Raw genomic sequence first — 72,089 nt, 5'->3', positions numbered from 1 at the left:
AAAAAAAACAACTTCTAAAACAACAAGAAAACTGTTTATATGCATCGGTCTAGATCTCGGTGGTTAAATAAATATAGATGCATCCTCTAGACACCGACTTCTAGACCGATGCACCTAACATCTTTTTAATTTCTTTCTTGCTTTTGTTTTCTTGTTGCTTTTTTATATGTTTGAAGTTGGATTTGTTTGTAAAATGCTACAAAATAAAATAATGCCGACTTTATAAAACAAAGAAAGAGACAGAATTACACTTTTGTCAAGGCTCTAGAAACGTAAAGCCAGCAGCCCCGAATCCTACTCTCTAGAAGTCGTTGTTACAATTCGACAGCTACAAGTCGTCAGGCGGTCTGCTTTAACCCAAGTTAGTAGTGAATTCTCATCACCTAAAATAAAATAAGCTCCAACACAAGGTTACGTTATAAATTGTAAAGGAGTTCCCATAACTATATCTGATCTTAGCTGTCGATCCCACAATGGCAGTTAAACCTATCTTTGTGGAAAGTCTTCGCCAATACGAATAAAATAAGCCCAAACACGTGGAAGTTGCAACATACCATTCGGGAGTTCCCTTGACTCTCTGTAGTCTCCATAATCAAATCAGCTCCAAACCTTCACTGTTTACCAGTACCCTCAAAAATACACTCACATGTCTGGTTATGACTCGATGCGTGCCTACAATATTCAAGAGTTGCCCTCGATTTCTCAGGGTTTCCAGATCCTCATCAGATCCTGGTCATCCGGATTGGCACCTTCCTTCTTTATGAAATGTCTTTAACAATAAAAACTAGCATTGCAACCTGTACAATCCTCTGAAACTGCTTGTCTTTTATATTTTTCAAACGATCCTGGATATTCGTCTCCATGGAATTTTAATAAAATATTTATATTCAAAGAAACGTCATACCATTCTCCACGATTTAAAACTACTTTGATTCATGTCCGCCACTTTTTACAAAGCGGGTCAGATATGCCCCATGACCTTTAACGGCCAGTTTCTTCATCAAAAGTTAAAGTTAAAGTAATGTCTATAGTAAAAGTAACGGTCAAATTCGTTTTTTCAAGGCTAAAGTGACAGCAAAACTAATAGAAAAATTGAATTTAACCGTTACTTTTACTTTAGACATTACTTTAGCCATAACTTTAACTTTAACTTTTGATGAAGAAACTGGCCGTAAGACATAATTAGTTATTTTCAATCAGATTTCTGAATGATGACTATAAAATGTTGTATATAAATAACTTCAATAAAATAACTTTTACAAGGTACTGGCCTACTATTTTAGTTATATTATAAAATAAAAAATATTAACTATTTTGACTCTCACGAAATTACCATAACTATGATTGTTCTAAACTGAACGGTTGGCGCGAAACTCACTTTTTATCTATACAGCATTTGTACGGAACCCTCGGTGCGCGAGTCCGACTCGCACTTGGCCGGTTTATTTAGAGTAGGTAAATATTTGTTGGACTTCATGGAATACCATCTCCCTTAAATATTTCATGATTAATTAACTCACGACATCGGTTTAACCAGCGTCCCATGGGAACTACTTCACCAAACAGGTTTCTCGATGGTAAGGTATCTGACACGGAAATATTTTTTCAAGTCAGACTAGTCGTTTCTGAGATAAGAGCGTTTGAACCGAGTTTGTCGGTTCTTTATATCAGTATAAATATTATTTTATCGTGATGTTTTATATGAGTAATCTCATTTAATACTCGGGAAAAGAAACTACTAGTGATATTTCATCCCTTCTGAAATAAAAATGGTGTCTAGTACGGTAGACTGCACATCAGTGGTAACTGTCATGCACCTTAATTCAGTAGTGATAAGTACGATTTTCCTATAAAACTGTTACCACTGTACATAGGTTACATGCAACCATTTGAATGTTTACTTAACAACCTACATTTCTTGACGAAAGTACTAAAGTATTAAACTAGAACGAAATCTTACCTCAAGAGGTTTGATATTCAAATAAATATGATTCCACAAACAAATACAAACATAGTAGGTATTCTCTCGTATTACAATACAGCAAAATAAACGTCGCTAGTAACGTTTAATAAGTCCATATTACAAACTCGAGCAAAGTAACATAATGTATGTATGGAATAAATACGATATTACTGGTTTCTTTGTTTTAATAACAATACTTATGAAACAATACGATAGAAGCGAAATAGTCGTACATTTTGATACAAAGAAATATGTGGATAACTAAGGAGCCATACTAAGTTATAATATTCATTGATAAGAAAGTTGGCTATACAAATGCTATTTTTTTAACATGGAACCATACAGAATTATGTTTTATGGGGATCTTATTTAGGTGCGTAAAATGTGATCTACGCAACCTTTTGCGGATTGTTGTAGCATTTTTTTTTCTGTCACCATATTGACAAATAAATACCAGATATTTAAACTAGACTGTCACAAGTTTTCTCCTAGGTTTATATTCCTTCAGATTACGATGACAAAAACAAAACATATCGGCAAGGAATCTCTGGTATTGATAAGTATTGATACCAATAAAGAAAGTGTATTACAAGTGGCCCCACAAGTAAATATCAATGGATACAAAACAAACGCTGAGGAATCGTTGCCGAAGCCCCAAGTCTCGGGATCGGTCGTGTGATGGATGGCGTCCCAAGAGCATCGGTACGTCACTCAGTGTCATCGAACTATGGCTGCCGATTTATTCCTATCACCCACTAACAACATTATTGAATTGAGTGACAAAAGAAATAACGATCTATCGGTTAAAAGTAGAGGGGACAGGGGTATGTTAGTGGTAGTGCGATAATGATGTACTTATTCAAACTGCCTGTTAATTCAATAAGTGAGTTAGCTAGCTTTAAGGTAAAAAACAATTTAATGAATCGAATTATTTAACATAATTATTTATATGAGAATATTTTGGAATTAATTATTTTTTCCAATAAATCATGTGCACACAAAAGGTTATTCAGTAAACGGTACAGGATGTTTTTTTATTTAGCGCTGTGTATAACATAAAACTCAAATGAACTTCAGCAAAATAACGCTATCGCAAAACATATTTCAGGTACCTACAAAGAAAAGATCTCAAAACAAGAACAACCAGTAAGTCCTTCGTAGTTTACTTGATAAAACTACATTGTAGCTATCACCTATGCTTACGATAATGTGTATAGTAAATTCAGCAGCATATGATCTAAAACATACTTTTGCATGATCAGATCTGAGTGAAGTGAACCGTTTCGTGCTAGCATAGTGCAGCAAAGGAGCAATTTCACGGGGAACCGCGTCACAGTCACTGTACTTTGTCATATGGATACAAAATTACATCGTGTTTGAAGGAGCGTGCCTCTGCGTAAGCTATTAGGTAATATTTGGGACATTATATAGATTTAGAATTTTATTAATGGCAGCAAGCCTAATTTTAAAATCATTCGACTTAGTTGCAGGCATCTTAGCATGTCTTGACAGAATTATTATTTGACAGACTCTTAAGGCGAGACTATCAGAACTAGAATAATATCAAAGTATTCACATAGTTGTTACGGTTAAACCCCAAAGTGCAGCTACACCTAGGTCGAACCGGCCATATACAATTTGACTTAGTTGTATCCTCTTATCTTCGGTCAGAACTAGCCTTAGCTACACCTAGCCGTACTTCGGGCTTTAGCCGTAACATAGCTAAATATCATATCAAATTATAGCATCACATCATTGGCGGGCCAATCTATACCTAAGTGCAGGTTACCTACAATCAATTATAACCCATTCTATGAAGCTATCATATTTTCTTGCTGTATCACGGTGAGATATACAAAAATATAAGCTTTATTTATCGAGAATCCTGCATGAATGGTGAAGACATACATTTCTAAGAAATGACGTACTTACCTACTTGAAAACAAATTGCTGAATATGTTTTCCAGATAAAATTATTCTTGTAAGTCTTTCGTTGGAATGTTATCATTTGATGTTATAGTCGCATTTTTTTCCTAAAATGAGACATCATGTAACAGGACTTGTTAAAGAATAGGTACTAAAATCGTCGTATCACATTTTCTTGTAGATTTTTTATGTCACGAAAGCGAGTAAGTAGGTAGTTAGCGTCTGTAAACGACTCGACCCATACAGAGCAATCCCGAGTTTATGCATACCTACTGAACTTTTAGACAAATAAGTACATATAGTGTAAACCGCTTTTAAATACATCTACATTCTACTTCTTCATTCATTCTCTTTTTAAGGAGACTTCAATAAAGGTTAATGGATCAGTTTATTCCCTTTAGTACTTAGAATAACTCGAAACGTGCTATTTTTTTTTGCTTCTCTATGTTCTTTCCCAAAGAAAAAATATGTAATTTTTACATAAGCAAATGTTCATCCATTCTAACCTATTTCCAGGGTAGTTCCCGAGTCTACCGTTGTAGTAATGCGCCTCAGGGATTCGTTACATTACTGGCAACCTCTGGATTATAACTCGTGTAGAACATTAAATAGATGAAGAGGCTGATCTAAGAAAGTATCTGGGGTCTGTAAATAAAAACCAGAAATACAAGATACATTTCTTAAACAAATATGCAAAGAAGTTAAAGATAACGCATTTTTCAGTTTCAATAAGAAAGATCAAAGGTTTTAAAGGATTTCATAGAAGATAGAACTACAAGAATTCGCTTCACCAAGCGGCGGAGAGCGTCACCGTGTGTGCATCACCTTACAAGTTATTCGAGTGTAAAACAACCAAATAAAACAAAGAATTTTTCCAGATTAATGCGTTCATAAAGCTCATAATTCAAAATTCTCATACTAAAAGTCTAGACTCAGATTTTTAACTGAACAACTATTTCAGAAATGGAATGCTTCACTGGAGTCCATAAAAAAGACATACGCAGACGTATTTGATCTTGTAATTACAAAATGTTTTTTCAGCCAGAAAATAACACAGTCCAGTGAAAGTTAGGTAGAAGATGAAGCTGCGTAATATCAATCTTGATCTAAGTAATAGGTAACATAAATATTGGGTTTTTAAATTATTTCATTGGCTTTGAGAAACTGCCTTTATTTATTTAGTTTTCATGACAGTAATGTTTATTTTCAATGTAACTTCGTTACGTCTAATGAAAATAAATAAATTAAACAATGTTGATTTTATTTGTATAGGTAAATAAGGGACAAAAAAACATTGTGGGTTGTTTGAAATTGTCAGGATTCGTAAGCCAGTACGGTACCTACATATTTGGCACTCAGCTTGCCATTTTTGACCGGTAAGCGCTTTACACACCAAACCCGATGTGTAAAGGATTTCGAGTTCAGCACATAAAGCGCTTAACAAACACGCAACAGTAAAAGGCTGGCAGAATTAGGGGGAAGGTCATGTTTTATTACCATGGTTAAAAAACCTACGAATTGAGAACCTCCTCCTTTTTAGGAAGTCGATAAAAATTACACTTTCGTATGAAAAACCTCAGGCTAGCAATTAACATACAAAAAATTGATTAGTGTAGTGTTTTAGACAGGAAAAAAATACCAAAAGAGAATCATTTTACGTATAAACTGTATTTATTTTTTGACTTATCTCTACAGTTTTCAAAGGTTTCATTGTTCGTGTGCCAATACCTTTACATCCCACACAACTTATCAGCTTTGCTAAAGCTATGTTAACTGGCTATTATATTTTCTTTCATGATTTATTTTCTCAGTATGAAAATATACGATTGCGTAGAAATATTCATGTAAATAGCTATTCTTTTTCATCAGGTCTTTGTTTTTGTAGGTTTGATAGAGATTTCTTGTTGTTATAAGATTAATTCAAGTAACGTTCAACAATTCAATTTAATCCATCTATTGGTAATAGAATCAGTAATGACGGCAGCTTGCATTCTGAATATGCTACTCTGGAACGTTGTAATACGATCAACTGGCAGGTGTTACATAATCCTGAGAGCTGTTTGAGCAGCACTAAGCTATTAAAGATAATAGCGCTATGTACAGTTGACATAATCATCACGCATTCGGTTCATTTCGTGGCTACATAGGTTCTGAACACTTGATGCATGTTTAGCATTTTGTTCCAGCCGTGTTAAAAGTCTTTGATACTCATTGCATGAAGCCTAAGAAAGATGCTATAAGTCTCGCAACCTGTGTCATTAAATAGTACTGTAATTAAATAAAGGCCTACAACGGAACACGACGGTTTTTAGTCATAAGAGTCTGACACTCCCTCACCGCTGCTAACCCACAGCGGGAGGGGTCATTTGATGATTTTTGAAGTTGTTAAAAAAAAGGTCGATCCTATTCATCTTGTAGGGAAAATAGTTAAGGAACATTTCTGAAAATTGCACCTGAATAATCAAACATAATTACCGATAATATTCATACATGCACGATAGTTCGGAGATGTGATAATCACTGCCAGAGTTCACATCAATGGATCCTAAATCAACAAGTCCAAATGCAAATTTCGTTCAAAGTGCTTGCAATTCAGTTACTCTCCAAGTTGAACTTGATGTTCTGGTGTGACCCAGTAACCGTCCCCACATGTTGGCGCTTTACGTAGTAAAAGCGTTGTAGCATTTTTCAAACTATTTGCACCCAGTTATGACGTAAACATTGCCACATTTTCTTGAAAGACTATGCTGTGTCTTCAGATTTTATATTTTATGTTGTCTAATACTTTTTCAAGGAGTCTTGACGGCATTGAAAGTAGTATTCTTAGCACATTCGGAATTATGGCGTTAAAGTACTTAGTAGATCACTCGTATGATATTCGACGTTGTAAAAACCGCCTTGGAAATGAAAAAAAATAAATAATACAGAATAAATTTCCAATTTAATCTGTACATTAACGTTTTTCGGTAAATAAACTTTTTTATAACATTATTTATACATGAAAAACTATGAAATAGGCAATTATCGAGAAACAAAATCAATTTTCATATTTTTCGTTAAATAAAATAAGCTTAGAGCAAATTAATTTGGCTCTGTCAAATTGGTTATCAACAAGCGATGCAATTTAATATGTTCTAAGCTCCACAACCCAATTTGCTGGCATAGGAATATTCATAAAGCAGACTATTACCTATCCTAGATATTCTCGACATTGTTACTGCTGGTCTGAGTTCAGACAATATTTGACACAAATAATGTAGTTGGGCTAACTTGCTTTGCCCAAAACTCAACCAAATAACGCAATAGATCTCGAAGATGCTAGCAACACTTGCAAATACGACGATTTTAACAAAGAACAATATAGGTAACACTGGCTATAAAATATACCGGTCGAAGTGTGTTATCTACGATATTTAATAGAAATGTACGGTCACCCGATGCATCCACGTTGCAGTAGTAAAGCGTGCGCAGAATAGCAAATGTGCAGACCTTGTTATCGTTTTAAGGATTTAACAGGACTGATTCAGCACTAGCCGAATTAGATGAAAGCAGATTTATTTAAAAGCAACAAGAAGTGGTTACCTATATATTTTTATACACAGACCATTTTAATAAGATTAACAAAATTCAACTGTGAGAAAGAAAAAGGAAAATAGGAGCTCAGATTTATTTACCAATAATACCACCAGTCTTGATTTCCAAAATCAATTAACACTCCTGTATAGTGAAAACGATAACAATAGGGATTAACTTTGTCACAAAGCGGCTTCAGTCTTTGTTCTACCAATAATATTTCCGGAAAGCAAAAAGATTAACGTTTCAAAAAGGAAACTCCATTCGACAATTCCTGTGAAGGATTTAACGATCGTTTTAAAGAATGCTGTGGCTTTATTTAGACTGAAATAATGAAGAATAAATATTAAAGTAATTTTATATTGTTTCATCACTGGCGCCGCCGATCAATCTTGGAGGCGGACACCAGTCAGCAACGCAGAAGATAATTACTTTAGTACACAACAGTTTGCGCAGACAACTGAGCACTGTTGTCTGATGCCTCATCACATAATCCTAGAAAATTCTAGGTGGTAAATTAATTTTCAATATTTTAAGACAATTTATTGTCAGGCATAGGACTAACAATGAAATGTCTGCCTAATGCATGACGATACACGTGAACCACGAGGACTGCGAGTTTGTCAAAAAGATTAGGTATGTAACAGAACCTTTTTCAAATATTTAAAGTACATCTTTAAATATTCTTCGCCTTTGCCCCAAGTTCGTTGACGAGGCCTTCGGGATCCTGATTTTTTCTCCACTATTGTGTACGGATATTATACATTCTGTTAGGCTGTAAGGGCTTTGAGGTTTAAATATTCTAGTAGAAAGAATAAATTATAACAACCTTTCACAATAATCTAGCAGGGATTTTAATAATGTGAGATATAGTTGCCAACATTTAGCTAACTTTAGGACCAAATGGCAACACTACTGTCTATACTAATATTATAAAGAGGAAAACTTTGTTTGTGTGTTTGGTTGTAATGAATAGGCTCAAAAACTACTGGACCGTTTTTTAAAATTCTTTCACCATTCGAAAGCTACATTATCCACGAGTAACATAGGCTATATTTTATCCCGGTACGGGCAGTAGTCACCACGGGACGCGGGTGAAACCGTGGGAAAACGTCTAGTATAGGATATAGAAGGATAGATTTATAATGCAACATTTAGTGTGTGCAAGTGTTTCAACGCTTGATATTTTAATGTATAAAAACAGAACCTGCTAACAACAAACATTGCTTCCACTAAGTAATTGAATTTTATTTACTCTTATAAAGTTGAGAACAATTTAAATCCGCTTCCCAAAATTGAAAGCCATCCTGGCAAAGTCACACTCAAAAGCAAACATCAATATAATTTTAAACATGTGCTAGAGGAAAGTTTTAGCAAACAGAGAATGCGGTGTCCCTGTTTGTTTTTACGAGGAAATAGTTTTCTGTGTAGATTTTAGTTTATACGTTTTGCGCAGTTCTTTGAATTCAGGTCTAAAGAGAAACGTGCCAGCTTTCATAAAGTCTCCACTTATTTTTCACAAACTTGGAAAATAAAAAATATATCTACGTGAAAAAAACGCTTGTCGACACTTCAGATGTAAAAATGTTTTTAAAACTGTAAAAACATGTCTATTAACGCAGCAAAATAGACCGTAAAAATCGCATTTATCACCAACGTTTATGATATTGAATAACCAAATATAATCTCTTTCTTGTATTAGGAAACTTTTGTTTTTATTTCACGCAGTAAAGTTTCAAAGCGTTTCGAAGTTTTTATTAGGAGGGTGTTAATATAACGCTCTTAGATAATAATGCAGTAAAGGAACAAAGGCAAAAGTTTTGAAGTGGCGTAAGTGTACATAGGTCAATCCGTGCCTCCCGCTGAGTAAGGATGATTAATCGTCGTGGGGAGTCCACAACGAGAAAATAACTATTTCTCATCTTTTCAAAAGGCTGTCCGAGCAAAACTGCCACAGGCAGCAGCCGTGTAACGCTAAGTGCTTACACATCGATCCTTGAATGCTGATTTTATTAGGTATATTGCGTTTTGACATGCACCCATCGCGGTCTACGCGTATGTAAAAATGCTTCGCCTTTTTGTGCTTAAGGAAACGCTGACGGAGATTAATTTGACATGCTAAAGGTTTTCTGAATAATGTGCCCATTTTTTCTTGTTTTATCCACCACGCGCTGTTTATCACGGCATTTTATTTGAATGCATGATTTGAATTCTATAAATCGGTCAAATGTATTGTTATTCTTTTACCCGCGATACAAAATGATACAAATACATTTTTGATGTCAGATCATCCTTGAATATCAAGGAAAAATGCTACAAAAGTCGTAAATTTTTATCTCAAAGCTATAAAACCGGGCAAGATTGCAGTAAATTGACATCGTTTAATCGCATCTTCTATCGTAAAAAAACGATCAATTGCTAAAATATGCATTTAAGATGACAATATTTTATACTAAAGCGTATTGATTTGTGATAAATGTTTTTGTATAGTTTTTTTTGTATAAACAGAATTATCTATCTTGTACACTGTATACTCGTAGATAATACATGATATTTATGAACAAATTGTCTTACCATCCTTGCATCCACTATTCACAATAAGTAAACATGAACAAACCTAATATAACGCAATGCACTTAAATATGCCTCCAATCAAATGGCTCACCTAAATATTCACCGTCAATATTCAAAATAGCTGAAAACGATTCTGCTTAAATATCGATTCAACGATTCGCTTCTATTCGTTAACTAAAGGTATCGCATTATTGATGCGAAATGTTTTAATGCAATCGTCGGGGCCAAAGCGGCTTATTTCGAAAAAGCCAGGCAACATGCGCTCAGTTGGCTACAAGCAAATAGTATGCAAGCGGGCGCAGCTGTGCGACTAATTCTGCATAGACAAGCTTCATAAGATACGACAGATGTGATATTAATATTGGCAATACACAATTGTTTGACTAATCAATTTCTCCGATTTAATTGAACAGTAATGACTTGAGTTATATTGGGACAATACAACAATTTAGGAGAGAATGGTCTTTCGATTAAATAAATGTCTATTTATACATCTAAGATTGTAGATAAACATATAAAGGTATATAAACAGATTCTGGTGATATATTTTAGAATTACTTGTTATCCCAAGACCTATGTGTGTATAGAATGTCACTATTTTATTTACGACGAACGGAATCTCTAGTGAACCCGACACGGAGTGAATTGGCACCGTATGAAGCGACATGCAATCGTAACGTATTGGATTTAGTGCAAACGTAACATGTAGCCGACCTGCAGCTTGCGAGCAATAAAAGGCATAATTTATCGATATGCTAAAACATTGCCTTGCATAAGTTATTATGCGTTATTATTCAAAGGGTTATGCAGAAGTCTGTAATGGCCATTAGCGTTCCGAGGCAGTAAGAAGCTTTCAGCACGTTACCAATTACGTATTTCTTTGAAAGTACACTCAGTAGTATTAAGTACTAGCTTCCGCCAGCGGCTTCGCCCGCGTGGTGTGTTGATAAAAAGTAGCCTATGTGTTAATACAGGGTATCACCTATCTACATAGCAAATTGCAATCAATTCGTTCCAGCCTTTTTTGCGTGATTGAATAACAAACATACATCCATACATTCTCACAAACTAAGAATATAATTAAGATCTATTTTCGTATTTAAAATTTTGACTTAGTTTTTCAAGTCCAAGGTAAAATCATTGTTCATTAATAAACATACAATTTGTAAATATAACATAATTTAAAAAAAAAGCCTTAAAAATCGCATAAGGTTATTACTTGTCTTTCTATTAAAAAAACAATCGAATTAATACTACTAATACTCTTTTCAAACATCCACTGTCTTCCCGACCTGAGATCGAAAAAACCCTTCACTACGAAACTATATAGCAAGGAGCCACTATTCTTCTACATCCATTACGTAAAATAACCCGATGGTATATCGTTACAACTTAAGCTTATTAGCTCAGTTGATTTCATGTTTATTTAGTCTGACCTCCATATACTCGTCCGCTACAGTCTAGCCGTGTAAATTACCAGATTATACCGACTACCACTGTCTAGGGTAAAGGCGGGATAGATGCCGCAGTGGGATAGATGCCCCATTTTTAAAAAACCTAACTTCCCATGCTCACGATTAAGAAACAACCGTTTAACTAGAAGCCACAAGCACCCCGCACCTAAATTAGCCACGCGCCATCGAGGGGTGAGGTCGCGTTTCGCTCGTGTGTGAATTCATCTCCGCGGCGAACTTACAGCGAGCGTAAAATTTTTAAAGGTGAGTATTTGCTGTTGTATAACTTTATAAGTAGATATTAATTCCATCAATTTTTTTATTACGTATGTATATTGTTTCATGAAGTATACATTTTGATGTAAATAGTTGCTCTATTGTATTTATTTATTTAAAAAACTACTAGGGCATCTAACCCTGTCAAAAAGGATAGTTGCCCTGATTTTTTACGGTATAGGTGCCCCTAGGGGCATCTATCCCTCCCTACACCACGTGTATCCTGAATGTATTATAAGTGCTTTGAATATATATTTTTTATATTTTTCATGTGTTTATGTATAGGTATTTACACTTTTTATTGATTACGAATGATTTACAGTTCAAACAGTGAAGATGAAGACAATTCACTTAAGAACAAAGTTAAGGAATTGAAAACTAAAGGTTTGCCGGTGAAGAAGACTAAAAGAGATGGGCAGGATGAGCCTAAAGATACAAATAAAAATAACTGCATATAATGCTTTGAAAACTATGAATAAACAAAATCTAAATCCGACTGGATTCAATGTGTAATGTGTCAGTGCTCGTTACATGAAACCTGTATACTTTTCAGAAATTTTTGCTCGAGATGTAGAAAACTTAAAGCACTGTCCGGTTAAATATTATGATGCTAAGTATATTGTTTTATTTTAGTTTTTAAGAAAGAATGATTTTTATGATTTTGCATGTTGAAACTAAATAATTAATATTTTATAATAAGGGTTTAAAATATAAAATACATTATTTTTGTTGAACAAATACTTTTAGAATTTTATTGTGTTAATTTTAATTAATCTGATAATGAATATAAAAAGATTTTAAAAACTGCAAAATACTTTATATTTCAAATAAATTAAAGTAAAAAAATTTATAAATATTATTAATATAATATACTTAAACAATATGAAGGGCATCTATCCCGCACCGTAGGCATCTATCCTCGCTAGTATTTTCAAGGTGGGGCAACTATCCATAGGGGTAGGCATCTATCCCCAAAAATTGAGGTCTACAAAAAGCTAAAATCTGCAAAACGTGTAGTATATAGGTCCAAAAAGACAAATCACAAATAAACATAAAGGATTAAACTAGTTACATTCATAGGTGTTATTAATGTAGAACTAATATTTATTAAATTATAAGCATATTTCAAAAAGTGGGGCATCTATCCCGCCTAGTGAGTAAGTATACTATGGTTTGATGTACCACCTATAATGGTATTTGTTTGATATGGAAGGTAAATATGCAATATATTTTGGGGTTGTTATACATAGGTAAGTGTGTAATTGTACTTGCTCTAGCTCTATTTTTGTTAGTAGTTGGATATCTACGTCGCTGAATAAATAAATACTTACTTTAAAATCCTTGTCACCTACTGTTCTAAAATGGGCTTTGTGAGGAAAATTTAACTTGTATTAAGGTTGAAAATCCGTCAGCTCTTTTACGGAGCCGTGTCACATGCACTGTATTATCGTTAATATACAAAATGAGCAATCAATTTCAGCGTTAGCGCTAACATTAAAGCTCGTGTGAAAAGCCGAGCCATCATAAAGGCTATTCTCCAAAGCTAAATAAATACCTACATTAAAGTATTTTTTTACAAATTCGTAGCCACTTTTATTCTTAACGTTTGCAATTCTCTTTGAGCTTATTATATAAAAAAAATATATTGGATGACTTCCAAGTCGACCCATGAAAAGAAGTTAGCCGAAATAAATTTAACAATCAGAGTCATTTGCCGGTTCTTTGTAGATAAACCATCGCAATAAGTAGAAAAATAAAGCTTTTTTTATGAATTTTCGCAAGAGAAACTACCTATACATTATGTAAAAATATAGATTGAACACAGACGGTCGTGAAAGCTAGTGATATCCAATCATAGCAGATATTAAGTTTCCTGAGATAGGTACCTATGTGTCTATCGTTACAGCATCCCTGATATGGTACAAAAATTGAGATAATACAATACTGTAAATGACTTAAGTTTTACGTAATGCTGGATATGTTTCTCAAACATACTTTCAATATTACCTTATTTTGTTAATATTGTTTAAATGCGAATTAATCTTGTTTAAAGTTTGTTTCGTGGTTTGTAAATGTTTTTGAAAAACAGCACAGTTACTCAACATTATTTTCATCAACTGTCTGAAGTTTACACATCTTTCTTCACAGTAAAAAAAACTATCTAAATAAATACAAAGAAAACATTGAAAAAAAAAAACAAGTTCAATTGAGAGATGGCACCAAAGAAAATACAAAGACTTTCCAAGTACTCCGATAGCGTTGCATGAAAATGAGTTGCGAGAGCAAGCATAAAGCTGAACATATTGATAAGATACTTTGTCTAACTAAGGCTTAAGTCTGCGCACACAACATAAACTAGCATATTGAAGTTCCACAGTTTGTGTACATAACACCACTGGTTTATAACAAAGCGTTGCGTGTATTAACATCGAAAGTCACGTCAACTCGTTAAACTTGTTAGTGCGAACAACAAATCCCTCAGTTTGACGAATTCGATGTGTATCCGTTCATTGTTTGTGACAATACCACGTCATCAGAAAGTTAAAGCTAGGCGTATTTTCATTCATATATTATGTACATTATTAGGTATTTGCACCTGGCTGACATTGAAGAATACTTTAGAAGGCACATCGATTGCCTTACAAAACGCTTTTATTTACCTTTAAATAGACAGACCGATTTGTGCCTGCTACAGTCTTTCCTATATTTAGAAAGCTCTTTTACACCTATTTTAGGATTTTCCAATATGTTAGAATTGTGGGATAATTCACGTTTATTGGGAAGCCGCTTTCAGACCTAGTGTTAGTGGCTTGGTATTATTATAACTGTAAATGATAGAAGTTACTTGCGCAAATATATAGTTACAATGAAGTATAAGTAAGTAATATTAAATTCTAACTTTAGCTTTCCAAAAATATTTCAGACATACCCATCAAACAAAATTAATTTAAGTTAAAATAATTAAATACCTGCTTAAAATGTATACAATGTTCACATTTGCTAAGGTTAATGGCTTTGTAGAAACAAACAAACATCGTAGAACAATAATAGAACAAAATATAATAGAAAAGTTTTTACTATGAACATTAACAAAGTACTTAAAATGTTCTCAGTGTAGATTTGAAATTTGAAAAGCGAGATCATTGTACCTTTGGTTGTGAAAGTTTTGAAATGTGCTGAAAGTTTATGATAATGATTAATAATAAAATAATTTGTAACTTTGTATAAAGGTGGAGATGCACTTACCTGTAGCTACTTAAGTAATATACTATAGAAAATCGAATGTACACTAATATTTAAAAAAGTTTTTCTAATGTAAATTCTCCTTTTTAGATGTTTTATTCTACAATCCTATAATTATTGTATTTATTTTATAATAGCATTATCGTAAGTTGCACCAGCCCTTCGTGCATTCTAGGATAGTCAGCAATTCCTGTCTTCTTATTTTTTTTTCTTAGAAATTTCTAGTCGGCCCGTTGGTAGGGAAAAATATATATCTGGAAAATCATGACTTCAATCAATGTTTTTAGTTGTTGGTCTGATACCGAACAAATTCCTGATTGTTGTTAGGTATGTACTTTCATTCATCTTCATAATTATTTATGAGCCCAAATCAACTATCGGTCGACTAAAAGTTTGTAAAGTGCGAGTGCTCTAAAGACGTCGATAAACCCAAATAAAACAATAAAACATCCAACGTCGCATCTATCAATTCCATCAGCATTACTTACATCACTCAGTTAAAATTAATTTGTGTGTAAACGTTAGTAATCGGCCATTAGCACGTAGGACTCCTCAAAGCATACCACAGGTAATACATAATGCAGCCGGTCATTATTCATCGAACGTTGTTTTATTCATCGCCCCGTACCTACTAACAGTTATCCGAGTTTATTTGAACGCTTTGATTTTTAAATGGATAAGTTTGAAGGTTTATATTGGTGGCAGAAGCTGATGGATCCCGAAATTAATGGTTCTTTTTGTCAAGTTTTGAATGAAATTAAGTGTAATCTGGTACTGAAGCTCCAATTAATATTTAGGAGCCTTTTTGATTTTAGACAGTGGGCAAATGAATTTTTCTTTGTTTTTCACAAAAAAAAAATAACATATCTATATATAAAAAATAAACTAGTTACTTTTTCACTTAAAATACGAAATGCACGCAGCTTTCTAAAAGATATATCACCCTACTAAATAGTGATCAAAACTGAATATCTGTCAGTCAGTCACCAGGGAGAACCGAATAAAAGAAAAAGCATACAAGTACCAAATTGTTTTTTTTCTAACCAAGATTCATGTCAATTTTCATCTCTTCACTCTTCATCTTATGTTAAAAACGTAGCCTTATTTATAAGAATTATTAACATAATATGCAGACATTATCATTCTTCTTCCGAATATGTAATGCGAGCGCGATAAATTTGAATTTTGTCATAACGTTCACACATTTTATCGTTTTTATGTATTTGCGAGGACTCAGATTAGATGTGGGACATTTTTATGCCTTATTTACTTACATATTTCTGCTGAGTTCTACAGTTGCTAGCACTCAATCACCTCTTTTGGTTACAAGCCATTTCAGTGAAGATGATAGTAAAACATGAGCATTAGAATAAAATAAACGAAGCCCGAAAAAAAAAGAAAGATCTCGGTCACATGAGATTTCGTCAGTATTTTGAATACGAATGCATTTTTTACTCCGAAGAGCATTAAAGAGAAATAAAGTGCACAAGCTACGAAGTCAGGTAAAGCAGTAGGTGAAGTATGAATAAATATATTTACAACATAGTTTATGAAAAACATGACAATTCAGAATTTGACAAAAATAACCTAAGTTCATTGTAAAGAGCATAATAAATTAATAAACATGGGTGAATATAACATTCATACTAGTATATCATTGGCCAGCTGTCTATAAGATGTATATATAAGCACATAATGTAATTAAGTGATTAGGTATAGTATGAATTTGCGAATGCGTTTTAAAACTTTCCTAGCCTTGGTATTTCTGCAAGCTCCCTCGTTCTCGATATGCGATATGGTTGATTTGAGATCTACCATCTCTCTTATATGAAATTTCTGTGGATGGATTTCTTGGTTACCTACAAAATGACTAAGAGAAAACGTTTTTCAATGAAGACCATCATAACTATTGTTTTTTGTTAATTTTTATAACTTAAAAAAGCTTTTCTATTCACTTAAAATCGGATAAATAAGTTCAGCTACTGGTAGAAGAGACTGTATAAAATTCACTATCTCAAAGGATTAATTTCTAAACAAAAAGCTATTAGGTAAACCTTTGAAACCACTAAAATGGAAATACAAACTTCATATCAGAATATGTACTAATCAAACATTGAAATCTGTGCGAGCTATCCGTAAACTGCTCGGTTCTAAAATAACAAATATCCAAATATAAACAGTCATTAAAGGTATAGGTACGTTTTATCGTTTACACATCGCGTACACTCATAAATGTTTTCCTGTATTGAGGCGAACATCTCGTGTGTCTAATTATTTTTGGAACCGGGTGCCCTACTATTGGTACCGACCGTTATCATAAACACGACTCAAGGAACGGAAGCGAAGCAACACTCCCTTTAAATACACAACACGGGAGCGCAAACTTTTGTACTTTCCTTTTATGTGGTTGAGTTACAGTTTTTACCTTCCGAGTGAGATTTATACCATCGAGAACATAACGTAAACAAACAGTAGCGCGAGTTCACTAACCCTAACATGTGGTAGATACTCAAACGTTCATTCTGCAAAGCAAAACCAATGGAAGTGAAGGCGGAAGATACTAATTGAAACAACAGTAGATATGCGGTTTTAACTTCAAGCATATCCCTAGCGAGTGTTTTGCTAGTTTTACGTAGATATCTGCGCTCTGTTGATAATAGTCGGGCTTAGTCGGCCTTGTAAGTTAAAGTCATGTTCCGACTTTGAACACGTTTAATTATGAACTGTAATCTCATACTCATTTCATGCTATGAACTTTTCCACGAATGACCAAGCGGAGCTCACGTCTGTTAAAAATAACAATGAAGAAAGTACTGATTACTGCAGCCATTTTTTTAAGTTTACCTATTTGATTTGTAGCGAGTACTTGAATATGCCAAAACACATTAATTTGCCATTTCATGTGGTCCGGCTTAAATAATTTCTGCTTTCAACCAGCCCGACATCGTCACTGTTTCTGACATTTCCTCGAATAGGGGTTATCGGAGTTAACATGTTCGTTTCTGCTTGTGTGATCAATTATGTATCAGTTCTAAAAAACAACAAATATAACCATTATCCTATTTTAATAGTTTTATTTGTAGAAGTAAGCTACTTTATATTTATTTTCTTTCATTCCCTCGCAGGTGAATTCATTGCTACTAACTACTTAAGGTTCACTACAACTCTTTACTTCGAAAGAATTTTAAAGCAAGACCTTTTAAGAGAGGTTTTACATTTTCTGATTTATTATATCACGTCAACGCCGCTTATAAATGTCAAAAAGTTTTGCATTTACCAGATATCACCGACCCTTTCCTTTCACTCTAAAGGAGATTATAACCACAAAAGGAAACGCTAAGGAAGGAACGCGGTTTCCCGCTTGATTCGAATTCGCTTATTAAATACAAAGCCAGGAAATAAAGTAGACTAAATGTTTTCAGCATTTATGAAACGTCTTCTAAGGATCTCAAATCGTCTTAAATGTTAACAATAAACATACAATAATTCAGAAAGTGAAATATTATTTCAGGGTAGCATCTTCACAACTTTTAGCGTACTTTGAAGCGCGACATTTTAATCCGAATGGTGTATTCGAAGAAGCCGTACAACAAACTTATACACTTTAACATAATAACGAATGCTGTTCATACTCGTATTATAAACAAGGAAATCCTGTTTCTGCGGAGCGTGAAGTATATTTGTCTAGGTAAGATTTCAAGACACTAAATGGGAGAACGTCACGTCGCCAGCACTTGTCCTCAAGTTTGCAAGGCACTAGAGTTCCACATCGTGTCTACAACTTTTCACATAAACTGCACAACTTTACACGGCGCCACTTATAACAAATTGCCGTTTTCTATTCAACATATTGAAATTTTTGTAAAGTTCGCGTGTATTCGACGAATCCTCTTATTACTTCCAGTTGGTGTCCGAAATGTGCAATTCTCCATTTTTGTTTGCTGTGGAACTTGTGCCTAGCCCGGTGATAGTTCGTGCTCGCGTGCCAGGAGTTCATTTTGTAACAAAACGTCACAGTTTGGCTGAATCCTAGTACTCTAGTTCCATCAACGTAAAGCTCGCGCGCAAACAATGCAGACTTTGACTAACCAAATGTATTTTCACAGTGACTAATTCGCATGTAGAACAACATGTTCGTCATTAGCAGTGTGTTGTGTAACTCCGTGCATTTAAGATATGCTAATTTAAAACCTCAAATTGGGTACAAGCCCCGTACAGTGGAGTGTTGTGGCTTTGGTGTCTAGCGGTGCGTTTGTAGTTGTGGGTTGCTCGAGAGCTGATCCGATGCGTAACAAAGCAGTCTGTTCGCTTCGTCTGAGTTCGAATAGTATAAACTATTGTGCTATTCGTTAGTAGGTAAACCTACGTGTAAGTATTTAACACAAAGCTGGAAACATTCCTGTTTTTGGGTAAAACAGTGTTAGTTAAGCACAAGATAAAAGCAACTACTTTTAAAGGCTTCAAACATTTACATTCAAAGGTATCTAACCTTTGAATGTAAATGTTTTAAACATTATTACAATATTATTCATAAAATAATGTGAAATACTTATATTTCGACCTGTTGTTGTTAATTAAAGTGTACTATCAGAATTTAATTATTATTTCAACAGTAACAGAGCCTGTCGAAATAGTTAGGTATAGGTACTACCTATTTTATAGATTCATTTTAATTAAATTATACTGACATTACATTTTCAATACATCTTTAATATACTCAACTATTCTGTGAATCCGAACAAAGCCTTTTTATCGTCTTCTATCGTAAATCCAATCTAAACAGTAGACTTTAGAAGGATGCAATTTCTAAAGGCAAACCAAACCAAACCGAAAACCTATTACAATTATTTATTCGTAAGACAATACTTATTATCCTATTACAAAAGTAAATGAAGAAATTTGAACACTGTCTCCCAATAATTTGTTCCTTCTCTTCCAATTACGCGAAGAGAATGAAAATAGGTATCAAAGTACAAAATGTCTTACGAATAAACTTGGATTATTTTTTCAACTTTATTATTCCCTTGTTAAAATTAAGAGGGCGAGTAAAACTTATGCTGAAGTCGTTGTAGTTATTATATTATAATTGAAAATGTCTCAGTTGAAAAAGCGAGTGTAAACTTTTTATTTAGTAACAACAGTGGGTACTAACCCACATAGATGTTCAGAATACCAATATGTATGTATGTATATAAAATAGAAAGCTGTCAGCTGAAGTACCTCCAAACAATAGTAGGAACACGGTACATAATGGTATATCCATCCACACGTAGTTACCTCTAACAGAAGATTACAAGAACCCTCATAGCTATTGACGACTAAGAAATCAGAATAATCCAATTAGGGTTTGATTCGTATCTAGCGTGTTCCATAGCCGTAGGTCCGCTCCAAACACTACTCGTACTAACTACAACCCTTGGCATGTTACGTGAACGTATGTCATGTTTCTGACCAGATTATATTGTAATCCATTATCTAATAGTACATTAGTTTCCTATTGTTTAGTGTTTGCATCGATTCTATTTCTTAATTACATGAAGTACGTACAAAATGTTTTTTTTCGTGGGTGCACACTGATCTGCTGAAAAATGCTTATATCATATCACCAGTAATTAGTAAATAAAACTTTTTTATTTTAAACAAACCACGTTCGTGTTTTGTAACATTTAGAATGAATCGAATGTGTTATACATTCATTGATTATTGATATAATAATGTTGTTTTAATGCTCCTCAATTGTTAAAACGGTAAACAACCAGCAAAAATATTTTTATCGTAACTGCAACGCCATTGCAAAGTTACGTCGTCAGTTCAATCGCGACGTGTCAGGAACGCATTCTCTGAATGGCCGAACTATAATGAATAAAACAAAGTGAACAGGCACGGTGTACCATTAGTGTTATTAATGTTTAGTAAAACGCTAGGATTTAGCAGCTTAAACAAATAACAGGCTTAATTTGATATCCAAAACTAAGTGCACTTTAATAATGCTTGTTTGTAACGTGTCCAAAGTTTGGCCAGTTGAAATGCACTTAGCTTTTCTCGTGAGTATAATAATTGTGTTGTTGTAATTGCTATGAAGTTCCACGGATTATATTTTTAAAATGATATGACAGCATTTTATTTTAAATGTGCGCAGATAAAGCATTTTGTGTATTTATTTTAAACTCCAAAACACATGCACTTCCCTTTTGTTTTGAACGAAGAACTTTGACCACGTAGGTGCAGCGCTCGCCATGTCATCGTCATGTTCAAGAACTCGCCCGTTGGACTCTAACAGTTCCTTCTATCCTCAACTTAGAAATTACAGTAACAGGTTGCAAGGACCATCACATATGTACCTACGGCAAGGCGGCTGCGGTGTAACAAAGTTACGCAATTACTGGTGCCAACAGATTTGGGACCGCTCCCAAAGCCGCAGGTACCGTGTCGACGACGGCCGTTCTCACCTTCGCGCCAGCACCAACATTTACTCACATCATTAGTAGCTACATTACCAACATGTTGGTTATCCAGAACTTTCTGTTTAAATTCGCTGCTGGAACATCTGTTTAAAGAACCTCAGATTTAAAACCAATGGGATGATATTGGATGTCAATTTTGGTTCTTCTTTGTATTAATTGTTTGCCAAAAATCGTACGCGAACTATTTTGGTGGCCGCGCAATACCGCTTACCGGAGGAATTTCAGCTTTAAAATAATAATAGAAGATTTTCATTTTAATCTCGTGTCGAATTGAGAACCACCTGCTGTGCATGATACTATCAATTCATTTTTAACATTGGCTATATATTTTGTACGTCGAAAGAAGCAAAATGAATATTTTTCTATTATAACATTCACCACTGATATGATAACAAATATAGCCTTTGCAGTAGTATCAAAAAGCAAGTTGGCCTAAATAGATTTGGCGTCACTTTAGGGAAATCCGTATATCTGAGGACGGGGAGAGGATGAGTTGATTGATTGAATCGACATTACGAATTCCGATCTATCGCCTATCAATCGCTCCGTGCTACATGAATAGAGGATTTCATCATTACGTAAACTGAACTAGTATTGTTTATAATTATACCAGCTTAATAATGTTGTAAAGTAGCATTATTGTATCAGAATGATTAGCGTATTAACACTAAAATAGCATCCTCGTTATTTAATAATGTATTCGATAATGTTATCGTTAATTATTAATTTTATGACCGATTTAGGGGATTCAAATAAATTTGTTTTGTACTGAATTCGATATTTGCATTGTGTGATAGCTTTAAAAATAAAACATAGCATTTACTACCTGTTTGCTCAAATAATCACCTGAAGTACTTCGCCTTAAGTTAACACTTAAGATTATGTGGTAAACTTTACTCAATTAAAGAATTAGTCCTGTACTGTAATCAAGAGCTAATGGTCGCCCATTTGAACCTTTTAATTCATATTTATGTAGCTATTACCGGCCACACAAAATAATTACATATCCAAAATTAAAAAAAAAAAACATCAAATGTCACAGTTTGCAGAGACGATTCTATATTTATAGGCAGTAAACCAACTAAATTGAAGTTAGTGCGTTGCTCTGCAATAATAAATTTACAGTCTGTGGACACCCAGCCAGTTCTCGAACATGTAAATAATGTCATTAAAGTCCCGATACCCGGCGGCATCGGTTGTCTTATGTTTCTTTTCTGAGCGCTCACACAATTAGCAATGTTCGCTTTTACTAGGTTTGCTTAACTTGAGAGAGTAATATCCTGTTACTTAATGTAGGACCTAGTGCGGATAAGTAAGTAACGATTAAGTGCTTATGTATTTGTAGGTATTTTGTTACTGAAATGGATACGTAGGCTGTTGATGTGGTGGAAGATTTTCGCGTTAATTCGATTGAGTAATATCAGATTTATTTGGTTACCATAATCCAAGAGTACGTTGTTAGTTGATTTGAATTTTGTTGTTATTTTGTTTGGGTGGATGAGATTTTTATTCAAACTCTAGCATATCTACCTCTTTTTATGTAATATTTTGATTGAATACTTTATATCCCAGTTGACTTTACACTTCTATCTAAACATGTTCCACTGTAGACATAAGTATTTTTTTATTAAAGTTATTTCTTCTATTTTTTTTGGACGAATTTGTTTCTGTTTATTACCTACTCATACAAGAAAACGACATCAGATATTAGTGGGGGCAAAAAATAGCTGGTTCCGTATCCCGGTTACAGTTAGCTTCCAATTTTCCGACGATATCCTAGTCCCTCGGCTTGATTGGACCGTGAATGCTAACAGTATCGAGCTAGTCATTTGGTTATGGATTCATAAAGTTCTCATTCAATCGTTGCCGAGTCCTTATACGTAGAAAGATATACTTAGGATAACAAGCCAAACAAAATACTGTATTAACTTTTGGTTGTGTTTAAGATTATTTTATTTACAACACATTTCTTTAACATCTATAACTGTCTTGTGCTCAAAATTGTTTATTTGATATCCAGACTCCGTTTAGAATTCATGCTTGTGCTTATGTTAATTTTACCTCCTCAATGACTATTTTTTGACTTAGAATTGCAAAACTGCAGTTCATCCTATTTAATATTTCCCATTCAAATAATAGAATTTCCAAACCCAACGTGTTTGTTTTCATGGATTTAAAACAATTATGCTACCAAAATCTGGAACAAAAATAAAACTAAATATCAAAATATTCAACAACACTCACGTATTCACGTGTGAATAGGACGATTTATTTTAGAATATTTTATTGTAATATGTTTTACTGCGTTTTCACTCCAGGGGTTTTTATCGCGATAGCAAACAACGCTATATATGAATGACGTTCAAAACTACGCGGCAAATTTTTCGCGCGTTTAAGCTTGCTTTTGCTGTGGAAAAATTGAGCGTGAAATCCACTAGTATGAAAGCCCTGTGATTAATGTTGACCTTGATTCATGTATGAAGAAATATGAGACGTTTATTTTTACTACACACAATTATATTAAACTTTGATGTCTTTTTCTCCAGAGCTAAAAAAATATCTGAATAACACATTTTACTGTACATGAACAGTACTTAAAACATGCATGATAAAAGTGTTTTGTCATTATTATGTATGCATATTTTTCCAAGTCGAGCTGAAAATCGGCCCAGGTAATATCGGGGCCGGCTAGTGAATTCCGAAAAACTTTCTTTGACACAGATTGATAAATTACCTACCATTAGGGTTCCTATTTTCATTAAAATACAGGCTGTTTGCTGCGGTCTGGCTAATATCCGAAAAATGGAAAAATTGAACAGAAAAAGGTATTAAAAAGTAACACAAGTAATCAAAAAATCACGAAGACGTGGTTCCAGCATTACGTACGCATGAATAATAACTTGAGTACCTACTTAAATCCAATCTTCGTGTATTGGAAAATTTCCATCCATAATGGCTAATTACCTGCCTATAAAAACCAGTGGGCTACGAAAAAAAACTTTCCGACCATTTATTTCACGAAAACAGTCTAAATTCGATTAAACCCGATTAAGGGATAGCTGAAAACTTCAATTCTGCTGAAAAAAATCCTTTTTATCGAGGCAGCATTATGAAGACGGTAGGTGAAAAGAGTAAATGGTGCGAAATAATCCGAACTCTTAGTTCTCCCTTGGTGAAAACGAATTTATTGCCCCTCGATACTCATACAGGCGGGCTTTATTGACACCTTTAATAACAAACCGACGGGCACATGTATACGGCAGATGCCAATACTGCATTAAATGGCTTCTATTATACGGTGTCGGTATTTTGTATGTATACTGCGTCGTATTTTGTGTGTTCAATTTTGTTTTTTTACTTGTGTCATTTGCATATCATATTCAAAATCGACGTTTCGGTGCCTGACAAAAATTTCGTGTAACAGCTGCTTTTTATTATTGTGGCCGATAGGGGACGCTCGTAAGCGCTATTTGCGTCTTCGTGTGGGAGGACTTCGAGCCAATAACCAATCGAGTAACAATACCCATCATTAGAAACCACAGCTGATTGGTGACCACGTGAAAGTTGTACAGTATATACATACATACTTACATAATATGAAATGGTAATTGTATGTACCCATACTTCGTATTGTTATTGCAATGATGTCAATTTGTTTATAGTGTTTAGCCGCAATAATTAGTGCATAATGGACATTTCTTCACAATTGCTTACGATGAATGTTAATTTATACTTGGTGTTTTACTCGTAGAAGCAATTGTGTTTTACTTTTATTTATTTAATAGCTATTTATATATTTTATTAAATAGGCATTTTAGTTTACCTACAAGGATATAACAAACCAATTTGGTGATATCATGCGTAGCTACTACTGGTAACTATAGTGTATTTTCTATTAGGTATTACATATATTGAAACGTGTTGAGTTGTATATTTTCAATTGTTATCCTACTAATGGCGGCCATTCTGAAAGCTAATTAGTCCATATTTTTCAGCTCAAAAAATAAAATAAAACGCCAAACCTAAATACCTATCGAAATAAAATTGTTAAATCCACGAATACGCATGCTTTCGACACGAAGAAAATTCAATGAAATAAAAAAACGAGATTCGAAACTAGGTTTCCGTCCTGACAGAAATTCGAAAAAGGACTATGAAAAATCACAGTGTTGTTAAAACTTGCACGTAAAACTGAACGGACTTTTGGTGTATTCGTTAGTCGGTTACCATGCATAACGTAAGCTTTGCAAAACACATCTGACGAAAGTTGTGTATTTTGCGTATTTTCAAACAGGTAGATGTGTTCGTTTATTTTACCAATGAGTCATACAGTTTCGCATGAATTTTACTTTTTTACGTTCTGTTTTATTTGCTTGGATTGTTTTTTAAAAATCACTACTTTTGTTCTGTTTTTGCTCCCAGTTTTAATGATATTCAGTTTGTAAAGTATAAAATTCAGTTTTATGGTTTTATAAAAGCGGCTCTATAATAAAGATTAAAACTTTCCATTGAAACCTACTGCAAAACAAAGGAAAATGTTTTTTTTTTTTGTTTGTAATCTTTAAAAATATTTTTGCCGATTTTATTGCGGTTCCATAGGCAGATCAGTATTTATTGTTTCATATTTTTAATCTCTTTTTATGTTCATAATTTATGTACCTTAAAACTATCATTTTACTAGTTATGTATAATATTTTATTTTATATTTAAAAAAATAATTATATGTAAGTTTTGAAGCAGTTAGACTTGCGTCAGTGATTAATGTTTTTAATTAAATGAGTAGGTACCTACTAGTAAAATAAATAAAATTATACAAGGTGTTGATTTGCATTTGTGCCATACGTCAGGAGGAGGACATAAAATACGTAAATAATCGATTGGAATTACAGTGGACGGGAAATAGCTAATATGCACTGCTTTTTTTGTCATTGTAATTTCGTAGTATTTCAGAAGTAATCCAATTTTATGAATGAAAATTATGAATGATCGTTGCATATGCTTTGTGTTTGCGTTTGTGTGAAGGCGCAGCACGGTTTCAAGGCCAGTAACACACGCGCCAAGTTCAAATACGACTAGATGACAGTGACGGAATTCCGAAAAAAAAAAAAAATACGTACTAATTTTTTTGTTGATTTGGGTCGAGAATCATTAGCATAATTACGTCCTTAACTATGGCACGGATGTAAATCAACAGCTTGTATCCGTCATTCTTAATGGTGACAGGAAATAAAACGAATAGTTTTCAGCGCTCTTGTAAACGTCGTGGATAAATTGAAACCATTTTGAAATAACAAATGGGCGATCGAGTATTTTTCTTTTTTTTTCCTCATGTTCGAGGTAAAAAACAGGAAAATACAAAATGCGATCAAACTCGTTTCAGTTAGGTAAAGGTAATGAGCCCTCCCAAGGGCCTATGCTTTTTTTGTTAAATTGTCAACGCATTCCAATTTTAGTTACCAAAAAATTATGACTTATTTGTTAAATACATAACATTCGGTTCAAGACAGTGACGCAAGACCAAAGACCTCCTAAAGCCTGCCTAATACTTGACTAATAATTAACTTTTGTTATCATGTTTAGTGTAAAACTATTTGCCTAGGTAAGTACCTACTACTCTTCTACGGGAAACTTCATACCCTTTCATTCTATTCTGCAAGCATATTTCTAGAGCCACCCGTTTTTCAAAAAACATAAGGAAGCAAGTACAGGTACAAGTAACGCTATTTAAATGAAATTGGGTCAGAGCCCCACTTTTGTCCAAACCGCGTAAAATAAATGCAACTAGAGGAAGTTGACTTAAACCGCTTGAGGCAACGAATAAATTTGCTTCAAAATCATTTCAGAACACGTTTATTTTTCAAAAAGGAAATGTAAACAAAGCCGAACTATGTACCTACCACTTTAAAAATGTTTTATTCAATAGAAGAGAGTTAGGTGGTGGCAAACGTTTCATTATTCTAATGCCTGCGGTGGGCGGTGCCTAGATAGCCCAGGTGTTGCGAAGTAAATGTAAATATTTTATTGTGGAGGCACAAACAGCGCCTGAGAGATCAATAAAATTTGTTTGTTTTGTAAAATGCTCTCTGTTGTCTGCTTTATAGATTGTGAACATGAATTATTCAAACATACGAATGGAAGAGTACCAACCAGTCCATTTGTTTTAATGTTGCGCCTGATGAAACGTATAACTTTCCGACTTTTTTCCAATACGCTGTAATGTTTATTATGATATGATTACTTTCGGACTTCGGTAATGTTGAACCGTTCCAGTCCCTTTTTGTACGATCCATTATGATCAGTCATTATTGGGATACCCAGGGTTTGTAATTATTATTTTAACACACGAATATTAATGTGGCTAATCCGTTATGCTAATAGGCCTCATGATTATACGAAACCAAACAGTGTGGACATTTTAATTAAATTATAACTTTATGATATTTTATTTTTGTTGGATGTGTTCAAAAAATGTTAATAAAGAACGAAGTACTGCTCTTATCTTAGGTCCTATATAAAACCAATGTCTTCACGAAAATAAACATCATTCCCCTTCTCATCAAACACAAATAAAGCCAATCTGAATCAAATGGATCCACACTGATATAACTTAATCAAATCCAGGCAGGTAATAAAAAACCAGCTGAGAATCATTCGTCGAGATTCTTGATAGGCCCTTAACCATGCTGTTATGGTTAATCGGGATACGTAGAACGGATTACAGGCAAGTTACAGGCATGCTTAGGTACGTCGGGCAAACATTACGGGCGTGAGCTCGAAAACTCAATTACTGACGCCGTTTCAAACATTACCAACCTCCGTAACCGTAGGGTTGCCATCAATATGTTAAGGGGATTTGCTATTAAGATGTTCTTATGCGTATGTTTTGAACTTTCTTTAAAGGTTCTTTCGTTCTTTTTTCTTTGTTTTGAGATTTCCTACCTTATTTACATAAAAACGTAAAGTTTCAAGTAATTTTTGATTGTTTAACCATTTGGAATTTAATTCACATTATATATTGTTTAACCATTTTGAATTTAATATTAGCTCTTTTGCACTAAATCACTTATCATCACTTTAAAATTTCAAGATATGTTTCAAACAACCCTATCAGGATGTTCCTTGTTTTAGATCATTTCTGCTTCGCCCATTATATCCAACGGTATTGTGTGTGAGAGGTAAGCAAACTGCTATAATGTAAATATGTTTACATGAAGACCTTTAGGGCGTTCCTCCTTCAAACCTTTACAAACTATGCCATGCATTTGACTCTGTAATCTGTTATTGTAACTTTATTTGTCAGCAATAATTGTATTTGAGTAATTTTCTTATCCCTTCAATACTTATATGATCTGAGTACCTATTATAAAATTTTCCAAACGAACTCAATCTATATAAAAAAATAATGTTAAAATATTTTCCATCCACGATTTCCTAAATCATTCATCGAATAGTGATCAAACTTTTATGTGTTCTTTTGCAGACTCTCAAAAAGTTCCTGGCCCAAACAAATATTTAGCTAGTTCAAATTAAAAGCAATAGCTAGTACAAAAATCTGGATTATTTGAAATGATTCGTTTATAAGCGTATCCGTTGGGTATAAACCTGTGATCAATTTTCACATCGAGCAAAGCGTTAATGAATTTTTCCATCAGTTATTTTCTGTAGCAGCTCGGAATTCGTATATTTGTCTGGCAATAAGCTCATAATCTGCTACATGGGAATTAAAACAACCGATGAAAAGTCATTTTGCACTGCATTTATTAAGTATATTATATCCATATTTGTTAACTTTACAAAGATGACACTCAGCCTTTGATTCGACGTTGGGAGTCCCATGAACTTGAACCTGATATACTGCTAGCCGAAGTTGAACATGCAATTTCAAAGCTCAAGAATAACGCGGTGGGCACTGATCAGATTCCGGCCAACCTCCTGAAGTCTTTAGGCAGCGTAGGTACAAAACAACTCCATAACATATGCCTTAAAGTTTGGAGAACGGGACAATGGCCCAAGGACTGGGTCGAATCCATAGTCATACCACTGCACAAGAAGGGCTCTACGCGTCAATGTAACAACTATCGCACACTTTCGATTATCTCGCACGCAAGTAAAATTATGCTTCGTATAATCAACAACCGCCTTTCATCTTACCTGGATAGGCAGATCCCAGCGGAGCAAGCCGGTTTTGTGGCTGGTCGAGGCACACGCGAACAAATTCTAAACATTCGCCAAATCATAGAAAAGTGCTACGAATTCAACAAGCCGGTCGTGCTGTGCTTCATTGACTACTCTAAGGCGTTTGATTGTGTGAACTGGCAGTCGTTGTTAAACTTTTTGCTGGAGATGGGCGTGCCGAAGCATCTTGCATTCCTCGTCCAAAATCTGTACGCGGATAGTGTAGCCAGGATTCGTCTAGAAGACTCTTATTCAAAACCTCTACGACCGGCGCGAGGCGTCCGACAGGGCTGTATTCTCTCGCCCAAACTGTTTAACATCTACGGCGAACACATAGTCCGGGCGGCTCTGGAAGGTTGGGAGGGAGGTCTGTCTGTTGGCGGAAGAAAGATTAATAATCTTCGATACGCGGATGACACGACACTTGTAGCTTCTAGCGAGGAAGAAATGACCGTCTTGTTTGACCGGATTGAGAGCGAAAGTGCCAAACTTGGCTTGCGAATCAACAAATCTAAGACCAAATTACTAACCGTGGACCGCGAACAAGTTTTGACCAACTGCAACCGCCTCAACTCGTTAGACCGCGTCAGGGACTTCAATTATCTCGGATCTGTCATCACTAGCGATGGCAACTGCGACAGAGAAATCGTAAGACGAATCCAGATTGCAAAAGGTGCCATGACCAAACTGGAGAAAATTTGGAAAAACAAAAATATTACCAAGCGTACTAAAGTGAGACTTGTCCACGCACTTGTGTTTCCTATTTTCATATACGGCTCCGAAACATGGACAATTAAAGCCAACTTAAGATCACGAATTGATGCGTTTGAGATGTGGATCTAGCGTAGGATGCTGCGCATATCATGGACAGCCTTCAGACGGAACGAATCAATCCTGAATGAGCTTAAAATCACTGTGCGCCTGTATGATATCTGCCGATCCCGCATGCTAAAATTCCTTGGGCATATAGCACGTAGTGGTCCAGAGTCCCTGGAAAAACACATTCTAATGGGTAAAGTGGAGGAGAAAAGACGAAGGGGTCGTGTTCCTGCAAGATGGTGTGACCAAACCCAATCTCATCTGCAACTCCGTCTGCACGAAACTATACACACTGCTGCTGATAGGAGCACGTGGAGAAAATAATCCCGGCCCAACCTCATTGCTGACAGAAACCAATGATGGTCACGATCCCCAATCTATGGGGGAACGACTTTGAAGAAGAAGAATGTGGTCAGTAGCGAAAATATGAATCTGTATCTATAAAGTACTAAGCCCAAGCTCTTCTCAATTTCACTCCGTACGGTGAACACTTCTGTAAACATTTACTGGCAAATTCATGATATAAACATGAAATTAATTTTGCTTTTAGATTTCAATGTTACCTACATTAGCAGAAATTAAAACCACAAAGTTAACCACGGCCGCCAGTTACAGTAAATGAGCTAGTTACTTTTATCTAGTCAGTGTTATCTATGAGCCACTTCACTTTATATCTGTAGTTACTAGCTGAGAATAAGCCGTCGTACTCCTGTCCGTTACTTTACGTAATACCTATAAGGTAAATACTTAGTACCAAAAACCATGCGTTCTCAAAGATGCAATTATTACTTAACACATTTTGTTATTTTTCTTACCTGGTAAATAAAACTGTATGCTATTAAAAGTTTAAAGTGGGAGTAAAATCTGGGGCCAGTTCGAACAAAAGCAATCACTATTTCAGTCCGTTTTTATAAACTTCTAAACATACTTCGCTCATTACACTACCAACTATTGTGAACAGAGTTCTCATTTAGCGCGATACGGAATATTTCTGCCGAGGCTAGACGATTTCAGCAGAAATTCTAGCTTCCTTCTTTAGCTTAGATTACATTACTAAAAGGCAACTGGTCGTCATAAAAATATAACCGTTTTATTCGCAGTCGTGTGAAAATAAACGCGTTGGATTTTCTTAAAATTTCACTTTTGGCTCGTTGGACGGGCCGAGTCTGCGAGGATGATGTTGCATTATGCATTTTGCTAACGAACGCGTGCTGTGAGAGCCGCGTACGGAAAATTTGAATAGAAAATGTTAAACTGAGCAAAAGTTTTCATGCTTTTACTTAGAGAGCTTCTAAGAGAAACAAGAGTTAAGTTAGAGAACGACCGTTCAACGCAGATTTTTTAACTCATATTCTTTTAAAGCTTCGCAAAATAAGTGAAATTTAAATCAGCCCCAAAAATACTTAAATGCGAATTTCAGTTGAAAACAATGATGAATTTAAAAAGTATCAGGGGACTCATGAAAAGCAATAAATTGCACCACCTATCACGCTAGGCAAGTACTGCGGTCTCCATATAACAATGATATGTAGTAATGCGGGGATGAAATATTATTATGCGTTGCACTCCACACATTCACTGATCTATGCATTTTCATCTCGTGCAATCATTTGAGTAAGGAGTGCTTTATTGGCCTGTCATAAGCGTATAAGAACCACAAAGCGGCCATTGCATTGACGTTTGGACGTCTGTAATTAGCCAGTGATTTGCGGATTGGCATATAACTACCGCTGAACTGTGTCATTCCGTCACTATTGCACAACGCATACTGAACACACAAAATTGGGCCTTTATCGGGCTGTTAAGTGTATTAACTCATTAAGATAAGTAACTGAAAATAGAAAATCTCGCACACCACTGTACATGAAAAAAAGGTTCACGGTTGAATAACTTGCCTTGGATCTAAAGTTATTATAATAATGGAGTACAAAAAAGTCTAGATAAATCTAATCTCTCTCGGTAATTGTGTCGGTCATCGAGATGGGCTAGGATCTAAGTGAAAGTGATGTATTGAGCACTCAATTGTGATGGGCACTTTGATTCAACGGATAACCTACTGGGACTTCAGATCGATGTCGAGGACAACTATATTGAAAAGCATTTTTTTTTCTTGCATTAATGCTTAATTCCTTAAAGCCTTGTTTACTGTTAAGTCACTACGAAGGTAGTTTATTCATATACATGTTGAGGAGCTATTTGAATACTTGACTTATTTCCCGGGAGACTGTGTCTTTTATTTGTGTTATCTCTTTGTTACATTTAAATGAGTTCTAACCATAAAACTGAAATCTGACATCATTTTGTTTCTCCAAAAATTTTATATATAACCAAATAATCACGTAGAGTCGTCACACAACGTAGTGTAATTCTATCGAGGTCGAGCTTTCTAAGACAGTTTACCTGTTCCAAGGACACTCCAAATACGTTCCAATATTTTCCTGCAAGCATCGGAATATTCGTCCATTTCTGCGGTATGTCCTGCGACTTACGTGACCACAGCCACTTCACTTTACCGAATCTTCGAGTTATATTAGAGACCTCAATTCTCCGTTGGATCTCATTGTCTCGGCTCGTATACGTTAGAATAATAGAGATTTACGAGTGTAATGGTTTCTGATATTTGCGCAAACCTACCTCATGTTATAAATGGGGGATTGAGTTTTTTTCTACGTACCACCTACTATCATTCACGTGACATTTTTGGCAAAGAGAAAATCCAGGTAAAAAGTAGTCTAAGGTTATATAACATTAATCTAAGGTTTTGTGGCTTTCTATTTTTAGCAACGAAGTGAGAGTAGCAATTTAACAAAAACATTTTTGTTAAGACAGCGAAAAGAAGAAACAAGAACCTGGTTCAAGGCTACTAATATTTAATGTTCAAGGTTAATAGAAGCCCTACCATTTAATACCTATACCGCCTACAACATCGTCTTACATAAGTAGGTATTACAGGTCTCTATTGCTCTGATTACAAACACGACGTGGAAAATATAACTTGAATTTGAGGAAACTCGAAATTCTAATCGTCAATGAGAATCGAGCGTCCTCGTTGTCATTGCAGTAATTGGATTTTGTTTCGTATCGCGTTGGGTAACCAATCAGCGTGACGGTGGGACTATAAATGTAGATAGGTATCTTCCTTTTCCAATAGGTATCTAATATGTATAAATCAAATAATATAAAAATGAAAGAACGAACAAAATTTGTTTTAGACATCTCTAAAAAAGAAAATGGTTTTCCGTATTTTCTGCATGCGTTTGGTATTGTCGATCGTAAACTTTGGAAGTAGTTAATAGGTAAAACTAAAAGGTTATATCGAATGAGTTTAGTACGCGAATAGTTTGCACATGTTTCTCCGAAACCCTTCGTTTGGAAAACAAAACTCCAGTACAATCCGCGGGACTCCCTAAAATTATTTACCTTTCATTCCGTTCTCTAAATGAGTAGGTTTATTGGATTAAGTCCAGAAAGCTTTGCCCTTAATTGGGGCTTTCCGACAAATAACTTTTCTGTTTTCTCAAACTCGGACAGCTCTTAAATAATGTTCTTTATTAAATTTGTGCACAGAATGAAAATAGTTTATGATAATTACTTATACGTTGTGATGCTGTAATGGGATGACATGTTTAATTGTTTTCATTATACTAATGTACATTCGTCAAAATATTTACACGATTAGTTTTTGTATTGTATTTTTAATATTTTCAATTAATGGGGACTATGTGTTCAGTTCAATGTTCAGCACTTGAAAGAAGAATTCATATGCCTAATAAATATTTTTTTTTTACATTTTAGTCTTCAATTATTTTTTTCTTCTTTATCTGCACTCCTAACCTGCCTTAACCATTTACTCACTCAAATTAGATAAATGAAGAATGATTCAATTGTCCGCAGAATTGCTTACATCCTTCTTAGTAATAAAGACTGACACACGTGAACTGCTTCCAATAGAATAATTATTGAATGCCTATACTAACTGCCTACCTAGCTATTCTCAGATACGCCGAGATGTTCACCACTTTGAAGTGGTGTATGTTAACAATATCATCATTGTATTGGTTTAGTATTAATAGCGTCACAAGTACACGACAAAGGTTGTTCGTACATAATTACTGTATACGATAACCGTGTAATCTAATTACGCGCGTAATTGAATAGTACAAGTGTGCCGGCCATTCGGGACTTACATGTGAAAAGCTTTTAGTGAGTACAAAACTACTTATACTCACCTTCCACTTGGTTCACAAAATGAATTTTATCGAGTTAGCCCACTAAGAGCTTTAGGGCCAATTTGATCATTCCGTCCAAATACGATTTGTTATTGGTAAATAAGAAATCGTTGCGGGATCGTGGCATTGGATTACTCTTGCACGGATCTATATTTCCTACTAGATAAGAACAGTATGAAAAGTATTGGTGTGTGTACTAAAAACCGTTTATTTCTTCTTATAATTTAACGTGATAGGCAATCCATCTTAAAATATATTGTAATGGCATTTATTTTCTTGGTCTTTGTACTCGCGTCACAATTTATACTCAAATATTTATGTCGAAGGCTACGGCAATTTGGCTGTCAACGACTGAGTAGAGAACACAAAGACGTAATAATGGAATTACGATTATCTCGGACGCCATTTTATGCTTGAAACATCAGAAGGAAATATAATTTGGTTGGCAATCATGTATTTCCATCAAGGAAGCGGGGTTTATGACGACTGGGTAGATCAATCGCTTCATTCCACGACTCATACGATAGTTGAATGACGGTTCATTGAGCTTCAACATCCACATACAGACCTTTTCGTATACTGGAAAGCAAGTTATTTCTTCGAACTACAACTATTACTCGGGGTAGTCACATGCCCTTTTCCAGAAATCTTCCGTTGTTTTGTAGACGATTTTCCGGCTATAAAACTACTTCTAAAATACTCGAATGGAAACCGCATCCAACAAGGTTATCAGCGCAAAAACGAAGGTGATAAAACCCAAAAAATATAGAGTGAAACGAAATTAATTTAAAAGTCAAAGTTAATACAAATTATGAATCTATTAGCTCTCGGAGTGATCAAAGAAAAAGACCTGGCACTAAGCCAGGGAAGAAAAAGGTTCCCTAAGTTGTGAATGTTATTTGAAGAATAATATATACGATGAGTTTGCGACTTGTCTTTTCTGGACAAGCTGGTTTGGTGCATTTTTATAGATTCGATAGTATCAGACACCGATGCTGCCTACCAAAAGTAGGTCACCGGCAGAATCTCGTTTAGAATTGTTCCGTTTGACGTTTCCTGTCTCCACCGATCGGTCAGCATGCGCCGGAATGTTGCCATTTTTTGTACGTCCTTCTATTTGTGTGCACTCTGGTGCGCTTTCGTCAACAAAAATATTTGGCTGCGGGAATTCGAAATTTTCCAAGTAATGTAGCTGGACAGTGTTGCCCGTTATTAGCATCGAGTTCCGTTTCGAAACTTTGGAAGACCAGCTTCGAATTGGTATGAAGATTGAAATGATGATGAATGATTGCACACTCCTAATCCTCCTCCAAACTTTACTGCCACGATGCAGAGTAACAGGAAAATACAGGTGTACCTCAGGCGGCGTTGTGGAATCTTATTAAACTTATTCAATGAAGCGAAGCAGTATTACCCTATTGTATGCGGTAAAGACCATTCACGGGAACATTCTCAGTGGTTCTTATATAAGTTTTTGTAAAGTTGCACGTAGCTGTAGAGGTACACAGTGCAGTTATACGACACTGGTGCGCCAATCGCCGCTGATAAAAAGTTCTTGCTAGCTACACAAACATCCGGGCACGGCGCACTCAATTACTAGAGTTTGTAGCACAAGGACTTTCCCACATTCACGTGCTTTCTCGTTTCATTTCCCCCGTAACAGCTTATTAACCTCTTTTCGAGATTGAAACTAATATTTACGCCGAGTAAACGACGTCAAACACTTTAAAATGAACACCGTCTACAGGCAACTTGTCTTTGTTGGAGACTGAACTGTTTTCTGTAGCAACTAAACGAAACTATTTCACAGTTTTTGCGCTGGCGACGAGTTTCTCAATGTACCTCTAATTATTATAATTGAGTGACTTGTAAATAAAGTTTTTTGCGATGTAAAAAATATTAATTAACCTTTCGAGTTGATGGGTAGAGGGTATCTCCGAGCCGGGTATGAAAAAGGTGACGAAATGACCTGAATGCGTATTGTAAGGGCAAGTTGGCGCAAAGAAACAGTACATGAAAGAGATTGGGTGGCCCTTTGTCAGCACAGAGACAAGAGACATCATCCTTGCATGTAGCAGACGCAATCAAATAACTGTGAAACTAATAGATAAGGTCTTCTCTATTATAGATGTGAAAGTAATTCTGACCGTCTGTGTATTTCTGTTGAATTGTTTCGATTTAACTATGTTTGACTATATGTCAGAAAGGTCTTTTATCCAGGTGCTTAAAGCAGGTGGAAATGTGGGTAATAGCTAGTATATAAAACAAATGTAAATAAAATAACAACTGCATTGCAAATAGAACTTGTATTAAATTAATTTTATTTGTAACGAAAATGAAATTCAAAACCCATTCTTGTAATTAAAACATCAAAATGCTAAAACTGACTTAGAAATAAGCTGGACATGCAATTACGAAAATATCTAGAAGATGTTTTATTACTTCAATTTAAATTAAAATGACACTCAATAAATATTTATCGCATTAAATTTGTATTAGCAGTGGGATTAATCTTGATCCCAAACTCGCTTTCATTATAATTACATTTAGCAGCAATACCGTAGGACGAAGGATAATGGCGCTCAAATTAATAGGTCGCGTGGAAACTGTTCACCTACCATTATTATAATAAGCAATTTCAGTTAACAATCAGCAGATAAACGTATCAGAATTAAAGTTTCATGAATAACGTAAATAATAAAAGATGGGGACATATTTTGTACGAGTTCTCAGGCGTATTTCCTGCCTTCCTTATTTCCCTCGAGATGAGTCAAGTTATAGGAGGACATAAGTTTGTACCGATATTGCCGAAGGTACGTAGCCCTGAAACAGTACAAAATGTATTCGTTCAAATAAAATGTTGTACAACAAAATGGGGATATAAAATGATTATAGATTTTATGTAGCTCTTTATTTTGATGTGCTTGTAAAGCTAAGGTAAATAAAGTGGCCGTATAGGTAATTTTACTGGTAACGATTCGATTTGAATAAGACGACACGATTATTTATTATTCATATAGCGGTCACAAGCTTTTACAAGATTTTGAGTAGCTAGAAATTTAGTGTACCTCTACAGATAAATCAAATACACTGTCAAAAAAAAAACATTTAAGTAGCAATTCGACACCATCTCTGCCTTTCCCTTTAGAATAAAAAGCCGTGAAGCAACGTGATGGCAAGTGTGTTTACAAATAAGGTATATTTACAGCGACTTACGTACGTAAGTGCTATTCCACAATGGAGCATAAGAGTGCAGTTATCCTTTATTTGCTTCTTGCATCACCCACAACTTCCCGTCAAGAAATAAGGTCATGTATTTTTAGGCGAGAATGGCATTACGTAAGCCTTAGTTTTAATATGTGTTGGACTTTTAATATACTTTTTTCTGCTATGGTGTTTTATTGTTTATGTTCATACATTTTGTATTCCCACGTTGAATAAAATGTATTGTTGAAGATGTCGATGACTTTAAAAATATTTAGGTAATATAATTCAAAGCAACGGTTATATACTAACTAACCTATAAGAGTAACTATAGATATTTATATCTTCTTGATTATTATGCTACTACAAAACTTTCCCTAATAGCAAAGTTGCAAGAACAAATTCCTCTGAAAATTATTACTAACAAACTCACGCTCGTCTTATTCTGCTAAGCAGTTTCATTAATACGAAATTATCAAAGTTTCGCTTTACTCTGCATTCTTGTTCTATTGTGGTTGGCGAGTGCACAGTTTTAATTGTCCTCAACCCCACCTGTGACTGGTTCGTTTGCATATTATTAATAATTAACGCTGATTGTTCTTGTAAAACAACAAATAATATATTCAGTGGAACATTTCAATGCAGCTAATTAATAAATTGCAGTTATTTATGAAGTGTCGACTCTTCAGCTGGCTTCCGTAATTTTCAGCAATTATGCCTACGTACCCACTAAATATTTTAATCATACTGTAATAAATACGCATAAAATAGCCACCACTTTTTGATATGCTTTTTTATTCCGATGCCCCATTAAATGCCCCATTAATTAAGAATATATTATCATGATATTTTCCACTACTTTTCTCTCCAATGTTACACCTATCCGCCTATCCAAGTGGATTAATAACATTAACCTTAAATCTATTAACCTAATCAAAAATACTCGTTCGTCTAAGCGTTCAGATGAATAAGGATCTACGCACGTAAATCGCGCACTATGAATAAAACAACGCGTTCAACCGATGCCGCGATGGTCGGGTAACGAAGCTAATGTTGGAGTGAAAGGGTTCATTCATATTCTTAGTTATAGGTATATCTACCCGTGTGTACCGTGCGAACAAATGCTCTGTACATTTAGCCGATGTAGGTATGTTGCTTGATAGTGAACGGTACTTAATTTGGTAATTTGTCGAATGAGTTCCTAATTTGTGTGCTTATTTTTTATGATGAGAAATATGGTTGGGAAAAGATATAATCGTAGTTAATTTAATTTAAGCTGTAATTCAGCGAGCGGTGTGTAGGCAGGTTTTAAATAAGTAAGGTTTCAAAAAATGAGCATCTTTATTCTGACCTAAATACGAATTAAATACGATAAAATTATTTTAAAAAGCTTCATATTTTAACTCGAGGTAAAAGCGTAATTTTAGTGGTTATCATTATGCAGCTAAAACTTAGCATATTCTCATCTGAATTCGTTTTCGATTAACTAAATCGAATACTACTAGACTCGCTGAAAGAAAGTTCTTGTTTGCTCCCGCGTAAAGCTCGCGGCGTCGGCAGCCGCTGCCCGGAAGAGCAACGCAAATAACCCGTTTTGCATTATGAAAATAGAATAGATGAAACAAAAACATGAACCCAAATGTTTGTTCAAAACGCCATCTCATTCATAAGAACAGTTATCCCGGATTTTAATTAACATTATGGGAATAATATGAACAGGCCCGCGTAGGCTTTGCGTGCTCGAAATTTGATGCTTGTTAGCATGTAGTTCGGTCAACGTAGTGTGATTTGCATTAAATTGTGGAGATTTGTAAATATTATGAGGGCCTGACATTGGTTGCCCAGATTTATTCGTAGATAGGTAAACGTGCACTAGTGTAATTTATGAAAATTTACAAGTACAATATTTAGGTGGGTGTAGTGTTTGTTAATAGTACAAAGTAAATTAATATCCGGCAATTTTTCTGCTTTACAATCACAATCGTACAAAAAGCACAATAAAATAAGCACGTGTTTTTTCCCGCATAAAAGCAATCTTTTTCGGAGAGTTATGTATTTCGGCACCCCTTGACCCTTCAGACGAAGAAGGAATATCAATCGAGTGTGAAACTTGCTAACAATGTACACAAACTGAACATTTTATTTAAGTACATAAACGCTTTATAAATACAATGAAAAGCTCGGCCCATTTACGTGCATAAAACCATTAGCAGTAGTTAGTTGTAAAAAGCTAAATTTACTTTTAAAAATTTGCATCAGAACGTTATATCAAACCATCCATTATTCTGTTTTAACGCTAACTTGAGTTAGTAAATAACCTAGTAAAGAAGCTTTTTATTTTAAAGTGCAGCAACAACTTTAAAATGCAGCTACTGAGCATCATAAGATATCAGCTTCACGGCTCTGAGAAGCACTCAATGGTGATGCCAAGAGAGCCATTTACAGCAGAACACCGTAAAAAAATAAAAGCGAACGTAAATGTATCAAGTTATCGGCTGAAGTAAATAGTAGCGATGTTCAAAAGCCGCTGTGGTGCATGTCTAACACATTAGCGGCTGACTTCAAACTAATCAAGAGCACAGTGCCGTTCGCGTTACGCGTATACGATGTTCGTAATTTATTAGCGTTTATTCCCATATAGCAATCTGTAGGGATGCCGTTCTATTACGCAGACTCCGTCGAGATCCCTGCTCCAGTCGGCGGCGAGAGTGGGGACGCACTGGTCGCTCCCGACACCGAGGCGAGCGCGCTGTGGCCTGTGCCGAACTCGGCTCGCGGATCGCCCTCACATTCGATCTACAGTGTGTTTACTCGCAGACTTGCTGATTTGTTTGCGAGACGATTGCATAACGAACCACGGATTTGATGTGTATTTGAACAATTTTTGTGTGAACCGAACTATGGATATTGAAATAACCTGAAAGTTTCTAACTTTCTAGAGGTGAGTATCATCGAATTTCGTTAAGTGCTACTTAGTCGCGTTATGTTCAAGAATTCAAACTTTCTTTTTAACGAATTAAATTTTAATTTAGTTCATCAAAGTTAGTTGTTCGTTACCTGTTCGTGAGCGGTAATGAATCCTCGGTTCGTCGTCGTCCATTCAGTTTAGGTCGGCGGAGGCAAACTTTTCATCCGCTATTTAACTAAAGTTTCAAGCAATCGATATTAGTTAGACGTTTACTTTCCAGACTGATTGAAGTCAATTAAAAATGTTTAATTGTAATATTGAGTTGACTTTACAAAATTTTATTTAATCTGACTAGCAGTATTTCGTATCAGCATAAAACGTTGATTCAAATAGGTCACATACAAAACAAACATTGCTTGTATGCATAATACGTAAATTTTAATTGACATTTCAAGATAAATATCGCACATTTTCTGTCCACGGTTCCAAAACCAAGAAATACACTTAAAGCAAATTCTATTTTCAATATAGCATAATGAACCGGTTTGTGTCGTAACAGACAGTACAACACCGCAATAAGTCTAAAATAAAACCTCGTAAAGTTCAAAACTGTAAAGAGCAGATGGCGATGAACGAGCGATAGGTGTAACGTAAGCACGAGTGTAGTTGGGATGACAAGCTTTGACACCCGACACTCGTCAGCGCCCCCTATCTCGAGAGTGACAGATAAGTACCATTTGTTAGCCCGAAAGCGGAGTGCTCTGCACTGAAACCGGTGAAAAATCTCGCTCAAGCGTGCTCTTATTGAGGAAATTAATTTCTATTATTATACAAGCTCTGACCGCGCTCGTTCTATTTAATTGATTTAAGCTCCATTTTTTGCTGCTTTGATCTGTTTTATGTTTTAATAACTACTTCAATTAGTTGCGTCGCTCAAAGCTTGAACGGAAATTCATTTTAAATGTAGGTCGGGCTGTCATGCGTTTTAGTTAATTTGTTTTTGATAAAAAACCGATAGTCGTCCATTTAGGCGTGTTTGCGATGCAATAACATTCCATTGTTAGGTTCTAGTACTAAAACAATGGTTGTGACATGTTATTATCGCTTGGATTCACTTACATGTATTTACGAGCACTATTTTACATCCAGGCCTGACAGTGGGACGGGTTGTGATTGCCACGAATGTCATCCGCGAATTTCCTCTTCGCGGCGTCAAAATTATCCAGCTTTATTGGCATTTGGGCCTCATGCGGCTTCTATGTCATGCCAATTCATTTAACTTACGGTTATGTTTACTCGACGCTTGCCCAGTTTTGATGTCATGTTCTGTATGTAGAGATTAAAAAATGATTTATACGTTATTTGCTAATAACGGGTGACTTATGAATAATGTAATACGTGACTATGAGAGCTATTCAGGTTCGTCTGCCATTTACACATTTTTCATAATGGGCTATAATTTACGTAAAAGACTGTACGTTCTGAAATTACGTAGTTTTTAAAACAGAGCAGTTTTCTCACAGAAAACCCAGCTCATATTTATCAGCATTGGCCATAACACGAGGACTGGTTAGTTAACGAATGTAAATATTGTTGTCAATAAGCCAGTTTGGCACGTGTCAATGCACAGGTCACTGATCTTCACGTCACTATATTATGGAGAAATATTCCTATAATATGCTGAAAATACGTAGAAACAAGATTAAGGGCAAATAAAATTCTACGCGAAAACGAGACATGTACATTGAACCATTCAAGTTTTCCCAGAAACTCATCTTAATCTCATTATTTATGCAAGCCCCTAGAAAATATTCCATTGTTAGTAAGCGTTCATAACTGTTAGCTATTTTCAGACTCCACGAATATAACGAAATGTAGATACATTTTAACACTGAATAAACACGAAATGGGATACTTACGAATATTATCATAGTTACCTATAAAAATGACGTCTCATTATAAACTCTCTGACGGTATTAATTAAGTTCCAATTTAAATGCTATAAATTTATAACACATCTACTTCGTGACGCCGACGTGCGTAAAATTAATACTCATATTTCAATAAATTAATTTATAAAAATTAAGTTATATTCAAGTGCTTTACGTTATATGGGAGTGGAATATATGACGGTCTATTATAATTCATAATTATATTAGCTATCTTTAGTATTTGTAAACTTCTTTGATACTGAATTCTTACAGTTTTAGTCTGTGATCAAAATAGCGTTGATATTTTATAGATCTTCCACTTGTTTCTAATGCCAAATGGTCTGAAACATTGTTCCTGGAAAAATCGCTTTCTGTTCTTCAAATCGCAAAAGAATACACAAAGCTCGATGTTTCGTTTATTTTTGGAACTAAAGCGAACAGTTGAATATCTGTTATGATCAAAACAGCTTGATTTTTACACTAGTACATGTAAAAACTATGATAAACCACTGTCTCCCGTGAATCCCATATACTGAGTTTTTTTTTACGAACGGGCACAAAAATACCACAGTGAAATCTTCCTCCGACTTTAACTCAATTGATCGTATTTAAATTCAAGTAAGATCTTAAAAACTCTGGCATAATAAAATTACCGGTAGAGTTATTACTTATCACATTTTTAATACCTATGAGAGAGGATTAAACATAGTAGTAAACAACATAGAGATAAAAATAATACAAGTACAATTAATTAGCTAAAACATTAGCATTCATCCTAACAATACCGCAAAGCTTTCAAAGCTAGCATATTTATAAAGTTACAAGACGTGACATGAAACAAACAGATTCGAATCAGAAAATATGACGCGCTGAAAAATAAAACTTATGAAACTCGATGACATGTTTGTACATACTGTAGTAAACAAGAGCATTCACTTTTATTACAAGGAAGTTCCAACTGTACCCACTAACGCTTATTCGTTATTAATTAGTAAATACTTGCAATTAGTCTTCTACTTGATGTTAGTTGGCCCAACTTGGTTTGTTGTTCGCCAAAAGTCACGAACTTGTGCTGAGAACATAGCTATACTTACCAGCTATATGTTTCTAGGGCCTTAATGATCAGGCGTCGGCGGCCGGCGAAGGTTAACCGCCCTTAAATCATAAAAACTCTGTAAAACTCAAATAAAAAATTATCTACTTAGCAATGTCTTTTATCTGCTTCGGTTTTTTGTCTTTACGTCAGCTGTTGAACCCTTCCAAGTTCTTCATAATGGTTTTGGGGTTTTAACCAGGGGCGAGTAATATGTTTCAAAAGTTGAAAAGGTTTCCCACAAAAAGGAGACTTGATTACTTTTTTCAAAGAAAAATGTGTGTGTAGTTTATTTTGCAATTTTAGTGTCTCTCAGAATGTAATTTAAGTGGCTTTTTGTAGCTTATTTAATGTTTTATTCAACGTTGAATAAAGGCTTAAATTCTTACCAAAACTGTGAAACATTAATCCAGTGTTTTAACCACGTTTTAGCTGACTGCCTACCTCACAGTTTTTTTGCAAACAATTGATGGAGTATTTGATACAGTCCGCCGCTGACACGCAACGTTTAGAATATGACAAAAACAACTTCACAATTTCACGAACAAAATGGTTTCCCGTTTATATTTCGGGAAAGCTTTATAGCCTGATACAATGCAAATGCCTAGGTATGCTAAAAATTACGCCCACAAAAATCTACCTGTATTAAAATGCGGCTGAATTTTCGGTTTGCGGGCAAACTGAATAAATTATAGAAAGATCGGAAATGTAAACCAAAAGTTACTGTATTTTATACGTATATGCCTAAAAAATACAATTGGGAATTGGTTGGCTTATCAACTTTATAAAAAGTACCTGAATGTGGACTAGCGAACGTGTATGTGAAAAACTATGTAGTCAATTGTTTTGTAAAGACAATCAAATGAATTCTGTAACACTTTATGTAGGTACTTGAGATAATGATATGAATGAATACTAATCGATATGATTGAAATTCCTTTAATACACAATCACTTTTTAATCCTGAGTATTTGACAATCAGATGGATGAATTAATCTAATTAATCTTTATTAATGTCAGGATTTACTAGTCATGTTTTATAAATTCAGATTGGAAAATAAAATAATCCATCCATCCATGAATAATACATCGACAAAAGTAGTGTTCATAAAAGATCATACACGTAAAGGCAGCAATTAAAATAACAGAACTATAGCGACAAGCCGGAAATAAATGGGACCGCAATACTTATGAGGTTGCCTCGCAGAGAAGAACAAAAGAAGGCGGAATAACACACGGTTACGTCAGCCTCCAGGGAAACAGCAGAAATGATTTCAGCATTAATATTAGGGACAATTAATTGGACTACATTCGCCAGTAGATAAGTGACCTCTGTCCTCGAGGGACGAACCATTTGTCAACGTAATCATCTTTTCATGGGGACTAGTGAGGTTCTATCGCAAACGCACATTCTGTAATCGCACTATTAACCAAAATTACGGGAACCTATCTCAGGGTTCGACAAAATTGAGCTGATTCATTTATTTTGCCTCCTTGTGGAAGCGCCAACGAGTCTGTTTTGGTTACAAAGGAATAAATTAACCGATTATTTTTGCTGTGAATGAACGGGTATGGTTATAAAGCGACTTTAGTATATATTTATGAAATCGAAGCAAGTAAATATCGAATAAAATTATGCTTTTAAATTCATTTTAAACTTTCGGGAATAGCTGTGTTACTTCTTTCAACCAAATCAAGTTTCCCAAATAATAAAAGACCATTCATTACACAATGTGAATTTGTGTAAACCTCATTCACTAACATAATCGAAGCTTCCTACAATAGTCAAAGCGAGCATAACTCTAGCATTTACAGAACAAAACATATTCATAAACAACGTATTGAAAATCAGGTAAGTATCATAACATAACTAATGCTACGTTGTCAATGTTCACAACTTGTGTCTGCGTACTTGGTTAAATAATGGAGTGCCAGTTGCATGGGCTCACTAGTCAAAGTTGCCGGCTGTAGCAGAATTCCCGACATGACAGGTAGCTCAATCTGTTGCTATTCTCAGACGTGTAATGCCTTTCGATTTATTGAGAGTATGAATGGAATGCTGTGTTGAAGAAAGAGTTATTGTTGTTGTGCTAAGTAAGAGTTACACGCATTGAATGTTGCAATTTGTATGATGTTTGGGCAGAGAGTTGATTGAAGTTTATATTTACTGACAGAGAACAATCTTATGAGAAAGAAAAAATGTATATAATATATGAATTAAATGCCGTTCGCACATTCCGAAAGTAGGTACTTGTAGCTCCGGAACATTTTCAAGAAGTTCTCTATACTTACTCGAGTTTTATTTCCTGCTAAACGGAAGCTACAAAATATTGATACGTATTTGAACCTCATGTTAGCTCAGTATGAATAAAAGTGTAAATCTATATAAATTGTTTTATCCAATAATCACGGTTGAGATTACATACAATATCGAATAAAATAAATACAACAACCTCGTTCACAAAATCGTTTTTATAAAATGATGTTAACAGTATCAAATTTCATACCAAACAAATAAGTGCAAATATTATACGTATGTTACATTTTTTGTAAATACGAGTACCTACCGCAAGCACTACACAGAACACAATACAGAAAATATATTTTTATTCTATTCACGAAATAGGAGGCGGAGTAATCAAATCGTTTATGAATTCAAGCAAACCTTAGCGGAAAACTGAAAATAGCCTAAAATATCAAATGAGGAAAAGTTTGTAAAAGTAAATTAAGCTTTTTGACATTTCCAGGTAAAATTAAGAGCTTTGTTATAACTTTTCTATACGTACGTACCTTAATTGAATGAATAGTAAATCAACGAAAAAAGACCTGAAAATAAAATAAACATGTAGAACATAGTTGTTTCCTTAATACAAACTTGAGAAGATCATTAAAATATTTGTACAAGCTTCAGCGTTGTGTCCTGTGTTAATTTACCCGTGGAAAGTCTCTCTGCATATTATAATTGCTCCGCATATTTGATTAGCTAACGGAATATATTCATCACGTGAGGGTAGCTGCTCGACGGGTTTATATTGTGCTGTTTTCTTCTACCTAGCTTTATTAAGCCCGGCTTTTGCCTGCGTCCAACAATTTTGTGCACCTAAATGCAACTTGCTCTGTATACTGTTCCGTATATCTAGTCTGAAATAAGTGACATCTCATAAATCAAAATTATGATTTGAGAGTTGGAATGAGAGCTATAATTAAACTGTCTTCTAATTAGTGTTCTAGTTTCCTAATTATAGTTCTAACAACACTGTAATTAGCAAGAACGTCTTATGTCAAATCATCTCTTTAATTAAATTCCAAAAGGATATTACAAAAAAGATAAACTAACAAAATCGAAAACTTATTTAATTTTCGAACTCCAGACAAAATTTTATTACTCCAACCATATTTCAAAGCCAAAGCGAACCCGCGAGAAATATCCAGTTAATAATAAGCTCTTATCTGAATAATCTTAGCCAAGAATAGAGTACCCCATCACTTCCCCTAGGTGTTGTAAGAAGCAATTAAGTATTTTTATGAGGTGAACGTGTGGCAGGATCTTTAACCCAGCTGCCAAGTCTCGGCGTGTTTACGACTAGATATTATATGATAAACTTGCTGGGTTAGTTATTTATGTCCATCGCACTTAACGTGAGACGAAGCTTAGGTTAGCGAAGACGATAGAAACGGAGGAGTTCCGAAGTAAATATAACTCGATTAGATTACAATTTATATCTGTATTCGTAGTTGGTATTTTGGACTTGCTATGTTAGTTTGGTACTTCGCCTACAATCTATAAAATATAAACAATATAATTCTTCAATATTCTTAAACGAATAAAAACTTTAGGAGAATAAAAAAACTGCTCGTTTTAAAGTTAAAGGATCTCGGAAAAAGTGTTATTAGCACGTAATTCTGCTTTTAATCCCTTTACGTAAGAAACAACATTGACCCATTTCTGGTCGAATGCAATGCATATTTAAAACAAAGAGTAAGAAACTTACAAAATAAATTAACAGATTACTGACCACGGCCTTTCTTTTCCTGAAAAAGTAGATACTGCTCAATTATTAAGAGAATGACCACAGCATCCGTAGGTTTTTCCTCTCTTTTTACTACCAGACTTTCATCTAGCTTCATCTCTGTCGCTTACGTGAGAGTACTTCTACTAAATACATAATTAACCTATACGTAGTAAGTTGATCTCTTTTCTTAATGAACGTGAACTAAGTGGTTGCAAGGTAAACAGCGTTGGTATCACTTATGCAGTAAATGCACTCGGCAGATAGGATCCATATCTGGAGATTTATCTATACTTAACCTAGGAGTTTATACAATAAATAGAAGTTTTTGCTTTTGTATTTATCTATGTAAACACCTTCACTATGTCCGGTACTAATTCATAATATTAATTATTCAGTTATTTTCGCAACACGATGCGCAAGTAATATTTTCATGCTTAATATCTCAACAATTTATATCAAATTGTTGCCAAAATGAGTGATGAAAATCATTAATATCTTGAGAGTTTGGGAAGTTGACCCCTGAGAAAATCCTTAATTCTTTGATTTCTTACCTGTCGCCGTCAATTTTGACTGAACTGTTGGGATTTCAAGGGCAAAAAATATCGCAATAACACAAGAACAAGGGCAATATGTACTTAGGCCTTCAGCAACTTACGATCCGTTATAGTTTCCTTAATAATATGAACGCCCATAAATGCAACCAATCATTATAATGATGGCTAATTAACATGATGTTACGGTTAACGGTTAGTCTCTAATTATGAGAAGCTACTTATTAATCGTAACATAAACGGAGAGGTTGTTAACATTCCAAGCAGACGCTTGTAAGAAAAAGTTACAGATGTTAACATTCTAAATACATTTAAAATGTTTACAAAAACGGTATATTTACCGCTTAAGCTTTTTCAAACCTTCACGAAATACAGTGAAATACAGAAACAGCTACAAACCCTTGTGAAATGCCATCGCGACCATAGGCTAATTTAGTCTAGTTTTGGCCGTCGCAGTACGAAAGCGTTGCCCAATACGTTATCTCGCAAGCGCAGTTACTAAACGCCAGTTAGACGGCATAATAGTCGAGTAAACAAACTGCCAGCCCATTGCCCGCGAGTGCAATAATAATACGTCTCCCGCAATTAAGTCGGCAACTTGTTCGAAATGAGAAACGTGTACATTTCTTTTATTATTTAAATGCTTCACTTCGTTACTGTTTCATTATTGAAGAATATGCAACATTGTTTTATTAATTGCTTTTAAATATACCTGCGTCACACAATATTTCGCTTTTATTATTTTTACAGCTTAATATTAAAATGAGCATGACCTCAAAATAATTGAAAGCAAATCATTTTATGTTATTCATGGCGTAATACATAATCAAAGCCTGAATAATGTTATTTATTCATAAGATACCGTTTCGGCCTAATCACCTTGATCCATGGCTTTTCTTGTTACACTTAACTGTAACAAGGTATCGTTGTTTATGTTTTTCGTGTTTAACTTAACTAAACTGTTTTTTGAACTGAATGAGTTTGTATTTCGTGACATATTTTAAATATAGGTACTTTTTATTTGAAGTCGAAATAAAAGTAGATACGTGAATTTTAGAAAAGGGCCAAAACTTTTTTCTAGGTAATCCTCAACCATATTACGTATATAAAATCTTAATAACCTTCTAGTGTAGGTATTCGTATAAACTCAATCAATCTGAAAGCTTTATTTATCCCATTCTTGATACATACCCTTTACCAACCCAAATACCAAACAATGTTTTAAATATATTCATTAAAATTCGAGGTTTCATCAACAAACCAATCTGTCCGTAAAAGTTGTATGCGGCTGCACCCGTCAAATGTCTCGTGCAGCCTGGGCTCGTTCACAGAGGCGGCGCTGGCAATCTGTCACCGCTTAAGCGCTGAAACACCAAGAAATAAATACACAGCAGTTTCCTATAAGTGGGCAACAATTCCTCGTGTTAAACGTTTCTTTGTTGCGTCGCCAAAACGAAGCCAAAACTATTTGGCGCCGTTAATTTGCTGACAGAGCTGAAGCATCAAAAAATAAATGGGTCACTCGAATCGACGGAAAAAGTTTACTACTATGGCACTACCATACACTGCTAAAACTAATATCATCCGGGAAATATGGCCAATAAAATTTAATTATGGAACATTAGCAATGATGAATCGCTAACTACGCGGGGCATTTAGCGTAATTATATTGTGATTTCAGAATAATCGCATGATGAATAGGCGCATACCAACTTCTACTTCTATCAGATTGCTGTTTCATTAATTCAAGTCGTGAGTAATAGCTTTGTAGCGTCACAGAAATGGCTTAATCCAGTTTTATCTTTTAATTAACAGCAACGATGTTGAATTTTGTTCTGTAACGGAAACATAATATAAATAAATACTGGAAAGTTGTAAGCAAATGGTTAGAAACTGCAGAAATATGTTATAATTGGTGTCATTGACCCGCCGCAACTCCAGTGCACGTTTATCTTCAATGCTCGACTACTTAAAGCCACACAGTGATAATTTATACGCTCGGAACTTTCGTAATGGTGAAAACCACACTTTGTTTAGGTTGCTTACAAAGTTGTTATTTTATAAAAACCAGCTAACTGGAACAAAATTCTTTATACATAAGAAGTGAAAATATAAAAGCGTATCCATGAGATATTTTCTTTTGGCAAAGTTGTTAGCGTAGGATTGGCTTTGAGAAAAGTTAAGCTGGCAACGTAATTTGGGTCTTTATTATTTTTCGCATTAGGTGCTGGGACGCTTTGTCTTATAAAACGTAACAGGAACTAATCAATACGGAATAAACTCAATCTTTTTTTAAATAATATGTATATTTTCTTGGTTTTATAAATAGATAGGGACCTACTTAGAAATTATAGAATCGTTAAAGAAATAAATAATTTTAAATTTTAAAACTCGCAAACTATTAGGACTGAATACTGACATTCACGCTACACTCGCCACAAAACGTCCTCCTACGTATATTAAATATTCGAAATACCTTATATAAAAAAAAAAACTTGCTCGAAACAGTTAAATGCATACATAGTGTAGAGTCAAAATTGTAAACAAACGCATCTTTATACTTAGATCAAGCTACACGTAAAATCTCGTCTAGCTCACCACAACGTACGGTCGCAAGGATAGACTTTCACAAATGATAGCGTGTATAAGAAGAAGGATTGCACAAAAGACTGAGCGTGTCATGTTACGCTTAACATTTAGAAACCCAGTCCGACACTCGGCGATCCGATGTAAGTCCTAGTAAGAAACTTAAGAAATGTACTGCGCTTTCAAGCTCTGAAATAAAAGTCAGAATTTACGTAAAATAAATCGCATGTTATCGTGTTCAAAGTGCGAAAAATTTACTTTATTTAAAAGCCCAAATAGAAGTACATATAAAAAAAAAACTCTAACTGAAAAAAAATCTCTACATCATTTATCTCTTCGCCATTTTATTCTACTAATAGACTTAACACATTTTTAGACTACATTTTACTTTATAGTAACGTTTATGTTTAATCTTAATAACACAGAATAATATTCACTTTGAATTGTACGTCATATAAGATAATTAAAATTTAGGAAAGATGTTACTTATTGTTAGTCACCTGTTGTATTCGCTATAGCGCTGCTAATGACAACAAAAACCTAGTCTTAATTAACGATATACTGTTATTTCATTCTAGAACGATATCCTCTCATTTGGATTCCGGATGCACGATGCTATTGAAATGACGTCACAACACCATGGGCGTTATCACTCTTCTGTCTCGCCTGAAATGCGGCGTATTTGCATTTCTAATCATTATCCATATACCCATTCTACAAGGAGAAGAACAATCTCAATGTCCAAGCTTAGCAGAAAACCCAATTTGTCCCTGTTATAATTTTAAAGAAGGTAAGTCTTGCCGCCTCGAAGAAAAAAATATGACGGGATAAATGTACATTATTAATGGCTATATTTATTTCAGGATTATTTTTGGAGTGCCCCAGCGCCACCCCAGGGGTCGTAAAAAATGTTTTGTCGAAGATAAGAGGAACCATCCAGTCGTTATCAATATATGATTTAGAAATCTCAACGACAGAATTAAATGCAGATATATTTCCACCAAAGATAAAAATCACCAATCTACAGATTTCGCAGTCGGGGATAAACAAAATAAGTTCTAACGCTTTTACATCGCTACGTGACTCGTTAGGATCTTTGAGCATAATTTCCAGTAAATTAAACAAAATTCCGCATGAATCATTCTTGGAACTTTACAATATTGAGGCACTTGATTTACAGCTCAACGACATCAAGGATATTCAAGCAAACACTTTCAGAAATGTTAAGTTGAAGAAAATCAATTTGAAGGGAAACAAAATAGCCAATATTTCAGAAAATGCATTTTATAACTTAGAAGAATCTCTTACAGAACTGGATATCAGTGAAAATTTTCTAACTATATTTCCTTTAAAACCTTTGGGAAAACTTAATAAACTTACTAATTTAAGACTTGCGTGGAATAAAATTAACTCTATACCAGATGATATAAATGTAACAATACCAAATTTGCTAACTTTGGATCTTAACTCAAACTATTTTACAAGAATTGATAGGTACTGGTTTAGATGTATGCCTAAAATAAAAACATTAACATTTTTTAGTAACCATATTCAACAAATAGACGAAGAAGCATTTTATTCATTAGATAAACTAGAGACAGTGGATTTGAGTCGGAATAAAATAACATCGCTGGCGAAGAATATATTTCAGAAGAATCCAAACATTCGCACAATAGATTTGAGTCACAACCATCTGCACCATATAAATGGAGTCTTTTCAAACCTTCATGAACTCTCTGAAATATTTCTTTCAGAAAACAATATTTTGGAGATATCTGATGATGCATTCGACAACGCTTTTGGCGTAACAGTTCTCAACTTAGAACACAATGCCATACAAAAATTACATCCAAATTGTTTTTCATCTCTACAAAATTTAACACAACTACATATGGGAACAAACTTTTTAAATAAACTTCCTCGTAGTGTATTTCAAACGAATCGTAAACTCGTAACTTTAAGTCTAGATAATAATGAAATTAATGAATTAGACGAATTAATATTTGAAAAACTTGATGAATTAAAAGAAATACGTTTGCAAAATAATAAGTTAAGTCAAATCAAAAGAAACGTATTTAGTCCTCTGCCGGGACTTTTAGAGCTACATTTGCAAAATAATGTTGTACAAACTATAGACTCACATGCATTTATTACCTTAAAAAGTCTTCAACACATCAACCTACAAGGTAATCGCTTAACCACCATAGGCGATGTATTTCCCAACAGGAATTCATCCTTGGTTTCTATACAACTCGGTGCAAATTATTTATCTTTGTTAAAAAATAGCTCTCTTAGAGGGCAGATGAACGTGCAAATAATGTGGCTAAGCCAAAATAACATAAAAATGTTAACATCTAATCTTTTCAATGATTTGTTAAATATTCAAAGGCTGTATCTAAAAAATAATAGTATTGTACATATAGAAAATAGAACATTTATGCACTTGAGAAGAATTAAGTTTCTAGAATTAAGTAATAATAAGCTTATTAAGTTAAGTAATGAGACCTTTTATAAACTTGTAACGTTGGAAGAACTGTACCTACAAAATAATCATATAAATCAAGTCACCAAAGATACGTTTCAGTTTTTAACCAAATTAAAATTTCTAGACTTATCACATAATGACATTGTCATATTTAATTTTGATATTTCTTCATTACCTATTAAACAGCTTCGACTAAGTAGGAACTCGATAGCAATAATAGAAGTAGACTCACTGAAAAGCCTACCAAACTTAAGTGATCTAGAAATGAATAACAATGACTTGACTTGGGAAGATATTATTCAAATACAGATACCCGGACTAAAATCCTTGATAATATCAGAAAATAACTTTACGCTGTTGGAAAATAAAACCTTTGCGCATCTGCCTTCATTACAGACGCTCTCGCTGGAACTATCAAATATATCACAACTGCCGCCGACGACATTCATAAAAAATCAGAATCTACTGAGAATAAATTTAGCTTATAATAATCTGCGAGACTTACATAAAGATGTATTCGCGTACACAACTATATTACAGGAGCTCAATCTAAAAGGAAACAATTTCACAGACTTCCCTCACCACGCGCTCTTTAATGTAACGTCGCTTGAAATATTAGACTTGTGTAGCAATCAATTACACAGCGTAGATTTTTTCAAATTCATCGGCTTACAGAATTTGAGGTCTCTTAATTTGTGCAATAATCGTATTTCTATGTTAAATGGCTTTAATTCTCCTTCTCTTAAGAATTTAGTTACATTGAATTTGAGCAATAATATGTTAACAGTTCTTCCACCGAACTTTTTTCATCATTCCGTAGGCCTGAAAGAGATTGATCTATCACAAAATCTTTTCAAAAACATACCCAGTAATGGCTTATCTGAAGCAGTTCTCCCAGCACTTACCACATTAAACATGTCTTCTAATTCTTTAGTGCAATTATTGCAAACATATCCTTCAAAACTGTTCCCTCTACTAGAGGAGCTAGTAGTCACAAATACAAACTTAACGATTATCACGAGCAAAGACTTTGAAAATTTCCCATCACTCAAGAGGCTGATGCTTTCTCAGAACTCTATAATTCGTTTATCTCCCGGCGCGTTCTCTAAGCTACATAACTTAGAAATGCTTGATTTAAGTCAAAATAAATTAGAAAACATTCCAAGGGAAAGGCTTCAAGGATTGTATTCAACACGCGTCCTGAATATATCTCAGAACGTCATCAGGGAACTGGAAGATTTTACATCAGACTTACAAAGTCTACAAAAGTTAGACATTTCATTTAATCATATTACAAGAATAAATAGAGACGTGTTCCGAGGACTCCAAAGCCTGACAGAATTGTATTTAAGTGGCAACTGGCTATCAGCGATATCTGCAGACGCGTTTCGAAACCTGAATAAGATAACCTTTATTGACTTGAGTCGAAACTACTTCGAAGTAATACAGATGAAAATGCTCACAGTACTTGAAACACAAATCAAAACTATATCTTTTAATGGTAAGACATTAAAACATTCCTCTTAGTTGAAAAACTTTATTTTATAACCACTAATCTTACAAATTGTTACTTTCAGAGAATCCACTAACTTGCAACTGTGAAACACAAGAGGTTTGGCGATGGATGAAAGAACACTATAAAATTGTCATTAAAGGCAGTCGTAACTTGCGTTGTGAACACCCGGAAGATCTTCACGGTTATAGCTTCATCGAATTACCATCTCAGAAACTTTGCGATATACCTATCGTCATCCGCATTGCTATACAGGATATCCAAACATATTCGATCATAGTGTCTTGGCAGAGTCGCAACCAAACTGGTTTGAGTGCATATCAAGTAGCTTATTTTAGCGAGGATCATCCGACTATGGTAAGTAGTACTGTGAAAATACAAATATATTTTTCTTAAAAATAGTTTTATATTAAATATTTTCACCTGTCTAACTAAAAGCTTATAATTTTGAGTAAAATGTTGAATAAAGCGTGCACAGCAACCGCTACAACAAACATTTGAATACAAAGGCTGTGTATCACCTCAATGGACCATAAAAAAATATTTATGTTTCTCGCCTGTGGATGTTCGACTGTGCTGTGAATCCATTTAAATCTTTCTTTTTATAATGACTCATAGGTGGTCAAAACTTTTTAGTACTGAATGCTAGATTCGATTTTCGATGTTTTGGTTAATTTAGTTCCTTTTTTACAGATACGAGGAAAAACGCTGAACGCTACAGCAAGGTCCACGAGACTCAATAACTTGACACCAGGATCCCGTTACACTGTTTGCGTGATAGCAGTTGGCAACTTCGGCACATCAAGTTCTACAGGATTTTCCGTACCAGACGCTCGGATAGCCCTCTCTCCAGAAACTGCAAGTATAAACCATTTATACGGGGACGAACAAATTTTTAACCATCTCCGTCCTTATATGAACGATTCTTTGAGCAGTAAATGCACCAGTGTAAGCACTATAGAAATCTTCGGAGCGGCAATAGACAGTCCATTCTCCAATACATACATGGACATCGCAGATATATTAACGAGGAGGCTAAGCTTGGTTGTTGGCTGTTGTATTGGATTTATAGTGTTCGTTGTGTTAGTTTCCGCACTGGGGTACATCAAAACAAAGAAGCGCCAGGTTATTGTGAAGGCTGAAGTTCAGCAAGCTCCTCAATATATTTCGTACGACAATTTCAATACTCCTGGCGTAGAGGTTCAGACTACTGACATGGATATAAACACAATCACGGACAAGACAAAAGTACCATGCAAACATGACTGAAAACCGATGTAAATACTGATCATGAATAATATTGTGTTCAAGAAATTAAACGGAAGGTATTGGATGTTTTCCAATTTGATTCCTCAGTGAGTAAGATGCCACTCATCTTGGAATAGAACCATTCATACCTTCATCGCTTTTGAGGTCTCTTCAGGAAGTTTGGCAGACAGGAATGAATTATTACATCTACGAGCTATCAATAACGAAATGTGTGATAATCGAAAAAGTTTTACGTCATCAGGGTACTTTTTTTTGCTATATAGTTTATATCTTATGTCGCGTTAGAACAAGTTGTAACATAATTATTTCTATTAATTATTTACTAATATTAACTTTTATATTTATTACGTGACTGTTTTTGGTTATCAAAGTATGTAATAACAACTATGTAATCTAGTCTAGACCATCTTTATAAGCGTAGTCTACGCTATTGTTTTACCAAAATCTTAGGTACTAAAGAGAACAGTGGAGTTTATCTATGTTTTAACTATGTGTGGCTTGAGAGTCATACTTGCAATATGAATAGTAAGACGGTAATGTAAACATCTTGATAGTTATGCAAAATATTATGTTAACGAATGAACTGATGTGAAATGTGTATGTAAACATGTATAATAATGATCAAAGAACGTGTAAATTTTCAAGAAAATCTTACATCTAATATATTTAAGTTTAAGTTTTAATTAACGTTTAACGTTATCTTCGGTTGGAAATATAATAATTTCTATTGTGATTATTATCATAGATGTAAGTATTAAATATTAAGTATTAGAATAAATTTTAAAATATGTTGTGTATAATAAAGTCAAATGAGTTACTACTCTGATAGTTGTAATGACAATGTTATAGAAAAACGGTCTCATAATTGTGTAATAAGTAAAAACGAATATTTATACTCACACATTTCTAAGTATCCATAGTTATAATTAATAGATAATGTACCGATAGATTTAAATAACGATATTGTACTAAATAAACGAAGATATCAGACTCGGACTAGTGTTATGGAAATAACTGTACCAAACTCTGTTGATCCGTTTTGAATTCATCACAATCCATTTGAAACTAGTGTAAAGACTGTAGAATTGGTAATAAAACTTTGAAAACATTATTATAAATCTCGTTTTCTATTTTAATAAATCCCACTGCTAATCTTTACAATTTATCTTTATTCATAAAACTTTTGTTATTATCCGCAGAAGTAATATCCGAAGTAGATTGATTGAGGGCTAGTAAATTAAACATTTTAGTATCAAAACATTGAACGTAGCATACATATTTTGATTACGAAAAGAGGCATCGTAAAAATGCAAGAAATATAGGCGAGGCCCTCATATAAATTTAAAACGAGATATCTACAGAAAAAAGTAACGTTCGTACACGACAGAGCTCTCTCAAATATTGTTTCATCTCTTAAAATATACAAGCACATACATGAGACGCCAATCTAATCTTGAGATAGCATTTCAAGGGTAAATAACCCCGTTATTGACAGCTATTGGGACGCAATCGAATCTTTTTTTATTGTACGAAGAGTACAATATAAATCTCATCGAAGGAGTTAACTGTCTGTGAGTCCACCTCGAATGTTCTGTCCCTATTAAATGGATTACATGAATAATTCAGCGGCAAAAGTCGTGAACAAGAGATTCTTTGTGGGACTTTTGTTACCCCTGCTTTCCGACGTTTAAATGATACAAAATACTTTGGCTATAAAGAGATTTTCAACTGAATACCTACTTAGTTAAAAATTTTCGTTCATCTAATTTGTAAAGTTGAAGGATTGTTAAGTGATATTACCCTCTTTCACTCTATTTTTAGATGTACGACAAGTGTCATACTTATAATTGCTATAAAGTTATATTTGAGTCTTACACGAAAGTTGACTGTTTTTTACGGATTAGATCACGAAATAAATAAAAAAAGCTGATTTTCATAGGAAAATCAAATTCTTTGGTATATGTAGGTGTATCTGTAAGTTTAGTGGTAGGTAGGCGTTTATTCACAATCAATGACAATTATTTTGTGCCGACGCCAAAAATAACGAACAAGATAAATTACATTACATTCCAAGTCCCTAAAATTCAAGAAAAGTATAAAGACATTCAAGATGTGGGCGTCTAATGTTTTTATAATGGGTAAGTACATCTGTAAAGTTGCCTTGGTACTCCGACGCTTACATCCGATATCCATTAGCTTACTAACAGGGCTCGCGGTATGTACCCGTTCAGCCATGAAAAGCGAAACAGTGCGTCCAAAATAAATGACTTGGAACATGGAATCGAAGAGATTTTAAACAAAACCTGGAACTATTGTGAACACGGATGACCGAGCGTAAGTATATTTAGTAAGATGCTAGCTTTATTTTGGGTATATGCTGAAATAGAAGATTCAATTTAGGTCAATCAAGTCTCAAACCAGTGGATTATACACACTACTTAAATATGGCGTAATTTCAGCTATGCAATCTTTTTGTCATTAGTAAATTTTTACCTTCCAAATGCATTAGGCAAACGATTGTTCCTTTCAATTAGTCGTCTTTAGTTGCAAATAATGCCCATGAAAAGCATGAAAATGACATTGTGATGACAATGATTAAAACGCCTCACACGATAAATCATGACCTATCGGCTTAACCATATTAAAGTTCAATCGATTTCGTCGGATCCTCTCGACGTTTAGATCGAATTGGCAAAATCCTTTTCACGATTCGATTGGCTGAATCTATGATCACTATACGAGTGCATTTAATCAACATAACTTGCAACTGTCGAATTCAGAAACGTTTTATTTTGGAATATTTTTTGTGGGCTCTAGCTGGATGAATCGGTGTTTGCAAGCACATTCAAATGGTGGGTATGCGGCTCTCGCTTTGAACTTTATCAATATCCCGTTATTTTATCCAACACGTTTTTTTTAATAAATGGCAGTGAAATCTGATATCGAGGCATAGATTTTTTTTTAGAAAGCATTTTATTAAAAGTTAGTTTCCATGTAATTTGAAGGCCACTAAAATAAAAACATATTTTTTTTTTCAATTTCACCATATGAAAATTTTCTGTGAATATTATGAATGTTGCATATTTTTCACACTGCTATAAAATGATATTATGTTTGCCAATAAAAATATAATCGTGATCTGGTCGTATCACATAAAACTTTCTTTTGCGTAAAACGTAGCAATCACTTAAGTATATATCAGGTCGTTAGGTAAGTAACAAAACAAACATAACACTTCTTAAAAAATAACTGTCCCAGTTTTATTGCTCCCTACTGTACGAACACTACCTACACGTAAATTAGAGTACATGTGTAACACATTTACATCACTTACGTTCCCCGGAACAATGATACGCATTCTTGAAACAAAGACGCATTCTGCCTCAGACCCAAATCTCGGTCAGGATGACCCCAGCAATCGGTTCGTCTGAGATACGCCCTGTACATTATACCTACCTACAGTGATTTGCAACTATATTATATGTATTTAGTTTACCACTGAAGGAATGAGCAGTTCGTTGATCTTTTTACTACTCATAATAGTATGATGTTTTTTTTTTGTTGTTCAAACGGTATTAATAGTCATATTTGATGAAATCAATGGCTGATTGCAAGCAAACGTGGATTAACGATCAATCCTTTTCTGTATGAGAAGAGGCCTGTGCCCAGCAGTGAGACGATAATAAGGCTGAGGATGATCTTGATAATAACAATTAAACTACTGCTCAAATATGCTTGCGCCAGTGGATGAACAGTGAGTACCAGCTAAGACAATCGATGGAGAAGAACATAAAAGGATACCTTATTTTCATATTAAGAAAATCAGTCCTTATGTTAATTAAGTTACATATATAAGAAGAACAGTAATGTTGTAAATACATTCTGAAGCAAGATATAAACAACAGCCCTAACGAGTGTTGTTACTTCTCTCGCTGCAGCTACGCTAAGCTTTAACAGTAACCTCAAATCACAGACCCATCTTCTCATCCTTAGGGACGTCATATGCTTACTGTGTATAGAAGGGAAGTACTTAACTGAACGTAATTACTTCAGGAATAAACAACAATGAATAAATTACTAAAAAATGAAAATATAACTGAACCCATACCTACATATTGATTTTCTACATGGTATTAGGTACATTTAAAAAACGAATGGTCGCAGTAACACTTTTCTATCGTAGTAATCATTCCCGCAAAACTTTTTCCTACGCATATCTAACTAATAAAAATACGTACAGATTACGTTACATGATTCAAAATCTTCAGTTTCAAAGATTAAGATATCCCACTGCAGTACGTTCCTATACACGTATATAATACAGTACTACCACCATGGTATTCGTAGAGAAGTATTATTGGTCGTCTCGTACCGACATTTGATTACCGACTCTGATTGAAACTTCTTCATTCTTATAAGTCAAACGACCACGACCGACGTCTGGTTTAAAAAGCGAATTGGATTGATGATGAAAATCGAAGGAGGACTGGAGTAAAAAGTTAAAGCTGCCTGTATTAAATTCTGGCGTAATGGTAACGTAGTCGTTTTAATACACTCTTTTGCAAAAAAAACGGGCACCTATGCGAAATCTTAGTTTTAAGGACTTTACGTGTATTTCAAAGAGTTTTAATGATTGTAGTATGTTTCTAGCATCAAAAGAGTTAGCCAAGCATGTGTGAGAGTGTATTCTAAATTTGAATTTTGTACAATTGCTAAGAAATTGGTTAAACCTTGTTTTGGACTAATTGCTGGCAGAAAGTTCGTCGGTGTTTTGAAAAGTTTTTGAAGTGATTTTCAGGAAAATGATAATGCAGTTTTAATTAATGATTAATGTCCTTTTTTGTTAGATCAGAACATTTTTGAAAAACTATGCGTATTTGATATAATTTTCACCTGCTCTAAATGGGCTACACTGATGATTGATGGCAATGTTAAGAGTATCGGTATTTTAGTGTAAAGCGTTCTATTGTTTAGATATTGTACCCACGTGTTTTAAAATATCGCTTTTTCATAATTAAACACTATTTAGAAGAGTATCAGTACCTTTGGCTACGACAAAACCAATTTAAAGTAAGCAGTGCCGATCACAACTCGTCTTCTATCGTTTAAATACACGTAAAGTCCTTAAAACTAAGATTTCGCATAGGTGCCCGTTTTTTTTGCAAAAGAGTTTATTATAACTGGCATGAGTGTAGGAGCAAGAAGTGTCGACATAATATAGAATACTTATATAGGATAACAGCTTGGCATTAAGCATAGATGCAACCAATGTTATATACACTCGCTATATCCACGTAAAATAGGCTCTGTTATATAGATGTACATTTTCGAAAAACACTGAAATACTAAACAAGCAATTTTTTTTTAAGTGACTAAGCAAACGAATTCATTGTAAGGAAAAATGAACCAAACACTTTTACCTTCTACCATAAATAAATAAAAAAGGCATATAATGAGCCTTTCATTGTTCGTTTAACCTTGGCCTCATTATCCTTTATTCTCGAGAGGCCAATTAAAAAACTCAAACAACTCGTAATTCAGGCAGTTACAAACTGGAATACGAGAATTAGAACAACTTTAATTCGTACCAGGCTTACAACAGGTAGGTACATTATCTAACACTAAGTTATCAGACTATTGAAAAGGAGTACTTTATATTACTTGTTCGTAAGTATTAATTCACGCCTATTTTGGATACGATTGACACGAAATCTTACGAAAGTCGTTTATATCTCGCTGTCTAAATATAGACTTATTCTATAATCAATAATTTAACTAAGTATGTACCTAAACACCAGAAGCTGTAAAACGCTATAGCTATGTATAATAAAATAGGATATATGGAACACTTACTGTGCGAATCCGAGTTACAGTTGACGGGTTCTCAAATCAATTATATTGCCAAACAAGCTGCGACTAGTTAATCTTTAACGACATAATTGGATGCGTAATTTATTGCTCACAGATAGTAACATTAAGCCTACCAGCACACTACAGACTAAACATTCGGCACACAGTCGGACCCGATGCTTGGCAAAAAACATTTTTTTAAGAAAACCTTGACTCTAATCAAAGCTTACAGTCGATCTGATATAGCTAAATACCCGATCTTTGTAATGGCTGTGCTAACGTTCATCATCATACTGATTTTTGAGCCCAAACAAATTATCGGACGACTAAAAGTTTGCAGTGTGTGGATGCTCTAAATGAAACAAACAGTATTAGCATGCCAGCCAATGAGCTGAGTGAGCTAATGGTACACATCTCAGCTTACTGTACCACTTGGGACACAATATGGACCCTCATCGGATGTAGGTCAAGTGGCCCCTGATGATGTCAGGATATGGCTATTAATCCACAGCGACTGCACTGTGTAAGTACATATGTATATTTTATTTAAATACCGTGTATTTAATTAATTTCTTTGTTTCATTTAATGAGGTACGCCAGTGAATTCTGTAGCTGTTTAAATCTCTTCCGAGCTTTCATGGAACATTGTTAAGCCCATGTGAATTGTGTTAAGGCTACATTCACTTTAGAGCAAAGCGGAGTGTCTTGACATATGTTTACAATGTGTACTGATCTTTACCTCGATTTAGTACATTGCTTAATAGTTACTTTTGGTGATCCTCTGAAAGCTATATTACTATGTACCGAAATATGATGCTATAATAAGGTTGAATTATAAAAAAAATCATGCAAAGACTCACTTAAACGCTAAGTCGATCTCAATGGAAGCCCTGAAACAAAACATTATTCAATCATGTAAATTCTATTGATAAAACGATAATAATTATTTATTTAGTTCATTCACTTCTCCAGAAAACCGATCTAACAAGAGGTTATCGTTTAACTATCAAAACACAAATATAGCGTTAGTAACTAAGTTCGCTTTAAATATGAAACTTAATCAGGTTTCGGAGAAAACAGTTACACAAATAGAGTTCATACCTTACAGAAACGAAAATTCCAAAGATTATTTCAAGAATACTACAGAATACTTAGCTTCTGTACTTCAGATCAAACCCGAGGCTGGTTTCCAGGAATCCTTTAACGATGTATTACCCAATGTACCCACAAAGTTGGACAGAATCAAAAGAAATAATAATTTTTACTGCAATTCAATATTTACAATTGAAATTAATGTTTATTTTTAAAGAAATAAACAGTAATTACGGTAGTTGTTAATGATGCCGCGGTAAAGTTATTGAAAACAAAATATTGCCAGCAAGAGGCCATGTTTTATTATTCCAATATCCTCATTACCTGATTTACAGAATTCTCGAAAGGAAGATATTAAAATTGTAATAGCTTTCCCCAACTTTTGAATTAAATACTTTTATGATTTACATTTTGGAGTTAATTATATCGGGTGTAATTAGAAATATACCATAATTTCGGATAAGAGCAACCTATGTACCTAAACGATTTTCAGTGGAAAATAACAGGCTATGTCACATTACATAAGAAAGTAATTAAACACTTTATGGCTTAATGATTTGTCATATTCATGGTCTGTGAAGTGTTTTGAAATCATTACAATCATAGTTACAATACACTGTTATATTACTGTTCTACTTCTTTATCACTATTTTCTACCAGTGAAAGTAATCAAGGGAACACAGTAATAAAAAAAGTCCTGCAGTGGCGTCACACATTTCAGACGATAGCTACTTTGGTATAATAAAGATATGAGCCAGTCAGAAAGGCGATAGCGGGACTGACTGCTACCCCTACTAAATTACTGGCAAAGCGAAAACTATGAGTGCCCCTGCAAAAGTGCCTCAGATATGAACTATAATATAATTTTTAATATTACTTTTCGGTACGAGCACTGCATTTTTCAATGCTTACCTTTACAAAAAAATCCTGATGAAAATTTAATTTCGCTGCAATCAAGATCTTCACAAAGGAAACACTTTTCAAGGCGCTCAGGCCAGCATTTCTCAATAGTTTTAAGTTTAATTTGTCGTCGGAATGTGCAATAAAACGGGTGCCTTTAATGATGTCAGGTAATTTCTGATCACGTCATCTGTACTGTGAAGGTATATACACATATGCGATAAATTGATATAATGTCTGTCGGCAAAATATTGTAGTAAGGTACTAGCAAATATACCTATTATCCACTTAAAATCTGCTGGTTATTACCAGAATATAATAAAAGATAACGATATACTACGAGAATAAAAGTGAAGTTAATCGACCTGAACTTTTTACCTATTATCTATTCTGTTTTGTATGTACCCAGTAAGCATGTTAAGAGCAGCCTAACCGATTCATTGACACGCAGTTGTTATTTAGGGAGGAGCTCTTCGAGTCACGTTCATTAATCACTAACCGAGTCAATAGTGGTGTTCCACCCACGCAGAAGAATTCTCAACGTCTTGAGGTCTAGAACTGTTGTTCGTGATGTTTGGCCTCATTTACTACATTACCAATACAATCTCGAAGGTAAATGTTAAGGTGCTGTGTGCACGGTTTGATTACTTATTAGGTACCTTGGTACAATGACAAAAGAATAATAGGTTGCAAGTTACTTTACTCATAATAAAGTAACTACTAAATAATTCATGATAAAAATCGCGAAACTTTTGTGGTGTGGTTTAAGTCTTTAAAAACTTTCATAACATGTTTATATACTTGGCATGACATTCATTGTACCGCGAGGTTCCAAAAATATGACAAACTATAAAATGCCAATAGATTTACAAGACTTTTTTAAAAAAAGAAACGCTTTCGTACTACTAGTCTATTCCGTAAGCCAAATCCGCACTAGAGCCGTTATACGCTCAGTCCGCTTAGAATTTTATACACAGAGGTTAGAATGAAAACTGGAATGATAAACAAAACGTACATACAGATTTTGGTAGGAATTTCAAATGAGTAAAAGGTTTAGGTCATCCATCATAATATTTTAAGCCACTTACAATATTAAACGTAATATTATAATGATTAAGTACCTTTCTAATTCCAAATACATGAAAAAAAAAGAAAAAAAGGTTGTATCTTAATCTAAAATTATGTCACGTCATATCGTACCCTCGTCGTGCAGTATACAGAACAACATGACGCTATCTAAAAATACGTTACGGAATCACATTTACATACATATCGTACATTTTAATTTCTATTCTCAAAGCCATTTATCTTGACACATTTATAAACCAGACTAAGCTACATTCCAGAAAATAAATTATTCATGTTGTTTTTTGCAATATTTTGCAAGATTACAAGAACACTTTATTAATTTAAATACTTTTCAAAATTTAATCCACGAGCCATCAACTATGTTAACTAAGTTCTTTTTCTCAGAACGTAAAAATTGTTGGTTGAATTATTTTTTTTAAATATTTCTTAAATTCGATCAAAATTAAATACTTCGCGGCTAGACTTTGAAGAGTGAATACCTGAGGGCTTATGAACTTATAATGTTATTGGGTAATGACCTCCGCCCGACGACTAAACAGCTTTACCAATCATCAGAAAGTGCTACCAGAGTGTCGCTTTATCTACGAAGCTTGCAATGGAGGGGACTCTGAGGAGGTGTCATCAGAATCGTATTTAGTTGCATACGGGAGCGGCAAATTCTCTTTGCTAATATCCCCGTCGTTTGGCCGATTTCGATGTAATGTGCGGATCTTATTGCCTCAGCATCTGTGCTTTCCTCATTTATACTATAATTTGCGTCGAGTTGGGAAACACATCACACTAATAGCCCATATTTTATTAAGGCTATTACATAAATTTTATTTAGGTTTGCGTCAAATTAATTTATAGGTCGTTATTTTAACGCTGTGTAGGCAACGTTAAAATTCTTTATCTAACTATGTTGTACTCAAGTAAACGTTTATGTAGTCAACACATTGTACGACACAAAATTTGTATAAACGTATTTTCCTAAACGAACACACGTCAGTTTCGTACAGTTTATAAGTATAGTAGCTTCGTTAGGCCTAGGCCTGGATAAAATAAAACAACACAAAGAACTTGTCTACATAGTGCCTACATGTCTTTTGATGTAGGTACGGCTGGAAACATCGTTACTATAAAATTCTGAGAGCAAACATCACCAAGGCTGGATAAAATATTTTCTTTGTTGCTTTACTCTATAGTAAAAATAACAATTGAAGGCAAAAACAAAAGTAGCTCGTTCACAAAACAAAGAATAGACGGTTAAAAGCGCCGCGCGAGTGTACACACCTCTCAGGTACTTCCTCATCTAAATAAAAGGTGGTGTGGAAACGGTTATCCTGAATACGAAGCTCTTTTTGACCGCGACCGAAAACAAATAAATCAGCGTGGTTTATTTCGCTCGCCGCGAGTCCAATTTGTTTTTCGTGAACTAATTCGATAACATTTATGCGGAAAGAGAAGCTTACCAATACAAAACACGGCAATACGTCTGAAACCGCAAAATTTATTCAAAAAATTAATTCTCTTCATTCAAAATTAAATCAAAACAAATGGGTTACATAAAATTTGTAGAACCTCGATTACGTTACCTATATAATTTTAGGTGACCGCAATTTAAAGTTTTAATGAGTTAGTTACCCCTAACGCGAAGATGGGCTACTGTCGGCATATTAATCATATTTATTTAGAAACATGTTACACAATGTAATGTCCCATCGGGGTTGTATAATAAACAGGTCATCAAAAAACCTTTTGTACTGTAAAACCCTTTTCGTTACTTTATATTTAGGAAATAAGTAAGATAAGTTTTAAATTAAGTATGTTTCAAAGTATGAAATCTATGAGTAGGTAACTCAGGAGGTACATATTTCAAATGACGCACATAAATTAGTATGTTCCCTAAAATGTTACCTATCTTACTCAGTAAGTTTATTTCTGAAGTGGTGTAGATAACAGACCCACATTTATAGCTTCTGTACCACACGAGGATAGTATATCCTTCAATGTTCATCCAACGTGACGTTCGATGCCCGGCCCCTCGTATTTTAACTATCCCCAAGGACAAGAACATCAAAGTTCAAACTAACGGCAAAAATTTGTTACGGAAACTTTGGAAAAACTAAAAGCGCCAGGAATGGGATCAGTCAAATTGTATCCCCTCGGAAATGAATGGAAAATACTAACACGCTCGGAGCATTTCATATGATCTTTTAAACAGTGCCACGAAGTATAAATATTTAAGTGGCAACACACGGGAATTGCGGTATAAAATCAGGTATGAGATCAAAACCAGCGACGTCAAATGTTTGCCATGAAACGGCATTATATATGCCATTGCTTCTAAGGAAAGTTACTTTTATTCCCTTTGAAGATTTTTTATTTTTAAGGTTATTTGAAGTACTTGAAATGGACCCCCTTCTCATAATACAGATTATTATATTGACCGCCTCCCTGGTCGCATGGTCGCAAGCGTACTGTTTTATATGAAATTAAAAATAAAACGAACTTGCTGAAGAACCTTCTAACGTGAGAATGTACTCAACCATTAGCATGTGGGTTATTTTTGCCAACCGAAGAAAATAAATTTATTCCATAACCTAGACACATAATTTCATCACGTCTCTCAAAAACATTATAAGGATTTACATTTTGAGCAAATATTATAAGCATTTACTGCTTTATATTACTCACTAGATATGATGAATTCGCAGCATAAAGTCACGTGTTAGGCATATTTAAGCTTTTTCCCAACTTTCAATTTCATTAAACACGTTTACACGATCTTTACTTATATACAATTTGGCTCAGAAAAAAAGTTAATTTGCTATTTTGCGTGAGTGATGACGTCATTAGAGTAAACAATAAATTATTAAAGCCATTACACGAGTTGGGGGCTGTGCCTATGTTGAGTTAATACAATAACAAGCTTGGACGGCGTAACTAGTGAAGTTTTCGCCAAATTAATAACAGCAATAAGAGAGCGTCGCTTCTCCGGTGAAAGAGGAACTAACTACGCAACAATCTAATAAGAAATCGGCCGATAAGGAAAACGTTTCATTGACAAAGAATAAATACGTACATTGCTCAGGTTTTTGTCGCAGTAAATATATTAATATGAACGTTAGATCTAACGTAAGAACATAACCTAAATGTGACATTCATTTTGTTTTGCTACGCCTGGCTGTCAAAACAATATTATTGCGTTAAGTTTATTTGGGTTTATCTAAATCATTTTATTATCTAGTTATTTATATAGTTGCTAATCTTAACACCTTATTGTAACATTAAAGGATCCATAAAGTTATTGGGACTAAACAAAATAATAGATAACAATTTCTCACATAAGTATTCTTGTTCACTTAGTGCGAGCTTTCGATGTCATCTTTCATGATCTGTTAGTAAAGTTCTAATATAACCAAAGAAACCAGTAAAAATACTTCAATTATTATTATTTACCTACTGCTCTCACTTAGCACGTTGTTATGTAAACGAAGTAGGTAATACTGATGCACATTAAAAAAATATTAAAATAAAAACACGAACGTTCCCGGTAAACATTTTCTTAAGTTAACTGCTGCTAATTTACAAGGAAAATTGACCATTACTTTTAAGAACAAAATATTTTCCTGCACTCCTGGAATAAATTGAAATTTATAAAATTTTGAGAGACTCGTACTTGCGGCTCGATTTAATAAGAAAGGGACTGAATGAGTATTTTGAACCTTTAATGCCTGAGGTTAGCCACACAGGACCCTCAAGGTACGCCCAATCGGACACGCCAATAAAATCTGCCCATTACATCACACTTTCCGTCCACCATTGACTGGTTAATCGTGCATGGAAGCATTAACGAAATTGATTTTTGAAATTTAGTACCTACATAGATCATTTTAAGAATCCTAAATTACGACTTCGGTACATTCAGTCTATTTGCGGCAAACTCAAAAACTTATAAAAAATAGAGATGAAAAGTGTTTAGTTATATTCGAATGTACATATATATTTTCAGCTTCTATAGACAGCATTTGACAGCTACGCTGTACTCTCCTACCTAATGAAACTTTTAGTCCATCTATGTAGATACCTATATGGTACTATCACCAACAAAACAAACCGCTCATGTCAAAAGAAAACAATTTCGACGAACGTCTTAATCGAATCTATACTGAATCTCGTTTACGATGTACAAAATCGACTTTTTCCGTTCTTTATAGCAAAGCAGTTTAGTGATTTAATAGAATTAAAGGCGTACTGTTCTCGTAAGTACGTCAGTACAAAACCCAATCAGGCCGGGCTGTTTCTGAGCGCGCTTGATTTGGTTATTGTCGACAATGGGTTTACAGCCAACGAACGACTGCAGTAACATCGTTAGCGATAAAAGTCGTTTGTCAAATAAAACTGTATCGCTTTTAATTTTGTTCGTGATAGTATTATTTTCGTTCAATGGTGGTTGTGTATGGAAACTATTTCGTGAATGCGTTCATATACAGCTACGTAATAAAAAAATGAAATATTTTTGTTTACTATTCCGACTCAAAAAGGACATTGTTCCGGCTCCATACATGTTCTGCCTAAGAACCGTTTGAATGGAAAGTGACTTCTATAAACTCTTAAAATTATATGGAATCCTATGAAATAAGTTTTCACGAACGGACACTTCAGGAAACTAAAATAATTACGAAAAAAGTTAATATTTTGAGGTTATAAATAAAAAATAACCAAGCTTGCGTGAAATATCAGAGTAGTGTTATCAAACTACACTATACAAAATATCAACAATACTATGTACAGCTCTATATGTTCTCTTCTAGATCTAGGAAAAGACTACTCTACTAGATACTAGGAAAAGAGATAGTAAATAGTCAAGTTTAAGATAATTCTTTGACAATGATCATTTTATAAAGTTGCATTTTCTGTCTGTCCCTATGAATGCTTTAGATCTTTAAAACTACGCGATTGATTTGGGTGCGATTTTTTTTTATTTTTTTTTAATAGATAGAGTAGGTCAAGAGGAAGGTTAACACCAAGGTTTTATATTGCCACCGTGCGAAGACGGGGCGTGTGACTAGTTTTCATAAATGCTTAGAATTTTTATGAAAAACAACTACCTAAACGCTTTTGCTTTCAACGTTACGTTTCTTAATATATAGTGAATCCACTTTGGATTTGTGATAAAACGTATCCAAAATGGAAGAGTTCCATTCACCACAATTCATAAAATATCGATATTATTACGATAGAGAATTATTTATTTAAATGATTGATACTACTTTTATATTAGACAGTTACCTAGCTATCTACATGCCATAAGGCGGGAATCGAACCCGCGGTCTATTACCAAGAAGGTACAGACCATACTAAAAATGTCATTACCACACAAAATAATTTAACAGTTAAAGTAAGGTTTACCAATAACAGTGAAAGAGGTTTTCGAGGATGTGCAATAAAAACAATATTTATATTCAATTAAAGGTTTTTAATCATCAATATTTCTCAATAATATATTATCTAAGAACTGAGCAGGGGGTTCAATTGAGTTTTGGTATCTCGCCCAGCTTAAATACCAGATAATAGTCATTATGTGGGCACAACAGCCTACTGTTCTACGCCCAAAGATACAATTGCAACAGTATGCCTGATGGTAGGAGCTTCTTACAAAGTACACAATTGCGTCCAACAGTGCATTGCATCTTATTATGCTCGACTGCTTGAGACCAACACGTCGTACATATAAGGTCATGAGCTTCAACCTGTAATAATAAATACAAAAAACATTAGTAAATATCAAGTAACTTGCAATTGTGGCAATTGATTTGAAAACCGAGAAATTGTGTGCTTATGAAAACATAAGTAGGTAGTAACATTCTTATCAAAATTAGAAAAACACTTTCGTAGACCACTTACCATACGGGGAACGGTCCATTGTTGTATGCAACGAAGTATATCTTCGTTTTCTAATACCAAAGAACCTCCAGCAGATCCACAATTTATACAATATACTATATTCTGCATCCATTGTTGTAATTATAATATAACTAAATTCGATCACAGACAGAGCAATATCCGAAAATGCTAGTAAAATCCAGTTCTTCACACAAAGCCGAGTCTACCAAGTACGCAATCTAATCGGAGTCCGTAATCAAGCCAAAGTTGTTAGAATAAAACCATGAAACGCATAGAAAATCACAAAAGAAACGATAGTCGCAAAGCTATCAAACTGACTTCTAGCAAACTGACTGAAGTACACCAGTGTTGCCAATTACGAAAACTATAATCCTACTCGAGTGCCAAGCTAGAAATTCGCGATTTCGCTCAAAACCATCTTAAAACATTATACAAATACTAGTTTTTTTCTAGCTAGTCAGTTTAGGTATTTAAATGAATAAAGTGTTAGCAACTAATTTTAATAACCGACTTCGGAAAGGAGGTTCTCAATTCGATCCGTATTTACCGAAATCCCGAAAACTTCCGAAACTGGCAGCACTGGCCGACGGAAACATTTTATAAGGCATCAATAATTGTGACCCTACTTTTTATTTGGAATTTTTTTATTTGAAGTGTCCGTGGAATACTAAAATATGTTTCAAACAATATAAAAATAAATAAAAATTATAGTATAATTTATATTCACATCGGTTCTTAGGCCAAAATTGAACAATGTCCTTTAGGTTTTTCATACTTACACATGTAATCCTCAAAGTCCTTAAGCACATGTATGGTGCAACACTACATCGCCAAACTTTAAGATATTGTAAGCTCAGTTTGCATGGTTTAGAACAATATGGTCAAAGTTTGGTCGTTTATTATGGCAGCCCGTGGAAACTATCCCAGAAAATATTTTGGATTTAAATAATATCCGTACAGATTATGCAGCCATTTTCGACAGTCGCCAGCCATACATGGTCTTTTCAAAAGGTAATACGG

At 34.4% G+C, this 72,089-nt stretch overlaps 1 protein-coding gene across 1 annotated transcript; it reads left to right on the top strand.

Moving 5' to 3' along the window:
* The first annotated feature begins 40,600 nt into the window (after positions 1-40,600).
* LOC124631975 (protein artichoke) lies at positions 40,601-57,367 on the top strand. The gene is made up of 5 exons (XM_047166628.1): positions 40,601-40,841; positions 51,561-51,772; positions 51,846-54,968; positions 55,045-55,337; positions 55,674-57,367. The coding sequence occupies exons 2-5, from the start codon at positions 51,622-51,624 to the stop codon at positions 56,247-56,249; spliced, it is 4,143 nt and encodes a 1,380-aa protein (XP_047022584.1). The 5' UTR covers positions 40,601-40,841; positions 51,561-51,621; the 3' UTR covers positions 56,250-57,367.
* Positions 57,368-72,089: the final 14,722 nt, after the last annotated feature.

This window comes from Helicoverpa zea, chromosome 7, assembly GCF_022581195.2.
Source record: "Helicoverpa zea isolate HzStark_Cry1AcR chromosome 7, ilHelZeax1.1, whole genome shotgun sequence".
Taxonomy (NCBI): domain Eukaryota; kingdom Metazoa; phylum Arthropoda; class Insecta; order Lepidoptera; family Noctuidae; genus Helicoverpa; species Helicoverpa zea.
This window is presented reverse-complemented; position numbering and strand designations above follow the sequence as displayed.

Bases quoted from the DNA above. Each gene is read 5' to 3' on its own strand.
- LOC124631975 (XM_047166628.1), top strand. From the start codon at position 51,622: ATGGGCGTTATCACTCTTCTGTCTCGCCTGAAATGCGGCGTATTTGCA. The intron at 54,969-55,044 runs GTAAGACATTAA...TGTTACTTTCAG, and splicing joins CAAAACTATATCTTTTAATG to AGAATCCACTAACTTGCAAC. The intron at 55,338-55,673 runs GTAAGTAGTACT...CCTTTTTTACAG, and splicing joins GCGAGGATCATCCGACTATG to ATACGAGGAAAAACGCTGAA.